Raw genomic sequence first — 72089 nt, forward strand, 5'->3', positions numbered from 1 at the left:
CTCCTTCTGGAACACCAATGGCATGTAAATTCTTGCTTTTTGTTTTGTCTTTAAGTTCTTGGAAATGTTGCTCATATTTTTCCATTCTTTTCTCTATCTGTTCTTTTGTGTGTAGGCTTTCAAGTGCCTTGTTCTCCAGTTCCTGAGTGTTTTCTTCTGCCTCTTGAGATCTGCTGTTGTATGTTTCCATTGTATCTTTCATCTCTTGTGTTGTACCTTTCATTTCCATAGATTCCGCCAGTTGGTTTTTTGAACTTTCAATTTCTACCTTATGTACGTCCTGTGTTTTCATTATATGGTTCAGCTCTTTCGCCATATCTTCCCTAAACTTTTTGAATTGACTTATTATTAAGTTGCTTCAATTCCTGCATCACAGTTGAAGTGCAAGTTTGTTCCCCTGACCGGGCCATAACCTCATTTTTCTTGGTGTAGGTTGTAGTGTTCTGTTGTCTAGGCATGGTTTCCTTGGTTACCCCAATCAGGCCTCCCCAGACCAGAATGGGCTAAGGTCCCAGAAGGAAGAAATATTCAGTATCCAGTTCCCCTGAGGGTGTGTCTTAGAAAATTGGTACACCCTCTGATGCCTCAGGTCACTGTGCTTTTCTGTCCAGCAGGTAATTCTTGACTGGTGTAAGGAGGTGTGGCTCTTTTTCCCCAAGTTCTGAATGAAAGGCAGGTAGTAGAGCTGGGCCCCATCCGTTTCCTCTTAGAGAAGATAGACCCTCTATGTGGAGGTCATTAGCATTTCAATGGTCTCTCTCTGCCTATGCTATACCCTTGTCTGGGTCACAGAACTGGGAACTGAAAATGGCTGAGGCTTTCTCCACTGAGTCGAAAAAGGAACAGAGAGTTCCCTTCAGAACTAGTCCGAGGCAACCCTCTGGCTCTCCAAGGTCAGTTGTCACCCAAAGCCTCTGTTTGCTTGTTGGGGATTCATACCTCGTAGTGAGCAGTTCACACTCACTAATTAAAACCCCAGTTGGAGCTCAGCTGAGCTATATTCGCTTGCTTGGAGAAAGCTTCTCTCTGGCACCATGAGGCTTTGCAGCTCAGGCTGTGGGGGGAGGGGTCTCCCAATTTGGATCTGCAGTTTTTACTTACAGATTTTATGCTGCGATCTCGGGTATTCCTCCCAATTCAGGTTGGCGTATGATGAGTGGACAGTCACGTTTGTCCCCCCGCAGTTATTTTGGATTATTTACTAGTTACTTCGGTTTTTTAGTTGTTCCAGGGGGATTACTTAGCTTCCACTCCTCTCTATGCTGCCATCTTAGATTGAGCTCCCCCCAGATTATCTTTTAATGAACTTAGCATTGATGATGTTTTTAATCATTCCAGCTGATATTGAGAAGATGATGAGATGGGCAGGAAAGAGAGAAAACAGAAGAGAAAGAGAGGGAGAAAAAAAAAAGGCACAAAACAGTCATGAAAAAAAAAGGGAATAAGAAAAATAGACATTGGTAGACTTTCCAAAGCATTTAATCTGGCTATAGAAGTTTGATTGAAGCTACCAAAAGAAGAAATGAAACTATTGACTTTCTTTTCCTCTACCCTCCAATTCTTAAAACTTGGAGTCCTTTTAAATAATGAAAAGAATTAAGGAAAAAAAAAAAGGGAAAGAAAGAAAAAGAAACTTTTGCAGTTCGCAGCATACCAGAGAACCATGCACCTATGTGGATTCACTGTGATATGGAAAGTGGAGCTCAAAAGGAACTAGTATGGACTTTGAGATGAACTCTGAGACTGTTGTGATAAGATGCTCTATGAGCAAATACTGTTTTGCCAGGTCTAAGATTTTAATATCCTCTCTTGGAATAAACCTCTGTGAAGCACATCAATTAGTAGCATAGTGGAATAATTAGAAAGGCTTGCTTTTGGGGAGCCAGGCAGACATGAGTTCCAACCTGGAACCATCAGTTATTGCTCCTTTAATCTACCAAAAATTTTTAAAATTATTTGCACCTGTTTCTTTATTTACTAAACTGGGGTAAAAGTACTTAGGTTCACTGTACCTTTGTGAGTATTAAGATAATGTGTATAAAGTAATATCCCATAATAGGCATTCAATGATATTTCCTTACTTATTCTACTCACTCTACTGAATTGTACTTAAGCCTACCTACCTGACAAGCAGCAGTTCATGGTAGTTAGAATAGACTCTACACCCAGAGGATCTGGGTCCAAACACTGCCTCTGATTAGTTTACTTATCTGTAAAATGGGGAAAATAGGGGTATACCTTCTCCACAGGGATATTGTGATAAATAAGGGAGCTGGTAAGTATAAAGTGCTGAGAATGGTGTCTGACACATAGTAAGCAGAATGTAAATGTTTGCTATCATTATTTAATTGGGTTATCTGTACTCTGTTAATTCCTGACTATTCTCACAACAGTTTGGCTCTTTGTTATTCTCCCCTTATTAAAATTCTAATCAGTAGCATTTTTTGCTTTTATTCATCCATATGGGTTTGTCTTCAGATGCCCCTTTTATAGTTTCCTGGAAGGGTGTTGTGTGGAAGGTCAGCCCTTCCCATGAAAAAAGAAGTATTCATTAACACATTTTTTTTTTTTTTTTTGATTCATAAATTCTGGGAAGAGCAGACCTGGTGCCTGTTCCTAAAGCGACCCAGGTGCTCAAATACTGAGTACACATGATAGAAGTCAAACTGAAAGGCAAGACATTGGTATCTATTTTCTTCATCTATTAATCAGGAATAAAAATACCAATCTCACAGAGTATATAAAAAAAAGAGTGAAATATTATATTATTTGTGAAATAAATATAATGGATTCAGTCTCTAGCTTCCATTTTTAATGGACAATTTTGCTGATAGAATTTAATCTTTCCATGAGAACAGTGATTAATTTCTTCAGCTAATGTTTACTGTTACCTATGAGAGGCATTATTATGTGGTGATTAAGGCACAGGCCCTTAAAAAAAACCTGATTTTCCCCTCACTGGTGGCATCACCTTGGACAAATCACATAGCTTCTCTGTGTCTCAGTTTCTCCATCTATGAAATGGGGCTAATAATAGTACCTACTTCACTGGGGCACTATAAGTATTATTTTGACTAATATTTGTAAAGTGCTTTCACTAGTGGTGACACCAAATAAATCCTTCTATAAAAATTTGTCACATAGCACTGCCTAAGTTCTGAGGGCACAAAGCTAAAAAGAGCACAACAATCAAATAGGAATAACCAATTATAATATGATATTATATAATAGAGATATCAAATAATTCTATAGGATTAGAGGAAAGAACCATTAATCCACCTGGATGCTAGTGACAGACAGTCTGTAGGAGAGTCTTATTTTGTATGAAAGCAGGAAAAAGTACAGAAATGACAACTTTATATGAGTAAGACTCGTATATATTTTGAGATTCTTATATAATTTCTAATACTTAATTATCTTCCAAATTTTTGTTGCATAGATATAAAGTCACAGTCAAAATTTTCTACCTTAGAGCACATTAAAAGCAAAAAATGAGAATAATCACCCTCATACCACGTATCGGTTCAAAGCAATGAGACTTATTGCTATACACATCAAGTAAAACTTATTCATTTAATACCAGAAAATAAACAAGATAACAGTCTTAACACTAATCATAAAAGGTGGATTATTAGTGAGCTATATAGACATCCAAGCTTGAGCATTAGAGTTCTTAGACTTTTCAAGCAAGGGTTTGAGTCACACAAAGAAAATACTTGCCCTTCTGTACACATTTGGGTCACCCACTGAGCTCACCCAGATTGTCCTGAGGTTGGTCTTAAGACTGCCTGTCATTTGGCTTATTGTCTTTGTCTATATGCACCATCAGTTCAAATAACCTATCTATTTTTTGGTTCATTTGTTTCTTGCTGCCTGTTTTCCTTACTCTGTTGGAAGCACCACGATGAAATCAACCAGAGGCCAAGCCTCTGTAATCAATAATTATTTAATCAAAATAATAAATTGATGTTACAGGAATGAGTTGTTTTACTAAACAGTTTATCTACTTAAGTCATAGATGAGTGTTTCTCAAACTTGAGTATTAAATTGATCCCCTTTAAATGGAAAAATTATCTTGAACTTGTGAGACGATCTCTGTTGGTCCACAGAGGTCCCAAAATATAAGTTTAAATCCAAAGCCTTATTCTAAGAAAATATCTTTCAGTTTATTAATTACTTTTGCATAACAGACATTTTTTGTTTGTAACTAAAGTGGGTGTCTGTGTTTGTATGTAGTTTATTCTAGTAATAAAAACATAGCATTTAAAGACTGTCACGGAATGTCCAATAACACATACTCAGACTGCCAGTAGTCTGTAGACACCAATTTGGAAAACCCTACTGTAGATATTTCTAACTTCATAGTGGTGATGGCACAAGGGGGAAATATTTTTTTCATATTTTGAAGCAGCTATGATAGGAGCCAGGGGTTGCTCCAACCCATTAATATTTTTGGTAGAGGCTGCAAAATTGGAGTAAAGTGAGCCTACTTTGCCCAAGGCTAAGTGGATTATATGATTTAAATAACTTAAGAAAAATGTCCTCAATGAACAGGTAGTTATCATCCCAACTTATTTTTTCATAATCAATTACCAGAAACAGTATTTGACCAACTCGTCAATGCTATTCAATTTTTCTCATCTCATTGATATGAACATTAACTTGAAATTTGAAATTTTATGTAGCATAGAAACAACAACAAAAATTAGCCAATGCAGCAAAGCAAAACGCAGCAGGGATGTATCTTAGATAAAATTGAAGTGTAATTTCAGCCATTTCTAAAAGACCTAATGAAAACACTTTAATAATGGCAACAAAACGTACACTGTTTACTAAAATTATGTATCTTAATTTTAAAAGAAATTAATTAAAGTCACCTATACCTTTTTCTATATTTATACACTTACAAAAACCATAAAGGAAATTTGTATTTATATAAATTCAAAGATTTGGGTCTCTCTAGATCAGAAATTTAACTCATGAATAAAGAAATAAAGGGCAAAAACAATCTGGATATACTTTTTAATTGTCTCTATTAGACTTAATAGATACTGAAAAAATAATGTTACTTTAAAAATTTAGCAAAACATGTATTTGCAAAGCTCCCCTGAGGGACTGGGGGAAAATGTGGAACTAGCAAACTTCCTCAGGTGGGGAATAACTGATACTCTCACAAGCATTTAGAAGGTTGAGCCCTTGATCTTGGGACTTGTCCTTATGAAGGTTGTTATTGCAAAGGAGAGGCTAAGCCTACTTATAATTGTGCCTAAGAGACTCCCCCAGAGAACTTCTTTTGTTGCTCAGATGTGGCCTTTCTCTCTCCAAGCCCACCGGGCAGGTAAATTCACTGCCCTCCCTGCTACGTGTGACATGACTCTTAGGGATGAGCCTGGACCTGGCATCATGAGCTTGATAAAGCCTTCTTGATCAAAAGGGGGGAGAGCAATGAAACAAAATAAAGTTTCAGTAGCTGAGAGATTTCAAATGGAGTTGAGAGGTCATTCTGGAGGTTATTCTCATGAGTTATATAGATACCCCTTTTTAGTTTTTAGTGTATTGGAATAGCTAGAAGGAAATACCTGAAACTATTGAACTGCCATCCAGTATCCTTGATTCTTGAAGACAGCTGTATAACTAGGTAGCTTATATGGTGTGACTGTGTGATTGTGAAAACCTTGTGGCTTACATGCCCTTTATCCAGTGTATGGACAGATGAGTAGAAATATGGGAACAAAAATTAAATGAATAATAGGGGGATGGGGATGATGGGATGTTTTGGGTGTTCTTCTTTACTTGTATTTTTATTCTTACTTTTCATTTTTATTTTTTTGGAGTAATGAAAATATTCAAAAATTGATTGTAGTGATGAATGCACAACTATATGATGGTATTGTGAACAATTGATTGTACACTGTGGATGCTTGTAGGGTATGTGAATATATCTCAATAAAACTGAATTTTTAAAAAAGAAAAAAGAAAAAGATATCTAAAAGACTTAACAGCAAAAACAGTTTAGCAAACCAATCTTCAGATTGTTTTTATTGGCATTATATATTTTTGAAAAGCTTAAAATATTTTGTTTTACAGATATAAAATGTTTACAGAATATAAGAAGTTTATAGGAAGTTTATAGAAATAAAGCAAAAATATAATAGCAGTTACAATTAAGGGAATTAAAATTTTCTGTTTATTTATTTAAGTGCTCTGTGAGCAGCCTAACTACTCTCTATGGTAACACCAAGCATAAAAGGAGAGAGGGTGGGATCCACCATGGTTTCTTAGCATAGCTATTATCTTAATTATTCATTCAAATACTGTTGATTGTTGAGAATTTGTTAGGATACTAAAAGTGTTTTGGGGGTGACAAAGATGGATAAGGTACCATCTATGCCTTTTGGAGTAGGTGGGAAACCAGTCATATGAAAAATGAATATAAGGCAAAAAGTGGTAAGTGGGAGTATATGGGTAAACTAAGATTCTAGAAAGTTCTTAGGAGGAAGGCTGAGGAAATCAGAGAAAGCTTCATAGTGGAGGAGTATGTGACAGTGGCTTTGCAGGATGAGTCCAATTGGGACCTGTTGGAGGGTCATTTAGGCACAAAGCTAAGAGAGTAAGGACAATATATGAAGATTATAGACTTTAGTACTACTGTATATCAGAAGCTTAATGATATTAAGACTAAAACTTTTGCCTTGGGTCTCTTAATCTAGTACCTCTTTATTCTCCCAGGCTGTATCAGTTATCTCATGCAAACCATGTCCAAACTTAGTGATGTATAAAATAACCATTTATTTAGCTCACTATTCTGGAGATTGCCAGTTTAGGCTTTGTTTGAGAGGGGTGGTTATTCTAGTTCAGGCCAACCTCCAGTGAGGCTGGGCTTGTTCAGGAATTTGCAATCAGCTAGCAGGTCAATTAGAGCCTGGCTGGTCTAGAACAGCCCCAGTTTGGCCAACCCATTTCTTCTCCATATGCCTTTAAATTGCCAGCAGGCTAACCCAACTATTCAGTTGGCAGTTGGACAAGGTTCCATGAGTCAGTAGAACTCCAGACTCAGAAATGGCAGACAGTTATTTCCATCACATTCTTATGAATCACATTCTAAAATATGTCCCAAGGACAGCCCAGATGCAAGGGGAAGGATGAAATGAGAGGAGTAGCAAAGTCACATCAAAACAGGTATGAATAAAATGGGACATTTTGTAAGCAACCCATCACACATGCAGTGTAAAAGAAAAGGTATTCTTAAAATTTTTAGAAAGGGTACATTTTTCTAAGCAAGATACTAGATTCTTCCATAAGTATATCCACTCCTAAACATATAAACACAAGCACATACAACCAATTCAGTCTCTTAGTCTTAGAAAATTGGACACTGTTTCTATGCTGTTTGTCTGCTTTATTTTATAGCTAATTTTTATCTGAAGTTACTGGCAGAAGCTGTAAAGGACTGATGAGAGCATTTTGATTTTCTTCTTTACCTCAGTGTCTTTTAACTTATCAAATGCCATTACAATAAGGGAACATCAAGTAATGCTAAATTACAAAGGGATTCTTGCCTATTATAGCTGCCTTGATGCCAAAACCATTCATAGTGATGAATGTTTTATACTGAATAACAAACACACTCATAGTTATTTTGCCACTTACTAAAAGTGTTGCCCATCTGCCTTTGATTCTAAAGAAACGGCAGATCTTTATTCACTGGAAAATAAAATCTTGTGCTCATGAGATCTACACAAAGGTTCTTTTATGTGGGTCAAAGGATGCTTCCCCCATGACCATTTAATATGTTTTCTCTGAAGTTCTCTATGCTGCCCTTAGGGCCAACATACTGGTGATAAGCATGTAACTTGCATAGCAAACTCCCTCCCTCCCAACCTCACATTACAATATCCAGAGTTCAGTATGTCCCATAGTAAAATAGCATATTTTTGTATGCTTTACACATACTGCCAAGGTATTGCTTTGTGAATAGGGCCCTACAATATAGACACAGTTTACCGGGAACTTAGCATTTAAACGACTTTCATCTTGACAATGACTGACATGTCTCTCTGAAAACATTATATAGTTAGAAGATTTTTTTTGAAAGTTCTGTATTTAAGAATCATGTCTCATCATATTCAGTGAACTTCTGAACTACGCCTTAAATGTTTAAAGAAGGGTCACAAGGCCACTCTGCTACAAAAGTCTGCAACTTGCACCCAATTCATATCACAGAAGAAATTCATGCATAGAATAATTTTCCGAAGTTTTCTTTCCATTAAACAGAAACACCCTTCTACTTTTAGCTTTGAATATTTATCACTGAGACGAGAACTGGTGCTGGAGTCAAAGCAGAAGACAAACTCTACAGGGGGAAAGTACATCACATTCTTCATAAACTGTAAGAATTTCTTCAACGCATGCGTCTCCATTTATACAACAGATCAAGGAAGACTAGAATCCAATTTCAAATCAAATAACCCCCATATCGATGTGCAAGGTAGTTGACAGTGCACTCTCATCAACTCTGTGCTTTCTGGTGGGTAATGCGCACAGTGTAACTTCAAGTAGCCATTTGGCAGAAAATGGCTCTAGTCAAATTGAAATAGCCTTTAGTGCCTTGGTTAGAATGGAGAGCCATAATGTATGCTTGTCACTTGATGAAAAATAGGGTGTTTAAATTAAGGGGAAAAAAATCCCATCATCCAGATCGGAGCCTGTACAATGACACGAGTGTCAAAATCTTATTTAAAAGTGTTAAGGTACAGTACTGCTCAGCAGCACAATTTATAGGGAAACACCGGATCATGTGCCAAAGACTGAAGATTTGCTGCCTGATTCCAGCCATTGGTAGTGATAAAATATTTTTCTTCTAGATAATTACTTGCTGCTCAAGGAAAATGGCATCTCTAAATTGATATTTCAATGTGGCATAAACAGATTATGCTGCACAGGTAGACATGGGCTAGTTTTTGTCACATGATTGGATCTGGAATCACTCAATGCTGTATAAAACTAATTGTTTTATGCTTACAAAGCAATATAACTTCTCCATAAATACATTCCTTAAGAATATGTCCACTCATGTCAATATAATGATTTAGACCTCAGATGGCAAAAGAAGAGTTTTATTTTTTTATTTTGATTATTTAAAAGGGTTCTAAGAATATTCATGCTATAGAAAGTTCTATGAGAATGTAGAAATAAAGAAATTTCATATTTAGAATTTCTCAGTTTGATAACAAATAATTTATCTTTCAGGTACCATGCTAAGGATTTTATATGCATCTTACTTATTTAATTCTTAAAACAACTCCGTGAGTTAGCAATTATTCTTTTTCTCATTTTACAGGTAAGAAAACTAAGGTGAAAGATGTTAAGTAAATTCACCTAAGGTCCTGCCTGTAATAAGTTGTGAGCTAGACTACAAACTCAAGTAGTCTGACTTGAAAGCCTGTGTTACGTATCACATACTGCAAATGTCCACACTTAGACCTACTAAGAAATATATCACAGGCTTGGTAACCATGAATGTAAGCAAAAATACTAAAAGCAAAGAATACTAAAAAAATATAATAGTTGTTTGCTCTCTCATCCTAATACCCTTGTTAAGTAAAAACCACAAAATCCCAGTTTAAAGGATAGCCTAGGCATTCAGATCCATGAACAAATGCCCTACGGTAGCAGGGATGTGAGGAGTATGGTCAAAATTGCCAATATTTTTAGAGCCAGGTGGGGTAAGGGAGTTAGTGGTCTCCACATTCAGTCTGTAGACTGTCACTGATGCACCTTTTTTGGTAGGCTTGATTTCAGCTGTGTGGTCTTCCAAATCTAGTTTTAGGATGATCTGTGAGGAGAACTCCCCTGGCTGAATAGGTAGAAGGAGAGACTTGGGAGCTAACTGCTTCTATATAGACTTCACAAAATCCTATTTCACTTTTATTATTATATGCAGAGGCCCTTTCTTCAAACCTTAAGCATATCCAGGCTTCTGTTATGCAAATTTGCTCTACAACAGTTATTTTTAGTTTTTCTTTTCTTTTTATTTTTTTTTGCCAATACACCCAGTCATTTATGGCTCATTCACTCCCATTCTGTTTTCCAAAGTGGTATGCACATCTATTAAAGATGATTGAACCTTTTGCGTCTTCTCTACCATTTCTTTATCTTCATTGATTTTACCTTCAAAATCTGAAAAGGAAAACAAACCCAAAACTAACCAACTAACCAACCAGACAAGCTTTCCTGGCATTTTGAATAAGGTTGTTTTATTGTTTTTTGTTTTCGTTTTTGTTTTCAAAAGCAATTTTATTGAGAAATATTCACATACCATACAATCATCCAAAGTGTACAGTCAGTTCACAGTAACGTCATATAGTTGTGCATTCATCACCACAATCAATTTTTTGAACATCTTCGTTACTCCAAGAAATAAAAATGAAAATAAGAATAAATATAAAAATAAAAGTATGAAAGAACACCCAAAACATCTCATACTCCTTCCCCTGCCACCATTATTCATTTACTTTTTGTCCCCTTTTTTTCTACTCATCTGTCTATACAATGGATAAAGGGAGCCTGAGCCACAATGTTTTCACAATCACAGAGTCACACTGTATAAGCTATATAGTTATATACTCGTCTTCAAGAATCAAGGATACAGGACTGCAGTTCAACAGTTTCAGGTATTTCCTTTTAGCTGCTCTAATACATTAATAACTAAAAATGGATAGCTATAAAATGCATAAAATAATCTCCAGAATGACCTCTCAACTCCATTTGAAATCTCTCAGCCACTGAAACTTTATTTTGTTCCATCTCTTCCCTCTTTGGGCCCAGAAGCCTTTCTCAATCCCATGATGCTGGGTCCAGGTTCATCCCCAGGAGTCATGTTCCACCTTGCCAGGGAAATTTACACTGCTGGGAGTCATGTCCTACATAGGGAGGAGGGCAATGAGTTTACCTGCAGAGTTGGTTTACAGAGAGAAGCCACATCTGAGCAACAAAAGAGGTCCTCTGTGGGGTGACTCTCAGGCAAAATTATAAGTAGGCTTAGCCTCTCCTTTGCAGTAACAAGGTTCATAAGGGCAAGCTTCAAGATCAAGGGCTTGGCCTACTACAATGGTAGTCCACAAGGCTTGTGAGAAGATCAGGAATTCCCAAGGTGGGGAAGTTTAATATTTCCAATTTTTCTCCAGTCCCTTAAGGGGGCTTTGCAAATACATTTTTATTCTCTGCCCATATTACTCTGGGATGTATTGGGGCTTCATGTTCATCTGTACAAACCAACCAGATCTCACCCCTGTATTCAAGGTTCTATGTAATTATGGTGTTTGAATAAACTGACCATACAAGTTAAATTACATAGCATGCTACAGAAAATATAGATTTTCCACCAAATAAACAACTTTTCCTTTGGTCTCATATAGAAGTTGAAGCTTTAAAACACAGTTAATATCATCCTTTTCCCTTTAGTATGGTTTACCTTAGACCTAACTAAGTCCATTTTGTTCATATTTCTAATTAAAGTCTGATCTCTTTTTCAGCTTCTTTAACATTTGTTGCATGGGTTAATGCTGACATTCATAGCTGCTGGACTCTGGCTCTGAGTCTCAGGTGTCACACAGAGACCCAAAGTTCCAGGGACTGACCAGGTTATACACAAACAGCTCAGCATCTTAGAATTTATAAAGAACCATTACCACTCATGAATAGATGTGACTGCTGTAAGAGCTTACAATCTAGGAACCTTTACCATAAGCCTTCCCCTGATAACCTATGCTCTCAGATTCAATTAGAGTTTTCACATTATAGTTAGTCCATATTAGTGAGGTGTTATAATGTTTATCTTTTTGATTCTGGCTTCTTTAACTCAAAACACTGCCCTCAAGTTCCACTCACCTAGTTGCATACCTCACAATTTCATTTCTTCTTGCCGTGGCTCAATATTGCAATTTACGTATACACCACAGATCACCATTCCATTTATTGGTCAATGTATGCTAGGGCCACCTCCATCCATTGCGAATTGTGAATACTGCCACCATAAACACCATTCATGTCCCTGCTCTCAGTTCTTCCAAGTATATACCCAATAATGGGATTGCAGGACCATATGGTAACCCCTTAGTTAGCTTCCTATGAAACTACTACACTGAACCAATAAATAGCTAGGTTATTTGAACTGATGGTGCATATAGACAAAGACAATACGCCAAATAACAGGCAGTTTTAAGACCAAACTCAGGACAGTCTGGGTGAGCTCAGTGGGTGACCCAAATGTGTACAGAAGGGCAAGTATTTTCTTTGTGTTAAACTCTTGCTTAAAAAACTAGGAAAGTCTAGGAATTCTAATGCTCAGGTTTGCATGCCTATATAGCTCACTGATAATCTACCTTTTATGATTAGTGTCCAGATGGGCTGCACCATTCTATTTCCCCACCAACAGAGAATAGGTACATCCCTCTCTCCACATTTTCTCCAGCACTTGTATTCCTCTGTTTATTTTTTAAATGGTTTTATTCACACACCATACAATCCATTCTAAGTAAACAATTAATGATTCTCAGTATAGTCACATAGTTATGCTTTTACCTTCACAACCTATACGAAGACATTTACATTTCTTCTGCAAAGAAACAGGAAAAGGAGAAAAAAATGAAGAATAAAAATATAAAAGATAGAAGAGAAATAGAAATAAAACAGAATGAAAAGGTCAGACAACACCACCACCAAGAATCCCATATCACTCCCTTATAACTCCCCTTATAGACACTTAGCTTTAGTATTTGCCTTTGTTACAATTCATGGAAGCCTCTTATAATGTTACCATTAACTATAGACTCTAGTTTTCATCGATTATATTTTTTTCCCTTGTATCATCCAATTTTCAACACCTCGCATGTTGTCATTCACTTATTCTCCCTCTTTTAAAAACATTTATATTTGTTCTCCCTCTTTTAAAAACATTTTTTTGTTTTTTTTTATTAAATTCAGTTGTATTGAAATACATTCACACACCATACAATCATCCATGATATACAATCCACTGTCCACAGTATGATAACATAGTTATGCGTTCATCACCACAATCTATCTCTGAACATTTTCCTTACAGCAGAAAGAACCAGAACAAGAATAAAAAATAAAAGTGAAAAAAACACCCAAATCATCCCCCCATCCCACCCCATTTGTCCTTTAGTTTTTATCCCCATTCCTCCACTCACCCATACACTAGATAAAGGGGGTGTGATCCACAAGGTCTTCACAATCACACTGTCACCCCTTGTAATCTACATTATTATATAATTGTCTTCAGGAGTCCAGACTGCTGGGTTGGAGTTTGGTAGTTTCAGGTATTTACTTCTAGCTATTCCAATACATTAAAGCCTAAGAGGTGTTATCTATATAGTGCATAAGAATGTCCACCAGAGTGACCTCTCAACTCCATTTGGAATCTCTCAGCCACTGAAACTATTTCGTCTCATTTTGCATCCCCCTTTTGGTCAAGAAGATACTCTCAGTCCCACGATGCCAGGTCCACATTCATCCTCGGAGTCATACTCTGCGTTGCCAGGGAGATTTACACCCCTGGGAGTCGGGTCCCACGTAGTGGGGAGGGCAGCGAGTTCACCTGTTGAGATGGCTCAGTTAGAGAGAGAGAGGGCCACATCTGAGCAACAAAGAGGTACTCAGGGGGAGACTCTTAGGCACCATTACATACAAGTTTAGACTCTCCTTTGTGGTAATGAGCTTCATAAGGGCAAGTCCCATGCTTGAGGGCTCAGCACATCAAACCGCCAGTCCCAATGTTTGTGACAACATACACTAGGGGATCAGCATCTCAAAGTTTAGAGATAGGCCTTACAATTCAGGGATAGAGTTAACTGCTGTAAGAGCTTACAATCTAGGGACTATTACAATTATTGTGTCCACGTTAGGCTATGTTCTAAGATTCAATTCTGAGTTTACACATTGTAGTTAGTCCATATTGGTGAGGCATCATCCCTCTCACCATGTTTTCTCCAACACTTTTACTCCTATATATACATTTTCCTACAATTTTATAGAGTTATATTCACATACCATACATTTATCCACAGTGTACAATCAGTTATTCATGGTATCATCATAAAGTTGTACATTTATCACCATAATCAGCACTTGAACATACTGACTACTACAAGAAAAATTGTTTTTTTTTTTTTAGCAATAAGAAAAAATGATAAAAAGAAAAATAACATGTCATACAATACAATATACTACTAAGGACAGCAAATAACACCACTACCAAGAATCCCATATTACTCCCCTATATCCCCTTCTCATATACATTTAGCATTGGCGTATTGCCTTTGTTACATTTAATGGAGGTATATTACAATGTTACTGTTGACCATAGACTCCAGTTTGCTTTGATTATGTTTTTTCCTGAATACCATCCCTTTTTCAAATTTCTACATGGTTGACATTCATTTGCTTTCCCACATGCAAAAACATTTTTATATTTGTATATTTAGTAACAGTCATTGGCCACTCCAGTTTTTGCCACGTTATACAGTCCCAGTCTTTATCATCTATCTTTGCCTCTAGTGTCATACATTCTCCTATCCCACCTCTTTCAGCTTTACTCACAGACATCTTTGTTCAGTGTACTTACAATACCGTGCTACCATCACACAGTATTATGCTATCTATTTCTGGATCTATGCAATCAATCCTAAACATTCTGTAGTCCTTCAGCATCAAATGGCTGATCTCTGCCCTCTTTCTATCTCCTGGTCACCTGTGTTGTCAGCTTTTAACTCCCAAAGTTTGTTCATTAATGTCTGTTCATATAAGTGAGACCATACAGAATCTGTCCTTTTGTTTCTGGCTAACTTCACTCAACATAATGTCCTCAAGGTTCATCCACATTATTACATGATCCATGTCTTTGTTCTGTCTTACAGCTGCATAATATTCCATCATGTGTATATACCACAGTTTGTTTATCCACTTGTCCTTTGATGGACATTTGGGCTGTTTCCATCTCTTGGCAATTGTTAATAATGCTGCAATAAACATTGGTTTACAAATGTCTGTTTGTGTCTTAAGTTGCAGTTCCTCTGAGTATATACCCAGCAATGGAATAGCTGGGTCATATGGCAAATCTATATTTAGCTTCCTGAGGAACCTCCATACTGTCTTCCAGAGTGGTTGCACCATTCTACATTCCCACCAACAATGAATAAGTGTGCCTCTTTCTCCACATCCTCTGCAGCACTTGTCATTTTCTGTTTTTTGGATAATGGCCATTCTGGTAGGTGTGAGATGATATCTCATTGTGGTTTTGATTTGCATTTCCTTAATAGCCAGTGAAGTTGAGCATTTTTTCATATGCTTTTGAGCCATTTGTATTTCCTCTTCAGAAAAATGTCTGTTCATGTCTTTTGCCCATTTCTTAATTGGATTGTTTGCCTTTCTGTTATTGAGATGCAGGATTCCTTTATATATTCGGGATATTAAACCCTTATCTGATATGTGGTTTCCAAATATCATTTCCCATTGTGTAGGTTGCCTTTTTACTTTTCTGACAAAGTCCTTTGATGTACAAAAGTGTTTAATTTTGAGGAGATCCCATTTGTCTATTTGTTCTTTGGTTGCTCGTGCCTTGGGTGTGAGGTCTAAGAAACCACCTCCTTTCACAAGATCTTTAAGATATTGCCCTACATTTTCTTCTAAGAGTTTTATGGTCTTGGTGCTAATGTTTAGGTCTTTGATCCACTTTGAGTTAATTTTGGTATAAGGTATGAGATGGACATCCTCTTTCATTCTTTTGGAAATGGATATCCAGTTCTCCAAACACCATTTATTGAACAGGCTGCTCTTTCCCAGTTGCTTCGGCTTCACCGCCTTATCCAAGATCAGTTGTCCATAGATGTGAGGGTCTACTTCTGAACACTCAATTCGATTCCATTGATCAGTATATCTGTCCTTATGCCAGTACCATGCTGTTGTGAGCACTGTAGCTTTGTAATATGCTTCAAAGTCAGGTAGTGTGAGACCTCCCACTTCACTCCTCTTTCTCAAGACATTTTTGGCTATTCGGGGCACCTCACCCTTCCAAATAAATTTAGTTATTGGTTTTTCTATTTCTGTAAAGTAAGTTGTTGGGATTTGAATTGGTATTGCATTGAATATGCAAATCAGTTTAGGTAAAATTGCCATCTTAACTATATTTAGTCTTCCAATCCATGAACATGGTATGTTCTTCCATTTTTTCAGGTCTTATTCAATTTCTTTTAGCAGTTTCTTATAGTTTTCTATGTAAAGGTCTTTTGTGTCCTTGGTTAAGTTTATTCCTAAATACTTGATTCTTTTGGTTGCTATTGTAAATGGGATTTTTTTCTTGATTTCCTCCTCTTGTTGCACATTACTTGTGTATAGGAACACTACAGATTTTTGTGTGTTGATCTTGTAGCCTGCTACTTTGCTGTATTCATTGACTAGTTCTAGTAGCTTTGCTGTAGATTTTTCTGGATTTCCTACATATAGAATCATGTCATCTGCAAATAGTGAAAGTTTTACTTCTTCCTCTCCAATTTGGATGCCTTTTATTTCTTTATCTTGCCTAATTGCTCTAGCTAGAACTTCCAGCACAATGTTGAATAGCAATGGTGATAGTGGGCATCCCTGTCTTGTTCCTGATCTTAGAGGAAAAGCTTTCAGTCTCTCCCCATTGAGTGTGATGTTAGCTGTGGGTTTTTCATATATTGCCTTTATCATATTGAAAAAGTTCCCTTCTATTCCTATCCTTTGAAGTGTTTTCATCAGGAAAGGATGTTGAATTTTGTCAAATGCCTTTTCTTCATCAATCGAGATGATCATGTGGTTCTTCTGCTTTGATTTATTGATGTGGTGTATTACATTAATTGATTTTCTTGTGTTGAACCAGCCTTGCATACCTGGAATAAATCCCACCTGGTCGTGGTGTATAATTCTTTTAATGTGCTGCTGGATTCGATTTGCGAGTATTTTGTTGAGGATTTTTGCATCTATATTCATTAAAGAAATTGGTCTATAATTTTCTTTTTTTGTAGTATCTTTGCCTGGTTTTGTTATTAGGGTGATGATGGCTTCATAGAAAGAGTTAGGTAGCTTTCCCTCTTCTTCAATTTTTTTGAAGAGATTGAGCAGGATTGGTACTAATTTGTTCTTGAATGCTTGGTAGAATTCACATGTGAAAGCATCTGGTCCTGGGCTTTTCCTTTTTGGGAGCTTTTTGATGACTGACTCAATCTCTTTACTTGTGATTGGTTTGTTGAGGTCGTCTATTTCTTCTTGAGTTAATGTTGGTTGTTTATGCTTTTCTAGGAAGTTGTCCATTTCATCTAAGTTGTCTAGTTTATTAGCATATAGTTGTTCATAGTATCTTCTCATTAACTCCTTAATTTCTGCAGGGTCGGTAGTTATATTTCCTTTCCCATTTCTGATTGCATTTATTTGCATCTGCTCTCTCTTTTTTTTTGTTAGCCTAGCCAGTGGTCCATCGATTTTATTGATTTTCTCAAAGAACCAACTTCTGGTTTTGTTGATTCTCTCTATTGTTTTCCTGTTCTCAATTGCATTTACTTCTGCTCTAATCTTTGTTATTTCTTCCCTTCTGCTTGCTTTGGGGTTAGTTTGCTGTTCTTTCTCTAATTCCTTCAGGTGAGCAGTTAACTCTTCAATTTTTGCTCTCTCTTCTCTTTTAATATAGGCATTTAGGGCAATAAATTTCCCTCTCAGCACCGCCTGTGCTGCATCCCATGTTTTGATAAGTTGTGTTTTCATTGTAATTTGCCTCAAGGTATTTACTAATTTCTCTTGTAATTTTTTCCTTTACCCACTGGTTTTCTAAGAGGGTGTTGTTTAGCCTCCATGTTTGTGAATTTTATGACCTTCTGCCTTTTATTTATTTCCAACTTCATTCCATTGTGGTCTGAGAAAGTGTTTTGTATAATATCAATATTTTTAAATTTGTTGAGACTTGCTTTGTGACCCAACATGTGGTCTATCCTAGAGAATGTTCCATGAGCACTTGAGAAAAAAGTGTATCCTGCTGTTGTTGGATGTAGTGTTCTATAAATGTCTGTCAAGTCTAGTTCATTTATCATACAATTCAACATCTCTGTTTCTTTAGTGATCCTCTGTCTAGATGTTCTATCCATTGATGAGAGTGGTGTATTGAAGTCTCCAACTATCATTGTAGAGGTATCTATTTCTCCTTTCAGTGATCGCAGTGTTTGCCTCATGAATTTTGGGGCATTCTGGTTTGGTGCATAAATATTTATGACTGTTATGTTTTCTTGATGAATTGACCCTTTTATTAATATATAGTGTCCTTCTTTGTCTCTTTTAATTGTTTTGCTTTTGAAGTCTAACTTGTCTGATATTAATATAGCTACTCCTGCTTTTTTCTGGTTGTTGTTTGCATGAAATATCTTTTTCCAACCTTTCACTTTCAGTCTATGTTTGTCCTTGTGTCTAAAGTGAGTTTCTTGTAGACAGCATATAGATGGGTCCTGTTTTTTAATCCATTCTGCCAGTCTGTGTCTTTTTATTGGGGAGTTTAATCCATTTACATTTAGTGTTATTACCGTAAGGGCAGTACTTTCTACTACCATTTTGTTTTTTTGGAATTTATATGTCATATCTTATTTTTTCCTCTCCTTTTACCTTTCCTGATAATCTTCATTTCTGCACTCTTCTCCAACTCTCTCTCTCCTGTCTTTTCCTATCAGCCTGTAGCACTCCCTTTAGTATTTCTTGTAGTGCCAGTCTCTTATTCAGAAACTCTCTCAGTGTCTGTTTGTCTGAAAATGTTTTAATCTCTCCCTCATTTTTGAAGGAAAGTTTTGCTGGATATAGAATTCTTGGTTGGCAGTTTTTCTCTTTCAGTATCTTAAATATATCATGCCACTGTCTTCTTGCCTCCATGGTTTCTGCAGAGAAGTCTGTACATGGTCTTATTGACCTTCCCTTGTATGTGATGGATTGCTTTTCTCTTGCTGCTTTCAGAATCCTCTCTTTCTCTTTGACATTGGACAATCTGACCAGTAAGTGTCTTGGAGTATGTCTATTGGGATCTATTCTATTTGGGGTACGTTGTACTTCTTGAATCTCTAATTTTCTGTCTTTTATAAGAGTTGGGAAATTTTCAGTGAATATGTCTTCTATTACTCTTTCTGCCCCTTTTCTCCTCTCTTCTCCTTCTGGGATACCCATAACACGTATATTTGTGCATTTCATGTTGTCACTCAGCTCCCTAAGACCCTGCTCATATTTTTCCATTTTTTTCACCATCTGTTCTTTTGTGTGTATGAATTCGAATGACCTGTCTTCCAGTTCACTGATCCTTTCTTCTGCCTGTTCAAATCTACTGTTGTGTCCCTCCATTGTGTTTTTCATCTCCTCCATTGTGGCCTTCATTCCCATGAGTTCTGCCATTTGTTTTTTTAAGTTTATGAATTCTTCTTAATGGTCAGCCAGTGTCTTCTTTATACCCTTCAGCTCTTTTGCTATATCTTCCTTCATCTCATCAAATTTATTTAGCATTAGTTGCCTCCACTCCTGTGTCTCAGCTGAGCTATTAGTTTGTTCCTTTGGCTGGTCCATGTTTTCGTGTTTCCTGGTATGGCTTGTTATCTTAAGTTGTCTAGGCATCTGATTCTCTTGATTAGTTTATTTTGGAGCTTGTTTTCTGTCTTTTACCTAGTGGTTTTCTTGTTGGTTGGCTTTGTTTTCTGGCCTCTGTTATTCAGTTCAACTTATTCTAGAACTCTAACTTAGGTTGTATTTAGTTGATCAGAATTTTTCCCCTCTTGTTTTTTCTGTTTCTTGCTCTGCCTCTATGTAACCTTTTTGTGAGTGGGTCTCCTCAGATATGGTCGACCCTAGTCAGATTTTCCCAGTCTAGTGAGGCCCAGGTCTCATTGGGAGGGTATGGAGTTTTCCTGAGAATGAGACCCTCCTATGAGGCCTTTAGAATTGGTGCTTTTCCTCTCCTGTCCAGCAGGTGGCGCTGGCCAGCCTGCAGCTCCCCCACCAGTGTAAGGAGGTGTGGAGACTTTAGTTCTCCTGGTGACTCTGATCCTGTCAGGGGCGTAGCTGACTGAAGCCGGAATCTGAATTCCAGCCCCTGGGGTCTGAATTCCCAGGAGGACTGCCAGTTGAGCTGGGCCTCCACTCTCCCAATCCTCAGAACTCCAGTTGTCTCTCAGGGGCACTATTCCCTTCTCCTCTCTCCTCTTTGGGGGCTCTCCAGGTAGATTCCTTGGTTAGCCTGAGTTGCCAATTAAAGACGGGGCTGGAGGTCTTCAGTAGTGAATACAGAATTCAAAGACACTGTGGGTATTCTGTCTCCCCTCAAGCCCAGCCTAGTCCCTCAACCTGGGCTTTCCGATAGAAAATAACCACATATATTACTTTTAGATTTAAAAAAAAAAAAAAAGGTAGAAATGAAATCAAGATAAAGAAAAAAGGAAAAAAAAAGTAGAAAGGAAATCAAGAAAAAGAAAAAAGGAAAAAAAAAAAAAAGAGTCTCTTTTAAAAGTCTTTCCCCAGCCTGCAAGTTTTGTCAGTGTCAGAATAGAGCATTTAAAGATATGCTTTGGGCTATTGTCTGATAATTACTCTCCAACCCCTTCAGTTCCACCCCTGCTGGGGGCTATTGAAATGCAAAAAGATAAGGGATCAGTGAGAAGCCAGAAGGGACAAAATGTAAGGGAAAAAAAAAATGGCTTTTTTGGAGTCTGGGAATGGGTGCCTGCTTTTACGTGCCCCCACTTCTTGGAGCCCAGCCCTTCTTTAGCACCCCAGCTCCCAAAGTTAGTTAATTAATTTGTTAATTAATTCTGCAGTTGAGGCTAGGTTGAGCCTCCCTTCCTGCCCTCAGTAGATTGCTGTTTTTTGTTTTTTTTTCCCCCTCCCTTTCAGGGAGCCGGCAGCAAGACAGTCTGTGAGGTCTGGGTGGGGAGGGGCGCCAGACCCCTGGTCTGGGGAACTTACAATGTTCGCTGCGATCTCAGCTTTTCCTCCAATTCCAAACTTGTGTCCAATGTGTGACTGGTTCCTGGAGACCCCGAAAACACTGTTTCATATAGTTCTTGGGTAATTGCCAGCTGCTCTAGCGGAGAGATGAAATTCTGCTCCTCACCACTCCGCCATCTTGCCCCGCCTCTCTTAAAAACATTTATATATGTACATTTAATCACCATCATTGACCACTCTAGGTTTCAATAAGTTATACAATCCCAGTCTTTATCTTCTATCTTTCCTTCTGATGCCTTAAATGCTGCTAGCCTTCCTCTTTCAACCATACTCACACTCATCTTTGTTCAGAGTACTTACAATACTGAGCTACCATCACACAGTATTATGCTATCCATTTCTGAATCTATATAACAATCCTGTTAACTCTTATGTTCTCCTTCAGCATCAAATGCCCAGTTTCTAACCTCTTTCTATCTACTGATAACCTGTGTTCTCAACTTCACTCTCAAATTTCACTCACCAATGTTAGTTCTTATTAGTGAGTCCATAGAGCACCTGTCCTTTTGTTTCTGGCTAATTTCATTCAATGTAATGTGTACTGTCTACCATTTTGACTTTGGGAATATTCTATTCTGTTCTATTCTATTCTTTCTATTCTATTCCATTCCATTCCATTCCATTCTATTCTATTCTATTCTATTCCCCCTCTCTCTCGTTACTCTCACTGATAGTCTTCATTTCTACTCTCTTCTCCAAACCTCTCTCTCCTGTCTTTTCCTATCTGCCTGTAGTGCTCCCTTTAGTATTTCCTGAAGGGCAGGTCTCTTATTCACAAATTCTCTATCTGTTTGTTTGAAAAAATTTTAAACTCTCCCTCATTTTTGAAGGACAGTCGTGCCAGACATATAACTCTTGGTTGGCAGTTTTTCTCTTTCAGTATCTTAAATATATCATGCCACTGCTTTCTCACTTCCATGGTTTCTACTGAGAAATCCTCACATAGTCTTATCAAGCTTCCTTTGTATATGATGGATAGCTTTTCTCTTGCTGCTTTCAGAATTCTCTCTTTGTCTTTGACATTTGATAATCTGATTATTAAGTATATTGGCATAGTTCTATTCAGATCTGTTGTGTTTGGGGTACACTGAGCTTGTGTTTGGGGTACACTGAGCTTCTTGGATCTGTAATTTTATGTCTTTCATAAGCGATGGGAAATTTTCAGTGACCATTTCCTCCATTATTGTTTCTGCCCCTTTTCTCTTCTCTTCTCCTTTTGGGATGCCCATGGCAGCTATATTCATGGGCTTCATGTTGTCATTCAATTCTCTGAGCCCTTGCTTATATTTTTCCTTTCTTTTCCCCATCTGTTCTTTCTTGTGTAGGATTTCAGATGTCCTGTCCTCTAGTTCCTGAATCCTTTCTTCTGCCTCTTCAAATCTGCTGTTGTATACCTCCACTGTGTTTTTCATCTCTTATATTGTTCCGTTCATTCCTTTAAGTTCTGCCAATTCTTTTTTCAAACTTTCAAGTTCTTCCTTATGTTTGTCCCATGTCTTATGTCCTTCATCTCTTTTGTCATATCTTCCCTCCACTCATTGATTTGATTTTTGAATTGATTTAGCATATTTGTTTGAAGATCTTTAACTAGTTGTTTTAACTCCTATATCTCATTTGAAATGTAAGTTTGTTCCTTTGACTGGGCCAAATCTTCATTTTTCCTTGTGTGATTCATAATTTTTTGTTGTTGTCTAAACATCTGGTTTCCTTGATTACCCTAATCAGATTTTCCAAGCCCAGATGGTCTCAGATCTCAGGGGGAGGGGTAATCAGTATCACATTTCCTTGAAGTTGAGTCCTAGCAGGTTGTCAGACTTTTCTGTGAGGTCTCCAGATGCTGTGCTTTTCCTATCCTGCCCAGCAGGTGGTGCTTGTCAGCCCACAGCTCCCCACTGGCATAAAGAGGTGTGTTCCCTTCAATTCTCGGTAGGCCCTGGGTCTGCCAGGGACTGAGGGTGTCGGAAGTCAAACTTAAGCTGTTTCTGTTTTTTTTCCCCCTAGACCCTAGGGTCTGAGTTCTCTGAGGGAGAGCAGCCAGTTGAGTTGGGCCCCACCTCCCCCTTTTCTTAGGGAAGATAAGTCCTTTAGGGATTTATCTCCTATATTTGACTTCTTCCTTTGTCTTTCTAACTATCGTTGCTCCACCCTTGCCTGGGTCTGCCCTGACAATTGAAAATGCCTGAGGCTTTCTCTAATGAGTTACTAAGAATGAGAGAAAAAGAAGGAAAACAGAAAGCACTCCACTTTCACAGCCAGTCCCTAGCCCCCATTACCAGTCAAGAACCAGAGTTGGTGCCTGATTCTATGTGCCCCTTTTCTTGGCACCCAGCCCTTTTTCAGTGTTCTGAGCTCAGCCAACTCCAAAAGCCTCTGTTTTTATTTATTTATGGGTTTTTTGTTTGTTTTTTTTTTTTTGTTTTGTTTTGTTTGTTTGTTTTTTCTGTCAGCCCCACCTCCTCTCTGCCGGGAAGAACCTCAGGTCCTTTCCTGCTTGCTCCAGTTTATCTGTGTTCATAGCTTGTATTCAGTGGTCCAAATTTGTTAACCAAAATGGCAATTGGAGCTTGTTTGAGTTACTTGCTCTTTCTCCAGGTAAACTGCTTCTTTTTCCTACAGGAAAGTATTTCAGCTCAGTCTATCGTGCCAGTGGGGGAGGGGCACGAGCTCTGCAGTTTGGGGAGCTTTACTTACAGTTCTTTTGCTGCGATCTCAGTCATTCCACCCATTCCACACTGGTGTACAATGTGTGTCTGGCCACAGATGTCCCCCAACAGTTATTCCGTACTATTTACTAGTTGTTACTGACTATATGCTAGTTGTTCCAGAGGACTAACTAAATTCCACACCTCCCTATGCTGCCATCTTGCCCCGCCTCCCTGAGTAAGGTTTTGAAGGGAGAAGAGGTAAACACATATTCAATGTCATACTTAATATTAAGTATGCATTTACTTTCTAGTGATTTCCTTGATAATCAAAGATAATTTTTCATAGGCAAAGACTATTAGATTTCAGAAGAAATCATGCCTTTAACTTGAGTTCATCTCTTTGACTAATAGTGTCTCATTTTATTAACCTTGCTTTCTAAATATTTAGAATATCTCTTCTTACTTTTATATATATTTTATTCTTCTAGAACTCACCAATTTAAACTGCTCAAACTATAGGCCCATTCTCAGCCATCATTTTATGCATACTCTAAGCATTCGATACCATTGGCCATATCTCCTTGGAAGTCTCTTTTTTCTCGTTTTCTGTGACATTCCTGTTCTAGTTCTTCTTATTGCCTGTTCCAAATTTCAAGGCTCTGATATTTGCTGTTTAATTTTCTGCCGCCCATTTCTTAAATTAAATGAGGTCTTTGTTAAAGTTCTCCCCTAGGTCCTCTAGTATTTATTTTATACTCTTATAATTTAAATCGCCATCACTGAGTAGGCATCATCTAACTTGAGTTTGGCCTATTACCAAAGCTTTTGCTGTTCAAATATGGAAAAAAAATTAGAATTATAAAATTAAGAGTTGTTTGGGTTTTTTTTTTTTTTTGCCCCAAATTTATAATAGTCCACCTTGAGAAATATATGCTGTAATTCATCACTTACTGTGAAGGATATTTGATAACAGAAGTTTAAAACAAAACAAAGAAATTGCTCTAGAGGAAAAGTGCACACAAAAAAAATGTTGGCACTAGCCTATAAAATATGGAAAGGCATGAATGTTTCCAAGGGTTGTTCTTAGTACTACAAGTGTTCTATTTGCAACAAGAAGAAAAAATAGTTTCCCACAGGTAGAACTTGCTGCTCTGTACCCAAAAATTATCTGTGCATGAATCATGATATGAATTTAAATTGACTGTACAAACAATTCAAAAGGATGATTTTTACACCCACAGGGTCATATTTCAGGCTATAAGTAAAGCTTAGCTGAGCAGGCAGCATGTGGGACAAGAACACTCTTAGCATGACAAAATTCTCCTTCCTGTCTGGGAAAACCTAGATATGAAATCCCCTGAAAATCATGCTACTTTAGATTTCTAAAAATTTTAGTTGAGGGTTGGCATTTCTTGGACTGTTGATAGCTGGGCATAACATATTTGACAATCAAAGTCATGCCAAAAGTCATGTAGGAGGATAGGTATTTAGTGGCTTTACTCAAAACACTCCTCGTATCACCTCAAAAGGAAAAAAAAGTGTGTATCGGAGCAAAAGAACATCTGAGTTACAACACTTGTAATTTGTTTACTCCACTGTGATGTTAAAACTGTGAAGTTAGAAATACCACTTGGGTTTTAACATTAAAAATATGCTGCACAAAAGAAGTTGAACTTAAACTGCTTTTGACACAGATGCAAAATGGTAGTGTAGGAAGTCTGACAGATTGCCTCACCACCACCAGAAAAATGAATAAGCTGGTAAAAAGGATTGGAAATGATGAGGTGGTAACCCTGGAACCCGAATGGACATTTAGAACAACCAAGGGAGTGCCAGACAAAGGCACTGGAAAATAAGTTTTGGAGAGGCTGTGGAGAAATTGAAACTCTAGTGAAGCACTGTAGGAAGCAATATGGCAGTTCCTCAAAAAGTTAAATACAGAATTACCATATAATCTGGCAATTCCACTTCCAGGTATATACCCAAAGAAAGTGAAATCAGGGTCTCAAACAGATTCTCATACACCAGTGTTTACAGCAGTGTTACTGACAATAGTTAAATGGTGGAAACAATCCAAGTGCCCACCAACAAATTAATGGAAAAACAGAATCTAGTATATACACACAAGGAATATTATTCAACCATAAGAAATAATGAAGTTTGAAGACATGCTGAAACATGGAAGAACCTTGAAAACATTATGCATAGAAATAAGCAAGACACATAAGGACATATATTGTATGATATCACTTTTAAGAGTTTTCTGAGAAATAACAAACATGCAGAGATAGAAAGTAGATTAGAGATTACTGGAGGGTAGGGGGAGAGGCAAGGGGCAATGTATGTTTGGTGGACATGGAGTGTTTGTAAATCAAATGAATGAAATATATATACTACAAATTATTGAGAAATGAATTTTTATAGTGTTCAGGGAGGCCTTTTTTAAAAAACAGTAATATTTGCCTACCTGAGCCTACATTTCCTCTATTGTGGAGCATGAACACTTCAGTTTGCCAGAGTCCCGCTCAGCTGCTTCTCTCATTTATGTTCTACAGCTCCCTGTGGCTTATTCCAGTTTTTAATCCTCAATTTAACATCAATCCTTAGGTAACCAGAGCTAAGTACCATTACAACCCCCCCCCCCGTCTTATTTAGTTTTTAAATGGTTGCTACAAAGATTCCTTAAACTGAAGATCTCTTAAAGTAATGCAATTATGTTCAAATAAAAAATATACCATATATAATGAGTTTATCAAATGGAAACTCTTCATCCAGCTGCTATTTCTACATTTCATGACTGCCCCAAATCCAAAAATTTCCTTGAGAATGGCCAAGATTTATCTAGGAATTAAAAATCACAAGTGAATCCACTTTCACCAATAGCCCCTTAAATTTTTAAATAATGTCTAATCAGCTGTAAGGACAAGACTATCCTTAAGACAGATAGTGCCTCTCTTGCAATAGTTCTCAGAGCTACAAGAGAGTCTAGTTTTAGAAGAGGCCTCACCCCAAACCAAGGAGAGCTCTGGATTTACTAGAAGTGCTTGGATTGTCCTAGTCTTCAGATTTGGGGACTGTAGGCATTCCAGTAAAACTGGCATACCAGGCAGGAAGAGATAGCAAAAGGAGATAGCATGATCATTTGGACCATTTTAGTATGGTTACAATCACTTCATGTTTAACTGCTCCTAACATCAGTACGGAGCTGGAGTCTAGTTTGTCCTCCACTAAACAGAGCCTCAAGTGACTTGTAGTGTGTTACCTGAATGCCCAAGTACCTTGTTCTAGTTTGCTAATGCTGCTGGAATACAGAACACCAGAAATGGATTGGCTTTTATAAAAGGGGGCTTATTTGGTTACACAGTTACAGTCTTAAGGTCATAAAGTGTCCAAGGTAACACATCAGCAGTCAGGTACCTTCACTGGAGGATGGCTAGTTGCGTCCGGAAAACCTCTGTTAGCTGGGAAGGCATGTGGCTGGCGTCTGCTCCAAAGTTCTGGTTTCAAAATGGCTTCCTCCCAGGACTTTCCTCTCTAGGCCGCAGTTCCTCAAGAATGTCACTTTTAGTTGCACTTGGGTTATTTGTCCTCTCTTAGCTACTCTGGAGCAAGAGTCTGCTTTCAATGGCTCTCTTCAAGCTGTCTCTCATCTGCAGCTCCTGTGCTTTCTTTAAAGTGTCTCTCTTGGCTGTAGCTCATCTTCAAAATGTAACTCACAGCTGCACTGAGTTCCCTCTGCCGGTCAGCTCATTTATATGGCTCCACTGATCAAGGCCCACCCAATGGGTGGGCCAACACTCCATGGAAATTATCCAATTAGAGTAGTCACCCACAGCTGGGTGGGGCGCATTCCAAAGAAACACTCAAAGAATTACAATCCAATCAACACTGATTACGTCTGCCCACATAAGTTTACATCAAAGATAATGGCGTTTGAGGGACACAATATATTCAAACTGGCACATACCTAAATATAAATGTATTAGTTTTCCTTTCAGAATGCCTAAATATACCAAGTGGAAGGAAAGTAGTCACAGATGCCTTGAGAGCCTTGTTTAAATATCTTTTATGTAATGTACCTTGTCAATAATTTTCAAAAGTCCTCGGTGTCATGAACAGCAAAAGAAAAATAAAATAAATTGGACTTATCAAAATTAAAAACTTTGCACATTAAAGAACCTTATCTTTTAAGGGAATGAAAAGACAACCTATAGAATTGGAGAAAATGTTTGGAAACCATATATCTGATAAGGGTTTAATATCCAGAGTATATAAAGAATTCCTATAACTTAACAACAAAAAGAGAAACAACCCAATTAAAAATGGGCCAAGGAGTTGAATAGACATTTCTCCAAAGAAGATATATCAATGGCCACTAAGCCATTGAATATATAGAAATGGCCAGTAAGCACAAGAAAAGATGCTCAACATCATCAGTCATCAGGGAAATGCAAATAAAACCACAATGAGATATCTCCCCATAGCACTAGAATGGCTACTATTAAAAAACAGGGAAAAAACACAAGTACTGGTGAGGATGTACGGAAATAGGAGCTCTCATACATTTTTCTTGGGAATATAAAATGGTACAGCCATTGTTGAAAACAGTTTTGCACTTCCTCAAAAAGTTAAACATAGAATTAATATATAACCTGGCAATCTCACTTCTAGGTTTATACCAAAAAAAAAATTGAAAGCAGGGTCTTAAACAGATATTTATATACCAATGTTCATAGGAGCATTATTCACAATAGTCAAAGGTGGAAGCAACCCAAGTATCCATCAACAGATGTATGGATAAACAAAATGTGGTATATTCATAAATTAGAATATTACTCAGCTATAAAAAGGAATGTAGTTCTGATATGTTACAACATGGATGAACCTCAAAGACACCACGTTGACTGTAACAAGCAAGACACAAAAGGAAAAATTTTTAAGGACTAACTAGAAAATGCAAATACATAGAGACAGAAAGTAGAGCACAGTTTACCAGGGGCAGGCAGGGTGGGGAATAGGGAGTTAATGGATAATGGGTCACAGTCTCTGTTTGGGGGATGGAAACATTTCTATAATTGATGGTGGTGATGGCAGCACAACATTGTGAAATCTGATTACTGCTACTCAATTGCTTGTTTGGGAGCAGTCGAGATGGGAAATTTTATGTTGTACATATTACCACAATTAAAAAGAGAGAGACAGTTGAAGAAACAATGACAATTAAATATGATGCATGATCCTGGACTGGATCTAATAATAGAAGGGAAAATGCTCAAAACTGTCCCATTATTGGGACAATTGAAAAAAATATAATATAGACTGTATGCTCTATACCAATGTTAAATTTCTTGAATTTGATAATTTTACTGATGTAGTTAGATAAATGAATACCCTTGTTCTAGGAAATATACATGGAAGTATTAAATAGTAAAAGAGCATGATGTATGCAACATACTTTCCTTGGTTTAGAAAATAGATGATGATAGATGATAGATAGATAGATGATAGAGGTGATAGATACACTAAAATAACAAATGTGGCAAAATGTTAAAAGTTGGTAAATCTGGATATCTAGGTAGGGAGTATATTGGAGTTCTCTGTATTATTTTTGTATTGTATTTGCAACTTTAAGTTTGAAATTATTTCAAAAGAAAAAGGTTTTTAAAAAGTTTCACATTCAAAGAATGTGTCTTAATGTGTGTTTATTTGTATGTAAACCTTTCCCTGGTTTAAAAGTGTAGGAGTATGTAGAGGTAGAAGGAGAATGGCAGCATTTTAAGCAAGGAGATAACATGGTATTTTTATTTAGAAACTTAATTTTGTGAGTCATTTTGCATGGTCATTTTAGAACTCTTACCTTTTTTGAATTTTTACTTTCACTAATCATCAGAGAATTAGCCTTTAAATTTGTCATCCCTGAAATGTTCTCTGGTGGTTCTGGTGAGAGTTCACAATCCTGTGCACTGGTAGTTATTAAATAATCTCAGGAAATTTGTGTTTGTTTGCTTGGTTCTTTCCTTTTGTTCAAATTTCCTTTTGGAAATTATTTTCTCTTTCTGTATTCCCTATTCAATTTCATTGACTGTTGCTTTTTGCCTCCTGTCATAATTATCTACAATGCTGAGTCAATTTTGAAAGTAAAGCCTTGATTTGCCCTAGAGGTGGCAGAATTTCTTCGGTGGGAAAGTGAAATGATTGCTCCATATAACTTTGTAAAGTGTAAAGACCTCTGAGACGAAAGGAGCCATATAAATGTAAGGCTGTCATTTTAAACTGGCATTACTGTTTCAAATTCTCAAGAGGCACATTACTGAAATCTGGCATATGCACCATATTAGATTGCTTAATATCATTAAAGCATGTGCAGCAAATGAAAATACCAATTTCCTCTTATATGTAGCTCATGTTTAAGGCTGCATATCCAAAGCTAGCTTGTCTCTCAGCTTAATCTGGGATATTAATACTCACTGAAGGAAGCAGAAGCTAATAAAGTATGAAGACAATGATGTTTCTCTACTCTGGTGATTGCTTGTGTGTGTACGTGTGCTGGTGAAGACAGAATCATATTTGAGAAACTAAATGAATTGAGACATATATACAGCAGAAGGTTTGATATAGCCAGCAGAGAAGCCCAGACAGAAACATATACAGCATAACATTGTGTGATTTATGTTTAGCTTTGGCAATACGGAAACCGGAAAAATAACATGCATTTACAACCACAAAAAAGAATCTCAGGGACAGAAAAATTTCACGTAACAGTGAAAATGGCCTGCCCTCCAACAACAGAGTAGCTGGTCTTGTCGCCTCCATTTGCAAGTTCATTTTAGAAAAGTAGAATGCTCTGCATTATTGGAGCCATGTACAACCTAGCAAGACCGAAATGCCAAGAAATAAGCAAGTGAGAGCGAGGCATCAGTGGCAAATTGGAATCTAAGGCCTTTTGTGCTTGTTAAATGGTGGAGTGATTATAATTGGAAAAAGTGATGTGCATTAGTTCTGAGTGAATGTACAAGAAATGACAAGCGTGTAACTTACTGATTACTTCACAACACTCAGGACTGCCTTCTAGTCTTGCACTGAAGAGTTCAGCCCTACAGCAGAGAAAGCCACATGCTTTCTCCTCCTATTCATGAGTATTCTCCACAGGTCACATGGAAATAACCCTGAAGTGATAAGTCTTGCTTTAGGAAGTCTGCTGCTTAAGCTGTTGTAAGTCATTGTGACAATGAATGGGGGATATAGTTTTTCTTTGCCTTGCAGACCATCACACTTATTGGCAAGCAATTGGACAGATCTTGTTTTAAAGTATATAACATATGTTAACTCTCATGGAGATAGGGAGGACAGGGGTAGTTTCCTGAAAATCAAAACTAATATTCAAAAGAGTGAGAGGGTGCCAGCTTTTCTATTTACTGTTAAAATAGATGTCTACATAATATGTTGATTTTTATGATAGCACCAAAAATGTATCCTTAACTTTTCTGAGTAAGAGAATTCGGAGTGACAGGAAACATTCATTTGATGAAACGATTCATCAAGCCTTGGATTCCTTCACCTATCATTATTTTCAACTTTTTAGAAAGTAGTTCTTCAGAAATTGGGAATGAGGGGAGATGCTGCTTGTAAAGGAACAGCAGAAGGGAATTTTGGGGTGATAAAATTATTCTGTATCATGATTATGGAAGTGGATACATGACTCTTTGGCTGTGCATTTGTCAAAACCCAGAGAACGGTATATACAAAAAGTGAATTTTACTGCATGTAAATTAAAAATTAAAAAAAAAAAAAACAAGCGTAAGCACTTTTCAAAATGTTTCCATATTAAGGGAAAAAGCCATTCAATTTTCAGAGCCTAAAGTCCAAATAATAATATTAGTAATAGTAATGATAATAATATAGTTAATAAACTTACATATGAAAGCATCAGGATGCAGCTTCTAACCTTCTATTTCATTTTATCTTGAGAACTGGTTCTAGAACTAAGTTACAAATAGGCTTGCCTAGATGACAGTTTCCTAAAATCATGCAAAGCCTACTGATCATAATAAATACAGCTAAACACTGTCATGATTGTGAAAAAAATGTTGTGAGGAAAACATTATTTAAGTGAGAGGCTTAAATTTATACATTTAAATTTCTTTCACATGTTGTAACATGAACATCTAGGGTTACCAAGAGATGTCTTTAGAGTATGCGTCCTTAAGTAGAACCTCACTAATACTTACACTGAAGTATTATTTGCCACCAGGGGGAGTGTGATGTGACAGAGCAATGTCAGATATACTTTATTTTTTTGTAGTTTTCAGTTAACTTTATTTTTATTTTTTGGGCATGTGATTTTTTTTTTTACTAGCACAGTAGTAGATTTACAGAAAAATCATGCAGGAAGTACAGAGTTCCCATATATGTCCTACCTCACACACACGGTTTTCTCTATTATTAACATTTGCATTAATATGGCACCTTTGTAACAAATGGTGACAAAATATAAGTATAATTATACTATTAACTATATAGTCTATAATTTACATTAGGGTTCACTCTTCGTGTTGTATAATTCTACGGGTTTTTTAAACCTAAAATTTCCCATTTTATCCGCCTTCGGATATACATTCAGTGGTGTTAATTGCTTTCATAATATTGTGCTACCATCCCCACCATCCATTACCACAACTTTTCCATCACCTCAAACAGAAATGCTGTGCAAATTAAGCATTAACTCCCCATTCTCTACCCCTGCTCATGTAACCTGTATTCTAGTTTCCAATTCTTTGAATTTGCATCTTCTAATTATTTCATATCAGTAAGATCATACAATATTTGTGATAATGAATGTAGTTCAGTTTGGAGTACTAAACAAAGCCGGGAGAGTGTAGTAGTATTCTACTTTATACACTCTGCTTTATATATGTATATGTAAAAGTCCATCCTTATAACTACATGATGATCCCTAAATGCTTTGCCAATTTTTGAAAGGAAGTTCCCTTTTATTACTTTGAATGACTTTATGATGTTCAGAGAGGCAAAGTTTTACAAGAAGGGTTTCTTGGCATAAAGAATAGAAAGTCCGTTATCTTTTTTTGAAAAGTAATCTTCATTTGGCTATATGATTTACTGTGGAAAGATTTAATAAGAGATCTTTTTATATATATATCTATTAGTAGGATGATGTGAAGATAGTTACAAAGGAGAATATATTATCAAGACCACCATGCAGGTAATATCCTGAATATTGAGTCTAATCACCCATTTAAGTTAAAGTAAGAGTTGTTAAGAATATGGAGAATCGCACGCTAATGATCAGTGATGAGTATCACCTAGATAATGAAATTAGTATTGAGAAACATATTTTAGACAGAGTGATTATCCCGGGAGATTGATTGTAAGGATAACTGAAGAACAATGTAATTTTTCATAGTTACCAGGTTGAACTTGTTTAAAGTAATTTATCATAATGTAGCTATGCCAAATCATAAAAGGACTGACCACTACTTAAAAAGATATTAGATGTTAATCTAGACATGTTGTCATACCAGTGAAATTTCTCCAGCAAAAATGTAAATGAATGATAAGTATAGTGGTGTGATATTTAGAAGTTATCTCAATAATTCTCAGAAGCAGCTGAGATTTAAAAGGATTTAGCAAAGTATGAAAAAGGTTTGCTAAAAAGGAATCAAGTTTTAATGGCTCAGTCTGTCAATAGCAACAGAAGAAACTTCTGCTTAAGTCCACTTGAAATATGAACAAGGATTGCATCATGATTTTCTTCTTGGTAAATAAAACAAAAAACAAATTCTTACTTCGAATCAGTCATAAAAATACACTGAGAGAAGAATTAATTGAAACTGGAATTAAGAAAAATGGTAAGATGTCCATTGCAAAATAATGCCTTTGAAATTAATCCAAGTTGTTGCAGATATCAATAATTCATTTCTTTTATTTATAAGTAGTATTCCATTGTATGGATGTACTGCAGTTTGTTTATACAATTACCCACTGAATGACTTTTGGGTTGTTTCCCTCTGCAAATGAAGCTTTGTACAGTTTCCTTGTGTGAACATTAAGTTTTCATTTTTGGAGGATAAATATGCAGGAGTGGGATTTGTGGGTCATATGGTAAAAGTATATTTAACTTTATAAGAAACTGCCAAAATGTTTTCTAGAGTGTCTTACCATTTTGCACTCCAACCAGCAATGAATGACATTCCCAGTTGCTCTACATCCTCTCAATCACTTGGTATTATCAGTATTTTTTATATTAACCATTCTAGTAAGTGTGAAGTGATATATCATCAGGGCTTTAATAGACATTTCCTAATGGCTAATGATATAGAACATCTTTTCATATGCTTATGTACTTTCTGTATATCCTGAGGATCTGTTCAAGTATTTGGCCCATTTTAAATGGCTTGTTTGTTTACTGTTGAATATATATTTCTTACAGTTCTTTATTAGTATGGATATAAGTCTCTTGTCTGATGCATGATTTGCATATATTTTCTTCCTGACAAGAGATGCATTTTAATTCTCTTAACAGTAGTCATCACAGAGCAAAAGTTTCTAATTTTGATGCAGTCTAATTTATCAATTTTTCTTTTATGATTATGCCTTTGGTGCCATATCTGGAACTTTTTGCCTAAATTTTCTTACGGAAATTTTCTCATGGAAATTTTCTCATATGTTTTCTTCTAAAAGTTTTATAGTTTTAGATTTTACCTTTAGATCAATGATCTATTTTGAATTATTCTTGTATAAGGTATGATGCTTAGATCAAGGTCTTTTTTTGCAAGGCCATTTGTTCTGACACCATTTGTTGAAGGACTGAATTGCATCTGTACCTTCATCAAAAATCAATTGACCATATTTGTGTTGAGTCTGTTTCCGGACTCTCTATGCTGTTCCATTGATCTATGTTTCTATCCCTTAATCAAAACCACTCTGTCTTGATTACTGTAGCTTTAGAGTAAGTCCTAAAATCAGGTAGTGTGATTCATGTAACTTTATTATATTTCAAAATTGTTTTAGCTATTCCAGTTCCTAAGCCTTTCTATATGAATTTTGGAATCAGATTATGTATATTTGCAAGAAATCCTGCTGGGATTTTTATAGGAATTGTGATAAATCTGTAGATCAATTTGGGGAGAACTGACATTTTTACCATGTTGGATCTTTCAATCCATGATCTCAGTATGCCTGTCCTTTATTTGTGTCTTCTTTTATCAGCATTTTATTGTTTTCATCATATGGATCCTGTATGTATTTGGATAAATTATACTAGGTGTTTTTTTTTCTTTTGTAGATTCGTTGGGAACTTTTACATAAAAATCGTATTATCTGTGAATAGAGACAGTTGTAGTTCTTCCTCTCAAATTTGTTTGCATTTTATTTAGTTATTTGTTTGCTGTTTTTTTTTTTTTTTTTTTTTGGCTTATTGCTGGATAGATAGAAGTGGTTTGAGTGTACATCCTTGCCTTGTTCCCATTTTTAGGAAAAGCACTATGTGTTTCACCATTAAGCATGATGTTTGCTGTAGTTTGGTTTTTGTTTGTTTGTTGTGTAGATGCCTTTTATCCAGTTGAAGAAGTTCCTTTCTATTCTTAGATTGCTGAGATATTTTACCATGAATTGCTATTTAATTTTTTTCTTTCAATTAGCATAATGTTTTAAAAAACTGTTGTAATTTTTTAAATTGGAGAGTTGTAGGTTTACAGAGAAATCAAGTAAAAAAAAACAATGTCTCTATAAACCCCCTATTGTCAACACCCTGTATTAGTGTGGTACCTCTATTATAATCAGTGAAAGAATATTGAAATATTACTCTTAACTATAGTCCATAGTTTACATTAGTGTGTTTTCCCCATATACCACCCTATTATTAACATCTTGTAATAGTGTCATACATTTGTTATAATTCATGAAAGAACATTCTTATATTTGTACCATTAACCACAGTCCACTGTCCAGAACAGCGTTCACTGTATTATACAACCCCACAGTTTTATCTTCTAACTTTCCTGCTAGTAACTTACATGACCCAAAACTTCTTTCAACCACATTCACAAACATAATTCAATCTGTTAATTACACTCACCATAATGTGCTACCATCATCACTATCCATTTCCAAACATTTATAATCAACCTAAATAGAAAAGCTGCCCAAATGAAGCATCAGCTCCCCATTCTCTACCCCTATTCTATCCCTGGTAACCTATAGTCTAGATTCTAACTTTATGAGTTTGCTGTTATAATTAGTTCATATCAGTGAGATCATACAGTAGTTGTCATTTTTGTCTGACTTATTTCACTTCCTCAAGGTTGACTGCCCTCAAGGTTCATCCATGTTATCACATGCATCAGGACTTCATTCCTTCCTACAGTTGAATAAAATCTCCATCACATGTTTACACTATATTTTGTTTATCCATTCTTCAGTTGATGGACACTTGGGTTGCTTCCCTCTTTTGACAATTGTGAATAATACTGCTATGAACATTGGTGTGAAAAAGTCTATTCAAGTTCCTGCTTTCAGTTCTTATGGGTATATACCTAGTAGCAGGATTGCTGGATCACATGGCAATTCTATACTTAGCTTCCTGAGGAATGGCCAAACCATCTCCCACAGTGGCTGCACCATTTTACACTCCCACCAGCAGTGAATAAGTGTTCCTATTTCTCCACATCCTCCCCAAAACTTGCAAATTTCTGCTTTTTCAATGGTGGCCACTCTAGTAGGTGTGAAATGATATCTCCAGGTGACCCTCCTGGGGAGTGGGGGATGGGTGACAGCAGCCACCATGGAGTGAGCCACTCACAGTTCTTTACTGCAGTTTCTCAGCCTCTTTATCTTCTTTCCTGGATGCTGAACAGTGCTCCCCTTGCCTCCAGAGCCCAAGAACTGTTGCATCAGGCAATTCTTGCCTGTCCACTAGCTGTTTGGGAGAAGGAGTGAGTTCTGGAGCTCCATACTCTGCCATCTTCCCCGAAAGTTCCTCTGCTGTTTAATTTTGTCACATGCTTTTTTTCTGCATCAAATGGTATGATTATGTGGTTTTTCTTCTTTAGACAGTTAATATGGTACATTACATAGATTGATTTTTAAAATACTAAATAGCATTATATCCCTGGGATAAGTTGAACTTGGTCATGGTCTATTATTCCTTTTATATATTTCTGGATCTGATTTGCTAATATTTTGTTGAGGATTTTTGGGGCAAGGTTTTATGTAGCTTCTAAGACAGCAAGATGCTCTCCATAAAATGGTCCCTTGAAAGAGTAATAGAGTAGGAATACAATTACAGGTATTGTAAACATTTATGTTTGTGCCTTATTTTATTTTATTGCATGGTATCTCATATTATGATTATTTCTATAAATGCTTAAGTTTACATTCTCAATGATGTTTTCCTAGCATATATGGAAAATATGAATTTAAGTCTCCACAATTCCTATGTTAATTTTCTTTAGCGTCTCTTGGTCATGCACTTTTAAATTAGAAATCTTTGCAACATCCTTTATCAGGGCAAGCAAGCCAAGGAGAAGAAAGGAAGAAGAAGAATTTGAGTGGCCCAAATGGATGAAATAAATTCCTGGCATTAAAGCTCATGCAGGTTTCCCTTAAGCTTCACTTAGGATTTTGGTCACTTTAGTGACTTTTTATTTAGACCTAGTTTGGAGAGAAATGAGGAATATACTTGGCTGGACAAGAAACATTTTTTCTGTGGATGGAGGGTGTAGAGGAGGGACGGATCTTGAGACTTTCAACAAAAAGTAACTGTAATTACGCTTATTGGTTAAAGCTTATGATGCCATTTTCCTTTCAACTAGTTGAAGACTACACATTAATTCTTCTTGAATGGATAATTGTCACCTGTATCTGAGTATGTGAAGTGACTTAAAGGATAAAGTACTTTGCCATGCTAGACAAAATTCCCTAGACTCTTTTCGGCTTTCAGTTGTCCTCTGAGAATGGGATATAAAAGCAGCTAAGAGTCTGCTCATTCCTCTGAAGCTGGAAAGTAGAAGCAGCTTGGAAGACATGTTGTTTCATCTCTTTTTTAACTTCTTTAAAAAATATTTCTGGAGAGGGTAGCTAATAATAAGATAGGGTAGGTGGACAGCAGGGAGTTAACTAAAATGTTCAGAATAACTCTGAGTACAATCACATTTAAAAATAGAGAGAACAGGCCTGGAACAAAACCCCACTAACTCAGTATTTCTAGTTCAGATGTAGCTAATGTCCCTATTTAGCATCTTCAAGTTTCTCACACTTCCCCCACAAACCTAAGAATGAGCCTCTAGCACTGTCGAGCCTGCCAAATTCAAGGACATGGGAATGTGAATTATCAAACAAGCTGGGGATGAAAGGTACTGAAATCATCTTTTTAAAATATTGCCAAAAAGCAGCTTGAGCTTCCAGGGTGCTAATTGCTAAAATATGTTTTAGCTTCCGAATTCATTCTGGGCTTATGACCCACTAACCAAAAGGTAAGAGGGATGATGTAGAAGTATAAAAAGAATGGCAGTAAGAAGGAGCTGGAGAAGGAAGTGTTTAGCCCAGGGCCTCCTGGAAAGCCACATTACGTTAAAAGAAGTGTATGTTATATATGCCATATGGTTATTCAATTAGATGGACCATCAAAGTAATTCAGTCCTTTATTGATTTTCTTGGTATGTCTTTTCTGTACGGGGATAGGTTCGCCATGGTCTTGGAAAGGGAAGTAATTTACATAGATAATTTGAACTCATTGCCCTTTTCACTATATTTCTTATTTAACTTTTCTAAAAACTTACTTCTGGCTGTTATCTCATTTCAGCCTCTCAGTAATTAGTTGGAGCAAGTCAAAGTCTCTGTGTTTTTCTGTAGACGAAACTGAGGAACAGAAAGCTGAAATAAGTTGCCTTGAAATCTTATTGCTTGCTAGGAGCAGAAGTAGGACTGCACTGGGATGTCTTGCTGTGAGAATATTCCACTCCACTCCACTGTTACTAGCTTTGACTGCCTCAGAATATGTAACAAAAGGATCTTGGAGAAGACGATTTTGATATTTTTGAAAGAAAACTTTGGCTAAATTATATTTCTTAAGTAGTTTGTTAGACAGTCCTGTAAGAAAGCAGTGAACCAGATAAGGGTCCCCTTCAGCATTATAAGGTTAATACCAAGGAGGGCTTTGAAGGTTGAAATTTTCTACACTCATTGCAGACACATGCCAGGTACTCACTAAATATATGAGTCAGTGTTCAAGTTGTGGGGTGTACAGATATGAATACAAATCTGTACAGATAAGAAGCAATCAAAAATATCTAAAGGCCTTGTTCATGGTTAAATTATTAGAGGAGTTACACTTTTTAATGCAATATTTGCTGTTAATACTTTTTTTTCATCAACTTCTGGAGAATTTTCACACACGAGGCAGGTATATGAACTTCACTTTGAAAAACACTTTTTTTCTAAATTGAAACTTAAGAAATAATTAATTAAAATGATATATAAAAAGATGGAACTAACTTTTACCAATATTTATTAGCTTCATATTTTTGTACGGTTTCTGCTTCAATTTCTCTCAAAAGATAGAGCCTCTAATCTTTAGACCAAAAGTATAGTAACAGGTATCTAGCTGAGATATCTCTATATGATCACACTTTTATTTACCCTTTTTGTTCCCAATACAATAATAGTAAAAGATAAAATTTGGAAAGATAAGACCAAAAATGTTCACCTGTGCTGACAAAGAAGACAAACTTTTCTGTGGAGGAAATGGAATAAGAAATGCAAACTGATGAGTGGAATTGAAGCCAGAGGCCTACCAAACTCAAGAGTTCAGCTTCTGGGGAAAGTGAATTAAAAGTGCTCCGTGTGAGACAGTAAGACAGGAAATGGGAACTGAGCTCACTGCTTAAAGCCAGGGGCTTGGATAGGAGCTTCATGACTTCATTTGTGAAATGAGGCTGAAAAACAAACAAGCAAAAACACTATTGCTACTGACTTTGTGGGGAGGCAGGAGGGCACAGGTATAGTCTTAAGATCAGGAAATGAGCAAAACTTTACGCACCCTCTTTGAACGTATCTGAAATATACCCTATATCTCTACAGATCAGGTGTGTGTAAGGTTCCTTAAAAGACCTGGGCAAAGAATCCAGAACATTGTATGGGTTTAATCATAAAATTACTGGACAGGGAGGGATGGGTACAAATGAGCTTATGGAAGAAAACGATCAAGTTAAAAGAGTTCCCACTCAAAACGAGACTGTAAACAAATATCCCCAAACACATGAAGGCATCTAATGCCAAAGAAGACAGTATAAAATACAAACCAAGGTACTCAATGTGTGATCCTTAGACCAGAAGCACCAGCGTCATCTGGATCTTGCTAGAAATACAGAGTCTCAGGTCTCACCCCAGAGTTACTGAACCAAAATCCACACCTAAATCCACACCTAAGACAGACAGCCAGCAACTCATGTACATTAATGTTGGGAGAGCACTGCTCAAGAGAAGAATACATTTATGGAATTATACTGAATTGCTCTAAGAGATGAAGGAAACAAGTTTCATTTTAAAAAGCAATAAATTAGAAAACAAAAAGAGGCAGAAATTTTTATAGCAACTGGTGGATATGTAAAAGAACCAATTTAAATTTTTGAAAATGAGAATTGTAGCCACTGTTGTGTATGTGTGTGGTGGGGGGGGAGGCACTCAACAGATAGCATATGCTGTAGACTGGACATAAGTGGTAAGAAAATTAATGAATTAAAATATTGTCCTAAAGTATTATGTAGAACATAGCCTGAAAGAGAGAGACATAAAGAAAGAGCAATAGAAATATGAAGGATAGGTTGAATAGCTTCAATTTATACCCAATGAGTGTTCCAAAAGAGGAGACTGAAAGAAATAGTAGATTATTACCTTTTGAAGAAAAATTTAAGACATCACTTTGAAAATAGATCCTGAATACCAAGCGGGATAAATCAAATGAATCTACCTTTAGAAACATTGTGATTAACTGCAGAATATCAACAATAAAGAGAAAATCTTAACCCACCAAGATAAAAGGGAGATAACCTAAACAGGAATAACAGACTGACAGTATGTGTCTCATCAGCAACAGCAGATGGTAGAGACACAGGAGTGGTATCTTCTGTGTGTTGAGGTAAAATAGCTGACGGATTGCAACATTATTCCCAATTCTTCATCTTTGCCCAGAACCATGCCCTGTGCCACGTGACTTTGAAGTTTGTCCCACTAAACAGATGGAGTATATTTCCTTGCTCCAGCCTTTGGGTACAGTCATGTGACTTGCTTTGGCCAATAGAATGAACTGGAAGTGACAGTATGCCATCAGATGTGTTTGCTCTTAGGTGTTTCTGTCATCCTCTTGGGAAAAACATGTCCCAGCTATCCTGCTCACTCAAGGAGGATGAGAGACACTAGAAACATGTAGAGCAAAGCTGCTTCATCTGAATCACCTGACCCACAGATGCAGGAGCTTAATGTTTGCTTTTTGTGGTCTCCCACTAGATTGTGTGTGTGCTTTGTTACACAGCAACAGAAAAGCAATGCACCTGTTTAGTAATATAATTCAAGAGTAAGAGCAAAATAAAGACATTTCATATATGCACAGAATTAGAGTTGATCACTTACTGACCCTCACCAAAAAGATGGTTAAAATAGAAGAATGTGCTTTAGCATAAAAGAAGTGAAACCAAAAGAAAGCATGAGATGCAAGAAACAATGAGCACAGAAATTCATAAAATAGTGGTAATTTTAACATGAGTGTATGCATACTTTAAAAATAAAATAAAATTCTAAAATAGTAGAACAAGATTCAACTATTGGATAGTCAATTGATAAAGTATGTTGGGTATACTGTTATATTCAGAAAGAAAATAGAAATACAGAATAACTTGGACTTTGTTGGGAAAGTATTAAGTTAATGTGTATGTTAAAATTTAAGGAACAACAATAAAAGAAATGCCATGAAGTGCTTCCAAATAACCAGAAGAATAAAAAGAAAAAGGTTTACGACGATCTATTAACTCCACAAAAGACACAAAAGAAGAAAAAGAGAATCAAACCAACGGGATAGTAAGGAAAACACAAAATTACCTGGCAGAAATAAGTCTAAAAATGTGTTAAACATTAAATTCACCTGTTAAAAATCCAATCACCTTATTGCCAATGACCATGAATTACCTGGTTCAATCTCACATTGGGACTCCTTACATACTGCTTGTGAGTGTTGAATCAACTAGTTTTGAGACCAACTGAAATATCTAGTAAAGTTTTGATTCAGCAATTGCCCTTCTCAGACTGAAACAAAGAGAAACTCTAGCATATATGGAACAAGGAAACATTTAATGCTTGCTTGTTGCTGCATTGTTAATGCAAGTAAAATTTTGAAATAAATATGCAGCAACAAAAAGGAATAAATATATATTTTTCTTTTATTCCACAGCAGTTGAAATGAATGAACTGTGGTTTTCTCTGGGAAGGGAGCAATGTGATTTGGGGGTGATTATCAGAAGAAGCTTTCCTCATATCTGTAAAATTTTACTCTAATGGAATTTAAATTTTCTTGCAAGTTTGAGGATTTCACAACTGGAAAAATAGCAACAAGAGTTGAAGGAAACAAAAATAACCTTGATTCTAGTATTGATTTAGTTTTTTCCACCAAAAGTCCAATACTTACTTTAAATATGAAATATCTAAACTGTTGCTTATTTATTCTGTATTTATATTTTCAGCATTTGGCTCATGGAAGACCTATGTCAGGTTTTGGAAATACAACAACCAACAAGAGTACACATTTCTCACCTCCGCAAAGTATAATCCAGCAATATTTGAATACAAATACATTCTTTAGAAAAGTTGTTTTAACATTTTGGGCACCATTGCTCCTTTGCAAATTCATTCATTCTACTACATTTGTACCTTGTACTAGATACTGTTCTGGGTTCATGCGATACAGATGTAAACAGTACCAATAATGGAATTGATTATTATAATAATGATAATAACTATCACTAAGTCTTCACTACTTGCAAGGTACTGTTCTATGCCGTTTAAATATGTCTAATTCTGACAACAACCCTGAGAAGAGAATATTCGTATTCCCATTTTACAGATTTTTTATCTCATTTTTTATTTCTGACAGCCTGCTTTGTGTTTCTAAAGAAGTCTGAAATAACCATCCTCCTGAGTTCGGCAGGGGGTGGGGAGGCATCCCCCAACCCCTCCCTATTTCTAACTTTGTTTACTCTAAAGTTTTTTTCCCCCTCTAGCAGATCTTTCTTCTTTTACTGAGCAGCAAGACCAAAGAAGCTCAGAAAATATTCTTACCTAAGCACACTTTTTTTTTCTTTATGTTTACCAGAGGTCTGTGGAGATACAACGATACCTCAGTTGATTTCAATTAGACCCTTAAGCTGAGGGTGGTACATGATGCAATACAGTATTTTCTTTAATGGACAATGAGAGCCACCATATTATTGCAAATAGAGAGAGCTTTCTAATTAAAATATTTTTTTTCTCAGAGAACTAATTTTGTTTTTTTCATGTAACAAGTTTATAAAATGGGACAGTATATGTCTTAGTGTTGGCTGAGTCCCAAGAGTAGGTGGCACCCATACCCATATTTCAAAGCAAAATGCTAGACCCCTAAGCAGGGCCTGCAGATGGGCTGGTTCTGAGCAAGCACTGCCACTGTTACCTGAACACCACTTCCAGTCTTAAAATAACGTTAGACAAGTTGGAAGAATGAGGCTGGAAACTGTAAGGAGAGTTTCTTTTATCCCTCCCATCATAGTGGAAGAGAGGGGTCCTCCACTTAAACTACCTTAAGCTAGGTAAGAAAGGTTTCAAGATCACTCTTTTTTTTTTTTTTTTTTAATCTTCATTTTATTGAGATATATTCACATACCACGCAGTCATACAAAACAAATCGTACTTTCGATTGTTTATAGTACCATTACATAGTGGTACATTCATCACCCAAATCAATCCCTGACACCTTCATTAGCACACACACAAAAATAACAAGAATAATAATTAGAGTGAAAAAGAGCAATTGAAGTAAAAAAGAACACTGGGTACCTTTGCTTGTTTCCTTCCCCTATTTTTCTACTCATCCATCCATAAACTAGACAAAGTGGAGTGTGGTCCTTATGGCTTTCCCAATCCCCTTGTCACCCCTCATAAGCTACATTTTTATACAACTGTCTTCGAGATTCATGGGTTCTGGGTTGTAGTTTGATAGTTTCAGGTATCCACCACCAGCTACCCCAATTCTTTAGAACCTAAAAAGGGTTGCCAAGATCACTCTTTAATGAGCTTGATTAGTGTTCCAGGAACTATATCTGAAAAACTTTGCTAAAGGTGAAAGATTGTGGCTGGCTGGATATTCTGATGGTAGAGCAAGAAAAAGTTGCTGTGTTGGGAAGGTCTGAAGTGTACAAGAATGGGTGAGTGTGTCCCACGGTTAGATGTGGGCATCAAAGGAGAGGGAGGCATCTTGGACCTAACTTAAAGGGAACTTCTCCAAATCCAGCCCCTGATGAGACCCTCAGAGAAAGTACATGCAGAATGGATCCCAGGAAACTACTGGCTGGTGAGGGGTTAGTAAAATGGATGAATCCTTTGCTGGCATTAAGGAAATCACATAGGGCAGAGGTTTCCAGAACTGAAGAATCCTATGAAAAAGTCATGAATACACTCAAAAAGAAAATAAATGAGTTAAATTTACATCTCCATTCCAGATGAAAACAACACCAAATTATTTTGGTTCCAAGCAAGGCCAATCTTTTCTGGCCTTTACCTCTCCTCCTTCCCCTTTGATTTCAACACTAACAGGGTTCCTGGTGAAGAAGAAGGAGGAAGAGGAAGAGAGCGGGGTATGGGGCCAAATAGACGTGACATCCCAGGCTTTCTGCCCACATTTGACCCTCTGCTGGGGCTGAGGAGAAGCTTTAATTTAAAATGAGCTTCCAAGCATTGACACAGGGCACAAGGCATTTTAATTTCTGAACTGAATTTATTTTTTGTGATTTCAAAATGTTTATGACATGAAAATGATCAGAAAAGTCATGGGATCAGACAATAGAGAAGAACAAGTCCATAGAGAGGGTTTGAGCGAGGAGTAGGAGAGTTGGCAATGGGGGAGGGGAGAATAAATGTGTTTATGTCACCTTGAGTCTTGCTTGTTCAATCAACTGGCTGTGTGATGTCTGGCAGGGCTGTTTAAAGAGGAGGGGTGAGTAAGTTGTCAGGAGTGTTGTAGGTGTCTGGGGTGGCCTGAAAAGAAGAATCAGTAGTAGGAAAATGTGAGGAATTTTTAAGAACAGTGTTGCCTAGGATTCAGTTTACAGTCATTCATGGTGTTGAACCATGATATAATCCTCCTCCATTATACCCACACATTCAGTAAAACTCTCATCCTTCTACAGTCTCATTTTCCTGGCTTATTTAGGGAATTATAGACAAAGATTCTTTGAGTGGGCACTAAGTAGGGAGAATAGATCAGTGGCAAGAGGTGAGATCTAAGTGACATCTAGGATTCAGTGGAAGAAAGAAATCAGAGGAAGGGGTGACTAGAAAACTGAAGATTCAAAAAATTCCTGCTTTTCAGAAATTTTTATTTTATTAATGGGGAATAGCTATCAGGTTTCTTGCATGCACAGGATAACTTAAGCATTCATATGTAAAAGAAAGAAAGAAAGGCTGAACTCAGAAACTTGGAAATTTTAGGCATATCCATGTGACTGCCATCTCTATTAGATAGATGGAAAAATCCTAGAACAATCATTAGTAAATAGATTAATAGGAGTAGATTTTAGAAAATCACTTTCTAAACAAAATGTAGGTTAATTAAAGGCTGGCACATACACCCAACTGACATCTTATGCTATTTAACATTTATTCTATCGGAAGAAAATCAAGGTGAAATCCTTGAGTGATAAAGTGCTTATTTATTTCTTTTGTCTTCAACAGTGTTTCAGCTGCTGTGTAATCTTCGTGAGACTCAGAGACGCTAAGTGAAGCTAGTTTTCAAGTGTCACTCTTGGCAAGTGAGATATTCCTTTTATAAAAATATCTGCTGAGCTTTGACACTTAGACTGAAGTGTGTGTCCACATATCTGCTATAATGTGAATATGTCTTTGTTCATTCTGACTCACAGATCCTTCAGTCAACAAAAGTGCTTTACAGATGAGCAATTCAAGACTGCAAAATCAAAGGTGGTATGTAAAGCTGTCTTTCTCCAAGGGCCACAGATCATCTTACCTTAAGAAACTAGTAACCTAGATATGACTGTTTAGTTTCCAGATCTCCACAGAATGTTCATGCATTGACATTGTCATTTGCATTCTCTGAGAAGAATGTTTGCTGGAGACTGGAGACAGCACCATATTAGCCTAGAATTGACTCTATTAGTCACTGATTCTTTTTTATTTATTTATTTATTTATTTTGAAATAAATTCAAAGTTACATGAATAGTTAAAAAAACAATACTAGCCCCATACAAGGAATTCCATCATACCCTGACCCCCCTCCCCCGATAGCTGAATCCACCAACTTTAACATGCTGTCACATCACTATTTCTTTCCCTCCCTCCCTCCCTCCCTATCATCCATCATCTATTGCTCTGTCTTCTGAACATATGAGAGTTAGCTGCACACATCCTTGAACATACACTATAATTCACCTATATACTTCCCGTGAACAAGAACATCCTTTTATGTAATTCCATTAAGCGCAGTAAGAAGTATAAGAGATTCAACAATGATACAAAGCTTACATTCTGTATTTCCTTTTCCTTATGTCTCAACTGTGTCCCTTTGAGGCACCTGTCCTCTATCCTCCAATCCCATCCAAGTTCATCCTTAGCATTCAATTGTCGTCTAGTTAGACTGTCTTTTTTTTTTTTTCTTTTTTCAGTTGTGGAAACATATATACAGCCTAAATCTTCCCATTCTACCCCCTCCCTAGCCTTCCATTAGTGGGATTAATCACATTTAGAATGTTGTAATGCTCTTTCCCACCATCCATTACTAGAAATTTCCCTTCACCTCAAACAGCAACCCTAGACTCATTTCTTAACTCCCTATTGCCCCTTCCCCCATTTCTCTTAACCCAAACTCTACTTTTCATCTCTATGGTTATATTCTCTGATGATTTCTTTGTGTTAACTGTGGGGCTTAAAATTAACCTCTTAAATCCATATCAATCTTGTTTTTCTTTGATATCACTTTCACTTCAATAGGGCACATAAGCTATGTTCCTATACTCCTTCATTCCCCCACCTTTATATAGTTGTCTAAAATTACATATTTTACATTGAGTTCAAAACCACTGATTTGTCCTTAGAGTTTGTGTATTTTTTATCATGTAGGAACTAAATAGTGGAGTTACAGTTCAAAAATTATTGACTTCTATTTGTATTCCATTGTGGTTGGAGAATGTGCTTTGAGTATATTCAATTTTTTTTTTTTTTTTTAATTTCTTGAGGCTTGTTTTATGTCCCAGCTTATGGTCCTTTCTGGAGAAAGATCTGTGATCACTGGAGAAAAATGAGTGTCCTGGTGATTTGGGATATAAGGTACTATATATGTCTGTTGAAATTCTCTGTATCTCTTTCTCCTTTCTTTGTCTCTCTGTTGATAGGGCTCCCTTTAGAATCTGAAGTAGGGCAGGTCTTTTATTGGCAAAGTCTCTCAGCATTTGTTTGTGAAAAATTTAAGCTCTCCCTCAAATTTGAAGGAGAGTTTTGCTGGATAAAGTATTCTTGGCTGGAAAATTTTCTCTCTCAGAATTTTAAATATGTCATGCCACTGCCTTCTCGCCTCCATGGTGGCCGCTGAGTAGTCACTACTTAGTCTTATGCTGTTTCCTTTGTATGTGGTGAATTGCTTTTCTCTTGCTGCTTTCAGAACTTGCTCCTTCTCTTCAGTATTTGAGAGTCTGATCAGAATATGTCTTGGGGTGGGTTTATTTGGATTTATTCTATTTGGAGTTCGCTGGGCATTTATGCTTTGTGTATTTATATTGTGTAGAAGGTTGGGGAAGTCTTCCCCAACAATTTCTTTGAATACTCTTTCTAGACCTTTACCCTTTTCTTCCCCTTCTGGGACACCAGTGAGTCTTAAATTTGGACGTTTTATTTTATCTATCGTATCCCTGAGATCCATTGCGATTTTTTTTTATTTTTTTCTCCATTCTTTCTTTTGTTCTTTCATTTTCTGTTCTGTGGACTTCTAGGACACTGAGATGTTGTTCCCCTTCCTCTAGTCTTGTATTGTGAATATCCAGAGTCTTTTTAATTTGGCCAACAGTTTCTTTTATTTCCATAAGATCTTCTATTTTTTAATTTACTCTTGCAATGTCTTCTTTATGCTCTTCTAGGGTCTTCTTTATGGCACTTATATCCTGGGCCATGGTCTTCTTGATGTCCTTTAAATCCTTTGCCATGTTTTCGTTCCTCAATTGTAGTTCTTTGATTCATTGTGCGAGGTAGAGTGTTTCTTCTGAAATCTTGATTTGTGTGTTTGGAGTTGGATTCTCCATATCATCTGGTTTTATCATATGCATTAAGATTTTCTGTTGTTTTTGGACTCTTTGCATTTGTTTTGCCTGATAGGGTTCTTTCAAGTTGTAACAAAAAAAAGATATCGATCTAATTTTTCAGAGACATAGTTTGGTGACGTACACTTTCTCTAACCAGCAGATGGCGTCTGTGAGTCACCTATATCCCTCAAGTCAGTTCACAACCTTGTTCCCGTGGTGTGTGGGGAAATGATTCTTGTGGGTTCAGTTGGAGAACTCAGTTTGGGTGTGTTGCTGGAGCCGTCCGCCCTGAATGTGGGGCGTGTGTACGGGTGGCCAGGGAGGAAGGGCAGTTCTAATGTTCAAATCCCCCTGGTTCCAGGAGATTGCAGGCCGCTGCAAGAGTCTAAGCCTTCATTTCAGTTCAGCCGCAGACCCTCTCTCTCGCTGCTCCACAAACCACCGGACTTGGCGTAGCGCCCCTGGGTTTTCTGAGCAGGTCCCCCCTCCCAGCCGCGATCCTCCAGGTGCTCAGCCGAGGGAATGCCATGCTACGTCACCAGTGCATGCCATCCTTTAAGGGAAGCCCTGGGCTGCTGGGCTGTGCTGCGGCGCGCTCTCAGCTCATTTCAGAATGCAGAATGTCTGAGGCTGTCTTTACTGCAATGCCTTGCAGGCTGAGAACTGCTGAGGTTTTCTCCACAGAGAGAGAGAGGGGGACAGAAAAACTCCCAGGTTCACCCGTCAGCCAGAGATAGCACCTGATCCTCTGGGCTCCCTATCCTGAGACAGATATGTCCCCCGATTCTCCCAAGGTCAGTTGTCGCCAAAAGCCTCTGTCTGCTTGTTGAGGATTCGCTGTCTGTATTGAGCAGTTAATATTAAAACCTCACTTAGAGCTGGGCTGGGAGAGTACATGGCGCGGCTTCCGTGAGGGAGGGGCTCTCGGCTCTAGGTTCTCAGCTCTCAGCGCGGGTCCGCAGTTTTACTTACAGATTTTATGCTGTGATCTCAGGCATTCCTCCCAATTCAGGTTGGAAGATGATGAGTGGGCAGTCACGTTTGTCTCCCCGCTGTTTTTCCAGGTTATTTACTGGTTTTTTGTTCATTTATGAATTGTTCTGGGGGAGACTGAGTCTTCCACTTCTCTCTATGCCGCCATCTTCCCAGAATCTGCCAGTCACTGATTCTTAAGAGAAGCATCACTTCCCTCCATCTAGTATCAGTATCTACAAATTACTAGGAAAAGCAATTTATCGAGGGGGATTTTATGAGACTCTACACTGTCAGCTTATCTTGGCCACTTCATTGTCGATAATGATGTTTGTTAATATATTTTTTTAAACCATAACTTCTCCACTCAGGTTCTCATAGGATGCTTTCTTCCATTTTTAATAAAAGTAATTTCAAAGTAGAGGTCTATAAAACCTTCCAAAGCCTTGGTATTTAGGGTTATAGCCAAGCCACGTGGTGGCACCTCAGAATATTTTTAATGATTTTTCCATAGTTGATTGCACCAAAGGGGCACTTGGAAACAGATGTGTTTTTACATTTTCTCCATGCATTTGTCTGTAAGGTCCCAAATCTTAAAGAATTCAGGTTAGCAAATTGCTAAAACAGTGATGATTCTGGCTGGAAAGCAATGTCCAGAAATACTTTTGTAAATATCAAGAAGTTCTCAAACAAGTCTGGGCTCAGTATTTTGCTTTGGGTGGCTAATCCCCAAGCAACATAGGCCATCAAAGAAATGACCTGCATTTTCAGACATAATAGTAGGGAAGAAGTTATACCTGTGGCCAAGTACTCAGGTTCCTGCATTGCATGTCAAATACTACCTCTTTTCAATTTAGAAGTGCCTTAGCTTAATTCAATAGATCAAAGGTCCTAATTTCTAATTTGCTAAGCAATTTATCACATATTACCTATCCCTCTCAAGTTAGATCAAATGCTACCACCGAATCATGGCCATGAATCCAGACAATTCACTGGGAGGATTTGTTTTTAAATACTGGAAACATACCTTTAATTTGTAACATAAGGTGTGCACACCATTACGTAACTATTTAAATAATGTTTGTGTAAAATTATGTAAAAAAGAACAGGGCAAAGCCTGAAGGATCTTGCCTGAAACAAAATTAAATTAAAAGTTACTTAGAATTCAGTTTCAGAAAAGAAACCACTTAGGTAATGCATAGAGGTATTTGGAAGTACTTAAAAATTTTGCATAAATCTTTCCTGATAGGAAGATGCTCAGATGTAACAGATTATATGGCTATATTTAAGAAATAGGGGCAATTTCTTCATGATGTGAACTGCATAAGAGGACAAAAGGCAGAGACGGAATTATGTTCCAGTGGTTCTCTCAGCAAGAGCAACTGATCCCTAGTGATCATGGCCTCTGGAGTCTGACAGCTGGGATTCACATCCTGCTCTGCCACTCATTAATTTGCCTAATTTTGTTCAGCTTCCTTATCAATTAAGGTGTATAATATAAAATGGTTTTGGTTGCTATTTTAATTATTAGGCCCCAGCAAAAACATTTATGATGAAGATGATTATGTTCCAAAATCCTACAACAAAGAAATGATAATTATCAAATAGAAATAGTGAAAACCCTGAGAGGCTGGATATAGGTTTTTTGTAATATGAGAACAAGCAAAGAAGCCAAAGTATTAATTAGGACTCCTAACAGTCAGGTATCTATCTATATCTACTGCTATTTGCCAACTACATTAATCAGTACGTAGTGCCAAAGAGAAAAAGTGTATTTTTAAAAATATTCATTCCTTTGTTCAGTTAATTTTCTCTCATGTAATTATCCACTTTATAAAAATAATTTAAGAATAAAGTTACAATGATAGAAACTGATCAAATGCTTGAAGTATAGTTAAGCCATGGAGTACTGTGACACAAACACAATCTTTGAATTGTGTTTCATTTCCCTACTCTTCTAGTTGCTACTTTGCATAAGTTACTTATCTCTTAGTTTTGTCATCTGTAAAATGGGAAATACCATATCCACTTTGTTGAGTTGTCATAAGGATTAGAAGAGATATATATGGAAGCTCTTACTTAATACAGTGCCTAGGTTATGGTATAAACAATAAATATTAGTCCTTGTTATCAATGCAGTTACTATTATTATTATCATTTTTATCAATAAAACATCACACAAAAATCAACTTTACCATCATCAGGCTTAGAACTATTTTCACAAATTCAGCTTATTTCAGTGGCAGTGAACATTCATATACCTAGTAAACAGATTTTCTTGAACACATGCTATGTGCCAAGCACATGATGGTAACAAACAAAAAGGACTTGGTACTGCTAACATGCAGTGAGGAGAATCTAGTGAGGAGATAAAAAAATATGTGAAATGGCAACTATAATAAATAATGATTATTGCTACCCTTGGAGAGGCAGAGGTGAAAAAGGAGCGCCTTAGCCCGGGTTTGTAAGGAAAAGCCATTTGGATATGGCAGAGTTAACCAGGGAAATAGAAGGATACAATTTTTCCAGAAACAACACTGAGAAGGGTCAGACTCCACGTAGAATGTGACACATTTAAATAATAGAACAAAGACAAGTGTGCTCAGATTTGTGCACACTTGTGGAGGGTGGAGGGATGGGTGGTAACAAATGAGTCCAGAGAGATCATTTGGGGCCTAATCATTTAGAGCCTTTTAAATCTTGTTAAGGGTGTGAGGCTCTACCTTAAGGGGAAGCCACAAAGAATGAATAGGGTTAAATTCTGTGTCAACAAAACTTTTTCAAGGACATTATTTCATAAACCTAGGAATACTTATACAAAACCCAAAGTTTGGTTTCTCCTTCCATGTGATGGGGCCATAACACACATACCACCAGAACTTGACACTTTTAAGCCTTTCAGCTCTACAGAATGCTGTTTACTTTGAAATTTTTTTCTTTTGCTACCAAGATGTGCCAGTGGCTTTTCTAATAGGTCAATGGTCCCCTCTGTCTCCCCAGATGGAATGTATCAGAAATAAGATGCTTTCTTTTGTGAGTTGGACTATCAACTCAATAGGAATGGAACTCTTCCATTGGAAGCCACTCAGAATGGAGACATCAAGCTTGAGCACAAACAAATGCTGACCTCTGTCTTGGTTCTAAAATGCTGCTTCATTTCTCCAAAGCCAATAAGGCAATACTTCAATTTCCTTCAGCAGCCCATGATAGATTTCAGTTAGAAGTAGTAATTCTGCAGCAAATTCAGCAGGCAAGGAATTGAAGAAAATGGGGGGTCCTGTCCATTAGCTCATTTTAAGCCCAGAATAAAAGAACCCTGTTGCTTTAAGAAGAAACAGAGAAACTGGACCAAACTCTTTCCGGATTTTAACTTTTAAAAAGTCCTACTTTCTGACAATTCAGTTAAGTAAAGTTTTTTGCCCTTTGCTTTTCCCGCTGTTCGGCTCTTAATTTTTTTTTTTTTTTAACTGTCACTCTACACTTACTGACACATGATATATTTTTAAATAAAATAACCACTGATTTTTACAGGGGGAATAAAACAACTATCAGACACACCATTAGGTTCTTGATTAATCAATAAAAGAGCTGACCTTGCAGTTTTGCTTTATGAGATTTTATCTGTTTACCCACATTACAGCATTTGTAAACATACAATTTTCCAAGATATACCATTCAAATGTTATAAACTTTGCAATTTGTTTGGTATTCATATTAATCAGCTTAACTGATCTTTACTTGCCATGTGATTTTCTTTCTCAAATTTCCTTAAACTTGATTTTATTTCTATTAGTCTTTTCAATCTCTTAAAGATTTTTCGTAAATTGTTAATACTTCCCCTTAGGTTTTAGGTTCTGTTCCAGCAACCATAGCTTCAAAGGAACTCATGAAAGACTGTTAATTCAATAAGGAATCTTTTCAGTTATAAAATAATGAGCAATCCCTAAAGTACCATAAATTTTTACATTTAGATTTAATATCAATTCCTAAACTGGCCGAACTCTATCTTCACACAGATGGACCTCAATAACCAGAGATTTGTTCCCTGGCAGATTAAGAGTGACTCATTGTGTCTGTGATTCCTGAGGAAAGGGGGTTAAATGCTGGAGAGAGTATAGATTCAGCACAAGGGAGAAGCTTTTCTCTAAGAAACTCTGGTATAGGACTAAGTTTAGATTTATACCAGTGGTTATCAGAATCCTCAAGTTCGATTGGTTTTAGTAAATTTTCTTATTTGGCTTAATTTTAAAGCTAATACTTTCACTTCACTTTTTCTTGTTTTTAAAAAATATTTTAAATGTTCATGTTGAACTTAATGAATACAACACAGACTGACTGTATCATTCTTTAAAGATCCATGGAATGACAGATCATAAATTATAGTCCAACTAAGGAAAAAAAAAAGTATAAATAAGCCAAAATTCATACAGATTAGCGTGCTTAGATCATGTGATGGTTGGGTTCATGTGTCAACTTGGCTAGGTGGCCTAGCTGTCTGGTCAAGCGGGCACTGGCCTGACAATTGCTGTGAGGCTATTTGAGGCTGGTTAATAAACCAACGGGCTGGTTTGTCGGATCATCAGTCAATTGACTGCAGCTGACTGATGACTCATCAAGGGGCGTGCTTCCTCAGTAAGAGAATGCAATTGGCTGGATTTGGTCCGGGTGATCAGTTGGAGGCTTATAAGCCGGACGGTTAGAGAAACCTTCACTTCTTCTTCAGCTGCTCAGTCAAGCGTTTCCTGGGGAGCTCCTCAAAGTTGCCAGTTCGTTTCCTAAGGAGTTCGTCAAAGTTGTTGGTTCGTTTCCTGAGGAGTTCGTCAAAGTTGCCGGTTCGTTTCCTGAGGAGTTCGTCAAAGTTGTTGGTTTGTTTCCCGAGGAGTTCGTCGGACGTCTTCCTTGGAGTTGACAGCTTGTTGACGGCTCTGCAGAATTTGGACTCGTGCACTCCCGCAGTTGCGTGAGTCACTTTTACAATTTGATAATAAGAGACATGTCTCATTGATTCTGTTTCCAAGGAGAACCCTAACTAATACAGATCATTAACTTGAGGTAGTTGACTGAATAAAGAATTGCCCATAAATGTAAAGGTTTTCACTGATGTCATAAAACCATAATAACATTTTAAAAAAGTATTTGATGCTTTTTAAAGAACATCTCTGGGTTCCCCCTCCCTCTGTTTCTTATGAAATACTGAAAGACTGGAGTGTTTTTTTCCCTTTAAGTTTACCAGATGTAGGCATATTTCACTTAAGCAAGTTAGCCTTGATGATTTGAAATCCTTGGGACATGTACTGACTTAGACACACACAAAATAAAGAAAAAAAGAAAAAATTAAAAGACCAAGTGTTCCCTCATTCACACTTAGGACAGTGACAGGGACAGGGAGGTAAAAGAAAGTATGAGACAGAGATAGGGGAGAAGACACATTTGTTGCTATTGGCAACCACCTTTCAGTAATATCCACGAAAATAAAGTTTTCAATGTATTCTACTTCCAAATTATGTTCTGACATAGCTTGTATATAAATTACAAGAAAAATATTTAAAAATTATTTATTTATTTTTTTTAATGTTAGGTCTACATGGTTACCAAAAAATGAATGGTTCATAGCTGTATGGGTATACTTAAGGGGTACTGGTTCTTGTGTGTTCATTTGGTGTGACTATGCATTGTTCTGTTAACTATTACTGTCATAATCATGCTGTCATAGTTAAATTGAAATTGTTTGCCCCTGAAAAAACTCCAGCAAAAGAGAAGTGAAGAGGAGAAGGAAGAGGAGAAAAGGAAGAGAAAGAGCTGAATTTTTAAAACAGCAATGAAATACGCTGTTCTGAGCCTTAGTTTAAAATGTTAAGAAAAACTATTTCTAATATATCACAGCTTCTATATATAATGGGATAGCTGCGACTTAACAAACTTTTGGAACTATTTAACTCTTCATAGTCTGGAACATAAAATAATTCCACAAGAAAAACTGTCAGACGGAGACTAGAAACACTAGTGAAGTCAGAGGATTCTGGGCACTATGATAGTCTATAAGCCACTCAGAACCCGATTATACACTTTAAGAAGCTATGTTGGCAGATGGATTTCTAAATCTGAAGCATTCATTCCCTCCCCTTTTGGTTCTCCAGGATGACCCCCATTTTTCCGACATTGTTTGACAAAATATTTCTATACCTTTTTTCTCCCCCAAGTTGCCTGGAAAAGGCCAACTGCAGCATCCTCTCTGTGTGGAGGGGCCAGGCTGTCTTTGTGTTATCTCAGGACCAGTGACCAGGTGCATAACCACATGGCATTGTGTTGCCCATTATGGTTTTGAATCAACAAGGCAAGGTAGAGGAAAAAGTTTAAGAAGTGAATGATGAAACAGTAAAAAATTAAAGAAACCAGAGGAAGACCTTAGAATAAAATTACTTAGTATACCTTATTTCACCTTCCCAAACCAGGTTCACAATAGCTTGTCCAAAACCCTTGGGCCAGATGTGTTTCAGAATTCAGATTTTTTAATTTTAGAAAATAATATTGTTCATTCACAGCATACTAGGGAACACTCACAGTGAGTTCTGGGGAAACACACTGCAATCAAACACATTCATATTACAGCAACAAAATAGATGAATAATCACACTAAACGGAATAAAGAAAGTATATAAATAGCCACGTGACTGCTTTGGTTAGGTTTTGCTGCAAATGAGTTACAAAATTTTTATGTCTTTCAGTGCTCTTTTAGACACCAGATTGTGTAAAATGGATTGTGGGCCCATAGTTGTTTTTTTGTTTTATTTTGTTTTGTTTCCCCTGGATATTTTGAAAGCAATACTTTCACGGCAGCTGCAAATACAATACATTACTAACTGTATTGATTCCTTAATATTTACTTACTGACCGTCTTCAATTTGGCTTGATTCCTTAATATTTACTTACTGACCGTCTTCAGTTTGAAATGGGGTTATTTATTCAGAAAAATAAAATTATTTCTGTTACATCTTTGAGTGGTTTAAAGATTATACTGCAGGTGCTAGAGAAGTTATTCTGTACTTCTTCTGAAGACACGACTAATTAAAGTGACATGAGGTTTCAGGAGATAGGACTGAAAAAACATTTACTAACAACACTATGACTTTTGGAATCTTAAGACATTAGAGGAAAAACATCACAGAAATTTAGAAAACAGTCCATAGAAAGAGAAGAAGCAAAAAGACAAATGTCCTCTGAAATGCTTATATCCAGTTTATACTTAAAGCAAGGGCTTCCAGGCCCCACTTATATTTTGGATACTAAGGATAACATTCTAAAACTACATATCCTGAGGTGACAGATCCACCACTGTCACTTCCTTAGTATCAGTGTTTTCCCTGGTTCCTTACATCACCCATGCCCACAATCCAGAATGTATCCACATCACACCTTAACCACAAAATGGTGGCTGGGTGGCTGGTCTACTACTTTCACTTACAAATTTCTATATTTATCGACTTCACATGTGGTTAAAAGGTCTTATTTAAGAAAAATATATCGTTGACAATAACAGAGTAATTACACAGTCATTGCTTCAATCTGGCTATATAAATCATTGTGATTTAACCTACGGTTGTAATAAAAATAAATGATATTGTTTTTGGTTCATTACTGCTGATCTAATAAAATGTAATGAATTAAGAAATTTCCTGAGTGGAACAGTCTCATAAAAATAACAATTTACTAATGGTGCTGTAACACCCAATGTGAATGTATAAAGAAAAAAAATAAGCATTTTAATAAAAATCTATCTCTGAGAAAATATCTTCCCCATTTTTTAAATTCCCTTTACTCTAGTCCAAATGCATGTTTTGATTGCATCTATAGACATCATTACCAGGAACTCCAGTCTCAAAATGATTGCTTGTTTATATGAAAATTTTAATAAAAATTCCAGGAACTCATAAGCTCCTGGGTAGCCTATGTGAATTTAAGGAGAAAGACACATTCCATCTTCTGGGAATGCCTATGTGCCAAGAACTTATTCTTGTCAATGAGCCAACACTTCTGTGAAAAGGAAGAACTCCTCCACCTCCCTTTGTGAGCTGCTATGAAGCGGCCACTCCAACTTCCCCTTAGTGGGTGGCTGATTTCCAGACTGGCTTTCTCCCTCCCTCCCTCTCCACCTCCCGTCCCCTTATCCTCTACCCCTTTTGCACATGACCCACAAACAACCACAGCATGAAAACATGGCCTGCTCCTTCTCACATTCAAAATGAAAAAATTATTTGAAATGCATATTTCTCTATAGATTTCATTCTAAAATATAATTACCTGAATTTCATTTAGTATAATTGAAGTTTCTAATTCAATTATTACTTTCCTTGATAGTTGAGTGTTCTTTTTACCCTGAGAATAAAAGTGATGTATGCTAATTGTGGAAGGAGAAAAACATGACCCAAAATCTCACTATTTAGAAATAACCACCTAACATTTGGACTATTTATACTCTTCGTTGCCACATATTCAGGTGTACAAAAACAAATAGATTTTTTTTTTCACTTATGACTCCGAGGCCCCATTCCACTTGAACGGCAGGCAAACAAACTTGACTTAGTTCTTTCTCAAATTCCCTATCTGCCCTATGGTTCTGTCATGATTCCTGGGTCAGACAGCATTAAGTTGCCAAAGAACTCACTAGTTATTCAGTCATTGTTTCACACAGGATACTGTTGAAGAGTGAGTGTGAGAATCATATGAAATGACAAATACATACCTAAAAGCATGTATTTTAATTAAAACAAAAAAACCATACTGATCTGATAATATGTTGACATGTGGTCAAGGTTTTTTTTTTACTGTGTTCCTCCTAAAGGGAGTGCAATTGCTGAGTTGTACAATAGTTGAATATTTAGTTTTATATAAAACTGCCAAACTGTCTTCCAGAGAGGGAGTACCATTTTATATTCTTAACTGCAATGCATAAGTGACACAACTTCTCAGTAGAATTTTCACATACAGCTTAAGAAGCACATAGGTGTTTAAGACACTTCTTTCAGAAATGTCCCTGACATCTGTGGCCTCTATTATGTTTCAAATGATGAACTTCATGGTCTTATCCTTGGGCATGCAGTTGACACAGTTCATGCAGTGTATAGACTACACATGGCCATGAACCCTTTCGGCATGACTGTTTTCCCTTCTTTTCTTTGTCATCTTGGAAGTGAATACTTGAGAGGGGTATAGTTTTTTTAGTTGTTGCTCTAGGTATACATATCTCATCAGTCTACTAGTGTCATCATTTTATCAGTTTGAGTGAAGTATACAAACTTTACCTTAGCATCATTCTACCTTCCTCCATTTATACCTTTATTAAGAATTTCCTCTACATACAAAGCACACCAGATAGTGTTACAATTTTTGCTTCAACCGTCAAATATAATTTAGAAAACTCAAGAAGTAAAGGAAAGCCTTTTGTATTTACCCATATTTTTGCTTTTTATGTTGCTTTTTCTTTCCTGATATTCCAAGTTTGCTTTGTTTCGTCTATCATTTCCTTTTTTGTTTAAAGAACTTCCTTTAGTCATTCATTTAGAAAGTCTGCCAGCAACAAATTCTCTTAGTTTTCCTTTATCTGAGAATGTCTTGATTTCCTCTTCATTCCTAAACTATATTTTCACTAAGTGCAGTATTCTGGATTAACAGTTCTTTTCTTCAACACTTGAAAAATATTGTTCCACTTCCTCTGGCCTCCAGGTTTTCTGATAAGAAATCTTCTGTCATTCTAACTGCTTTTACCCTTTAGATAATATGTCATTTTTCTCTAGCTATTTTCAAGGTTTTTTCTTTGCCTTTAGTCTTTAATTTTAATATGTCACATTGTTGAATTCTATGGATTTGTATTTTTCCCTACATTTCTAATTCTTTAGGTTTATGTCTCTTACCAAATTTGTGACATTTTCAGCCTTTATTTCTTTGAATACTTTTTCAGACCCATTCACTTACTTCTCTCTTTCCAAGATTCCAATGATAATAATGTTATATCTATTCCCTGAAGCTCTGGTTATTTTTTTTTTTTCAGTCTAATTTCTCTCTGTTGCTTGGATTTGGTACTTTCTATTGCTTTATCTTTGTTCACCAAAACTTTCCTCCATCCTCTTCATTCTGCTGTCAAGTGCATGCACTGTGCTTTTAATTTTTGTTACTAAAATTTTCAGTTCAAAAATTCCATTTTATTCTTCTTTATACCTTCCATTTCTTTGCCAACACTTTATTTTGCTGCTGAGGCTTTCTATTTTTTATTTGTTTCGAGTGTTCAAAATTACACATTGAAGCACCTTATGTTGGCTGTTTAAAAATCTTTGTCACATAATTCTAACATCTCTGTCATCTCCATGTTCACATCTATTGATGGTTTTTTATTCATTCAGTTTGAGATCATCCTGGTTCTTGGTATGATGAGTGATTTTTTTATTGAACATTTTTGTATTATGTTAGGAGACACTGGATCTAGTTTAAAAATTTGGTTTTAGCAGTGTCTCTCTGACACCGATCTGGCAGAGGAAGAGAGGGCACTACCTCATTATTTCCAGGTAGTGGTAAAAATTGAGGTTATTCATTTGGTGTTCTGTTGACTCCCAAGGAGAGAGTGGCTCCTTACTACTGTTGGGCAGGGTTGGAAGTATTGGGGGTAATCTCCCTTGACACCGTGTTGTGGTGGCTTAGAACTGCTGGGTGATGGTGAAAGTCCTGAAATCTCACTGTGAGGCCTCTTCTAACAATGATCCATTGATGAAAGGTGGGATGACTCATTACTGCTGAAAGGGGTAGAAGTCCAGGCTCATCAAGTATCTCCAGTTACAACACAGTGAATGGGAATCATTATGCAGAGATGAAGTGCCCAGCTCCCTACCTCCCTACCTGACTTTCTCTGCCACCACCTGTGTGAGGTTTTGAGGCAACTTGTTTCCACATCACAAGAGTATGAAACTATGTTCCCCACTGAGTCCTTGCTGGTGTGGGTAATGTCAGGTACACAGATTGTTGGTAGTGTTTGGCTGTTGTTAAATGGTTACTGTCTAAAAGTTTTCTGACTTGCTTGAAAAACCATGTCCTAGTCCTTTGGCTAGAGAGAACAGTATTTTGCTTTGTTTTCTATCTTCCTTTGGTATTTCCAGATTCCCAGATTCTTCAGCTCGAAGACATATGAGGCAAAAAGAAACCCAGGGAACTTACAACTGCACCATTTCTCGGTTTCCAAGGTTCCTAGTTGGTCTGCCTGTTTCTCTTCATCTTTTGTAGACTCTTCTTATCTTTATTTTATATTTTACATCCAGGGTTTTTAGACATAAGTAGTAGAAGACATGGGGGAAACTCTGTCTACATTTTCCCAGAAGTAGAAGTATATTTTTAAAGTGCTAAGAGATATAATTCATATACTATAAAATCACCAATTTGAAGTGCCCAATTTAATGTTTCTTAGTATATTCATAGGGTTGTGTAACAGTCAACATGACCTAAATATAGAATATTATTTTCTCCCAGAAAAGAAATCTCATACCTAATAATCAATCCTATTTCCACCCTAATAAGCCTACCTCATCCAGAGAAACTACTAATCTACTATTTATCTTGGTAAATTTACACACTATGGACATTTCATATATATGGAATCAAACAACATATGCTCATTCGTGACTGGCTTCTTTCTTAAAATATCAAAATCTACTTCAGATTTATACTTAATTATCCCAGTGAAATATAGAAAGTTTAATATTATATAGCTCCAGTCCCTCCTCACATCTTTTTGTGCTATTAATATTATACGTAGTTTGTCTGTATATTTTAAAAACCCAACAATATATTGATATATTTATTACCTTACATAATCATCCTTTAAAGAATCTGAGAGGAAACAAGAGAAAGTTCCCCATAAAGGCATATTAAGTCTTAATCTCCATTCCTGTGGATGTGAACCCATTTGTAAAGTATGACCTTTGAAATTGTTGTTATTGAAGTGGGGACTCATTTGCAAATAGGATCTTCAAGGAATACTTGCATATGGATCTTCAGAGATCCTCTTTAGATGTCTACATATTGAATCAGGCTTGGCTTTAATCCATACGGCTGAAGTCCTTATAAGGAGAAGCTATCCAGACAGAGTTACAGACAACTGAGCAGAAGTAGAAACCAGAAGGAGAAGCCATGTAATAGAGGCAGGGATGTATGTGAAATTTGCCGAGGATTACTGGTAAGTCACCACCAGAATTTTACAGCCTCTGGAAGAAAGCAAGGCCTGATGAGACCTTGATTTTGGACTTCTAGCTCCCCAAAGCATGAGACAATAAATTCCTGTTGTTTAAGACAACCCATTGTGTGATATTTGTCATAGAAGCCTTGGCAAACTAATATAGGAAGTGTATTTTGTAGAGTTTGTTATATTAAATTTCATATTTACCATTTCTGGTTCTATTCTATTAGACCTGTGGATTGAGCTACCAGGTGTTTTTACTTCCTTACTGCAATACAGCTTATTCCCACCCACCCCCTCTTGTGAAGCTACTGCTGCTACTGGCAAATATATTACATTTACGTATGCATTAGGTTCAACAATACAATTACTACATAATGTTTCATGCAATTGCTTTCTAAATCATCAACAAGAAAAGGAATCAGATATATGCAATTATTCTTTGTGTATTACCTCTATAATTATCTTTATGATGTTCTTTTTGTTTCCATGTGACTTCAGATTACTATCAGGTGCCACTTTTTTTAAATCTGAAGAACTTCCTTTACTACTTTTTGTAAGGCAGGCCTGCTAGTAACAAATTCTTAGTTTTTGTGTATTTGGCAATGTTTTTATTTTGTCTTCATTTTTTGGAAGATAGCTATGCTGCATATAAAGTTTTTTTAAAATTCAATTTTATTGAGATATACTCACATATCATACAGTCATCCCAAGTGTACAGTTATTCACAGTACCATTATATAGTTGTGCATTCATCACCACAATTAATTTTTGAACATATTCATTACTGCAAATATAATAAGAATAAAAATTAAAGTAAAAAATAAGACCCAAAACATCCAATCCCCCTCTTCACTCCTTATTATCCATTTACTTTTTGTACCCATTTTTCTACTCATCTGTCCATATACTGGGAAAAGGGAGTATGAGGCACAAGGTTTTCATAATCACATGGTCACACAATGTAACTATACAGTTATACCATCGTCTTCAAGAATCAAAGCTACTGGGCTGCGGTTCAACAGTTTCAGGTATTTCCTTCTAGCTATTCTAACACAAAAAAGGCTAAAAAGGGATATCTATATAATGCAGAAGAATAACCTCCAGAATGTCCTCTCAAATCCATTTGAAATCTTTCAGCCACTGAAAGTTTGTTTCATTTCTCTTTCCCTCTTTTTGGTCCAAGAAGGCTTTCTCTATCCCTCAATGCCAGGTCCAGGTTCATCCCTGGCAGTCAAGTTCCATGTAGGGGGGAGGGCAGTGAGTTTACATGCCACATTTGCTGATAGCGAGAGGCCACATCTGAGCAACAAAAGAGGTTCTTTGGGGGTGACTCTTAGGCACAATTATAAGTAGGCTTAGCCTCTCCTTTGTAGTAACAAGCTTCATAAAGGCAAGCCCCAAGGTCAAGGACTCAGCCTTTTAAATTGGTAGTCACCAATGCTTATGAAAATATCAGTATTTCCTCAGGTGGGGAAGTTTAATATTTCCACATTTGGTTGATAGTTTTGCTTTCAGCACTTTGAATCCGATTCCCCATTGCCTTCTGGCCTTCCTTGTTTCTGATGAGAAAACAGCTGTTATCCTTATTTGGGTTCCCTCATACATGAAGAATCATTTTTTTCTTGCTGCTTTCAATATTTTCAATTTTATTTGGCTTTCAAAATTTTGTCATCATAATTGTTATACAGATTTTGAATTCTGTTAGTTTAATCCAATGAGTAGTGTTTCCTTTATTTTGGCAGATAAATGTATTGGCTGAGCTTGAACTGTAAACTCTATTTCCTGTGCAGCAGATCCAGTCTATGTTCAGATCTTCTGTATCTATCTGGGCTGTGTAGAGTCTGTTCTTCACATGCATACGTCAGGTGTCAGGAGGAGGTATGTATAGACAGAGTTTTGGTATCCTCTCTATGACTCTTTTCTTCATGAGACTAAACCACTCTCTTCAGTATTCATTATTTCTTGGCTTCTTTTTTCTATTCTCCCATGCCAGAAAGGCTGCAGTCTTTTCCATGTGTTCCCCTGTTTTTGTAGTGCATACCTCCTGCACTGTACTTACACGTAGACTAAAAACCATAAAAATGGGAATATACTAATATAGCTCCCTATTTTCTCTTCTCCAAGTAAGTATAACTTCTACCAGAATCTGTGCACTTCTGTTGCATCTCAAATACTTTCAGGTACTTAGTTTTTATATTACATCCAGATTTTATAGTTATTTTCTGTAGGTTAGGTTTATCCAGTAGGGTCTTAGGCATATCCAGAATGGTAACTCTTCTAGGAATTTTTTTAACCAAAATTCAATTTCTTTTAGAGATATATGGCTACACAGATACAATGTTTGATACTAATTTAGCCACAACTGATTCTTTTATTAGTCTTAGCATGTTATTTCATTTGTCATCTTTTTATTTTTAAGTTCTCTATGCCTTTATATTTAAATTGTTTTTTATTTTTGGAGATAGCATATGGTTAGGCCTTTCTTTTTTATCCAACCCAAGACATCCCTGCCTTTGTAGTGTTTAACCATTTTCATTTAATGAGGTTAACAATAGAGTTCAGCTTAAATTTTAATATTTGTTTTTAATTTGTCCCAAGTATGAGTTTTTTCCCATTTTCATTTCTATTAATGTTCTAAGATTTTATTTTATTTTATTTATTGATTTAATAGATATGCCTCTTTTTTATTAGAGAAATTGTAGGTTTACAGAAAAATCATGCATAAAATACAGGGATCCGTTTTTCCACCTTATTATTAACCTTGCACTAGTGTGGTACATTTGTTACAATTGATTAAACCATATTTTTATAACTGCACTATTAACTATAATCCATGGTTTACCTTAGGGTTCATTGTTTGTGTTGTGCTGTTACATAGGTTTTTTTAAAAAAGTTTATTCTTGTAACATACATACAACCTAAGATTTCCTCCATTTAACCACATTCAAATATATAATTCGGTGCTGTTAATTACAATCACAAGTTTGTGCTACTGTCACCACCATCTGTTACCAAAACTTTTCAGCATCTCAAATAGAACTCTGTACATCTTAAATCTGACCTCCACATTTCCTTTCCCCATCCATCCCTGAGTAAACAATATTCTAGATTCTGACGCTCTGAGTCTGCTTATTTTCATTATATAATATCAGTGATATCATACTATATTTGCACTTTTGTTTCCAACTTATTTCATTCAATATGATGTCTTCAAGGTTTATCCATGTCATTGCATATATCAGAACTTCATTCCTTTTTATGACTGAATAATATTCCATCATGTGTAAATACCACATTTTGTTTATCCAGTCATCAGATCATGGCCACTTAGGTTGCTTCCATCTTTTGGCAATTATGAATAATGCAGCTGTGAACACCATATGCAATATCTGCTCAAGACCTTGCTTTCAATTCTTTTGGATATATACCTAGAAGTGAGATTGACAGGCTATATGGTAATTCAGGACTCAACTTTCTGATGAACTGCCAACATGTCTTTCACAGCAGCTGGACTATTTTATATTCCCACCGGAAAAGAATGAGTGTTGTAATTTCTCCACATCCTCTCTAACACTTGTTATTTTGTTTTTTTTGCTTGTTTGTTTGTTTTTTGTTTTTGTTTTTAATAATAACTATTCTACTGGGTGAGAAACAGTATCTCATTGCGGTTCTGATTGTCATTTCCTTAATGGCTAATGATGTTGACCATCTTTTTCATGTGGTTTTGGTCATTTATATATCTTCTTTGGAGAAATGTCTATTCAAGTTTTTTGCTTATTTTTTAATTGGTGATTTAGTTTCCTAGACTGCTCAAGCAAATACCATGAAATGGGTTGGGTTAAAAATGAGAATTTATTCTCTCACAGTTTGAGATTGGGAAAAAGTCCAAATCAAGGCACCATCAAAGCAATGCTTTCTTCCAAAAGACTGTGGGATTCTGAGGCTGGCTGCTAGTGACCCTTTGTCTTTAGCTTGTCCCAGGGCAAGGTAGTTGGTGGTGTCTCCTGGCTCTCTGTCCTCTTCTGGGTTCTGTTGATTTTCAGCTTCTTTCTTCCTGTGGCTTCTTCTCTCTCTCTGTCTGAATTTCACTCTGCTTATAAAGGACTCCAGGAATAGGAATAAGATCCATCCTGATTGAAGTAGGCCATGCCTTAACTGAAGTAACTTCATCAAAAGGTCCTACTTACAATGGGTTCATATCCACAAGAATGGATTAAATTTAAGAACATGTTTTCTGGGGTACAAGCAGTTTCAAATCATCACACTCCACTCTCTGGAAACCAAAAAGACATGTTCTTTCTATACGTAAAGTACATTCATCCTATCACAACATCCCAAAAGCCTTAAGTCCTTTCAGAAACAATGCTTAGTACAAAGTCTCATTAAAATTGGTTATGGGTGTGTTCTGTCATGGAGCACAATTCCTCTTCATATTTGGACCTTGAAACCTAGAGAACAAGTTGTCTGCTTTCAATAAACAATGGAGGGACAGGCATAAGGTAAAAATTCCCATTCCCATAAGGAGAAATTAGAAGGAAAACAGGGGTCACAGGTCCCAAACAATTCTGAAACCCAGCAGGGTATACCCTGTTCTGTCCTCCAGGCCTGATGAAGCAGCAGCCCCACCACTTCCAAGAACTTGCCCAGTGGCCATGCTCTCCCTAAACACTGGGGTGAAGGCTCCACCCTCTTCAAGCATCGGGATGGCATCTAGACTCTCTGTGAATGCCAGGGCACAGGCTCCATCCTCTCTAAGCACTGAGGTGGCAGCACTCTACCTGAACAACAGGGTAGAAGGCCTGCCTTCTCCAAGCACCTGGGCAGACTAACCCTTTCCATACACATTGGCAGACCTACTCTCTTGGCCTAAGAAGATGTCTTCAGTCCAGACCTCAGCTTCCATGGTTCTGCACTTGAGTGATTTTTCCTTCAAAATGTGCCTTCTCTATTCCTTTTAATCCAGTCTGGCAGTGGTTCTGTCCATAAAAATTATGCAAAAACAACAACAACAACGACAAAAAAACACAAAACTTGTTGGGTTGCACATGAATCACAGGAGTCCAAACATTAGACAAAAGATGTTTCCACAGATTTCTTCTGGATAACTGCATTTCCAATCCTGACTTCCACGGAAATTGCTGACTAGTTCCATGCTCAGTTAAACCCTGACACGGAGCACTATTCTCTGAGAGCTCACTCTCCTGAAATGCAGAATTTTCCAAACCATCAGTTTCTGGTGTCTTTGTGCCCAGGAGTGCAGTTCTCAACATTTTACTATAAGCTGCAAGGAGAAACTAGGCTATACTTTCCACATTTAGCTTGGTAGTCTCCTCAACTAAATATCCAAGCTCATCACTCTCAAGTTCTGCCTTCCATCTGACATAAGAACTCAAATTCTCCAAGTTCTCTACCACTTTAAAACAAGGATCACCTTTCCTCCAGTTTCCAATAACACATTCATCATTTCCTTCTAAGGCCTCATCAGAAGGACTTTATCATCCATATTTCTGCCAACAGTGTCTTCAAAACAATCTAGGCCTTTTCTATCAAACATCTCACAATTGACCCAGCCTCTACCCATTATTCAATTCCAAAGCCATCACCACATTGTTGGTATTTGCAATAGCAGCACCCTACTCCGTTGGTTCCAAAATCTGTTTTAGTTTCCTAGGCTGCTCAAGCAAAAACCATGAAAACGGTTTGCAGCAGAGAAAAATCAAGGTGTCGTCAAGGTAACGCGTCCTTCTGAAAGACATGGAGTTCTGGGGCTGGCTCCTGGTAAATCTTGGTCCTTAGCTTGCCCCATTGCAAGTCACTTAGCAGCATCTCCTGGCCTTTTTGTGCTCTTCTAAATTCCACTGGATTTCAGCTTTGCTTCCTGTAGCTTTCTCTCACTCTGAATTTCACTCTGCTTATAAAGGACTCGTTATAGGATTAAGACCTGCGATGGTTGGGTTCATGTGTCAACTTGGCTAGGTGGCCTAGCTGTCTGGTCAAGCGGGCACTGGCCTGACGATTGCTGTGAGGATATTTGAGACTGGTTAATAAACCAACGGGCTGGTTTGTTGGATTATCAGTCAATTGACTGCAGCTGACTGATGACTCATCAAGGGGCGTGCTTCCACAGTGAGAGAATGCAATTGGCTGGATTTGGTCCGGGTGATCCGTTGGAGGCTTATAAGCCGGAGGGTTAGAGAACCTTCACTTCTTCTTCAGCTGCTCGGTGAAGCATTTCCTGGAGAGCTCGTCGAAGTTGCCAGTTCGTTTCCTGAGGAGCTCGTCGAAGTTGCCAGTTCGTTTCCTGAGGAATTCGTCAAAAGTTGTCGGTTCGTTTCCTGAGGAGTTCGTCAAAGTTGCCGGTTCGTTTCCTGAGGAGTTCGTCAAAGTTGTTGGTTCATTTCCCGAGGAGTTCGTCAGATGTCTTCCTTGGAGTTGACAGCTTGTTGATGGCTCTGCAGAATTTGGACTCGTGTGCTCCCGCAGTTGCGTGACTCACTTTTACAATTTAATAATCAGAGACATCTCTCACTGATTCTGTTTTCAAGGAGAACCCTAACTAATACAAGACCCATCCTGACCAAGATAGGCCATGCCTTAACTGAAATAACCTCATCAAAAGGTGCTACTTACAATGGATTCCCACCCACAGGAATGGATTAAATTTGAGAACATGATTTTCTGGGGTACGTATAGCTTCAAACTGTACATACAGCCTTTTTCTTGTTGAGTTGAAGTGCTTCAATATATATTCTGGAAACTAAAACCTTCTCAGATTTTTGGTTTCCAAATATTGTCTCCCATGGTGTTGTTGTCATTTTACTTTGTTGATAAAGTCCTTTGATCCTTTGATGCACAAAAGTTTTTAATTTTAATTTTGATGAGGTCCAATTTTTCTATTTTTCTTTTGTTGATTGTGATTTGGTTGTAAAATCCAAGAACCAATGCCTAACACTAGGTCCTGAATATAGAGATCTGCATCTAGAGATCCATTTTTTCCTAGCACTATTTGTTGAAGAGACTACTATTTCCCAATTGAGTGGTCTCGACCCCTTTGTCAAAAATCATTTGGCCATAAATATGAGGGTTGATTTCTGAACTGTCAATTTGAATCTGTTGGTCTACATGACTGTCCTTGTACCAAATGTTGTGATTACTGTGGCTTTGTAATAAGTTTTAAGATTGTGAACTGTGAGTCCTCCAACTTTGTTCTTCTTTTTCCAGATGGCTTTTTTTGTTTAGGACCCCTTACTTTTCTATGTAAATTTGATGAGTGGTCTTTGCTTTTTGCAAAGAAGGTTGTTGGAATTTTTATTATGCTTGTATTGAATCTGTAACGCACTCTGGGTAGAACTGACATCATAACATTTGGTCTTCCAATCCATGAACACAGACTGCCCTTACATTTATTTAGGTCTTCTTTGATTTCAATCAGCAATGTTTTGTTGTTTTCAGTGTACAAGTCCTTTACCTCCTTGGTTAGATTTATTTCTAGATATTTGATTATTTCAGTTGCTCTTATAAATGGAACTTTTTTCTTGAGATCTTCTTCTCATTGCTCTTTACTAGTGATATAGATGCTACTGATTTTGGGGTGTTCATTCTGACATTTTGCTGAATTCATTTACTAGTTCTAGGAAGTTTGTTGTGGATTTTTCAGAATTTTCTGTATATAGGATCATGTCATCTGTAAATAGCAGAAGTTTTACTTCCTCATTTCCAATTTGGATGTCTTTTATTTCTTTTTCTTGCCTAATTGCTCTGGCAAGAACTAACAGTGGTGACAGTAGCCATCCTTTTTTTGTTTCTGATCTTAGTGGGAAAACTTTCAGTCTCTCACCATTAAGTATGATGTTAGATGTGTGTGTTTCCTATTTGACCTATATCGTAATGAGGAAGTTTCCTTTTTTTCCTAATTTTCTAGGTGTTTTTTACCAAAGAGTGGTGCTGGATTTTGTCAAATGCATATTCTGCATCAATTGAGATGATTATGTGATTTTTCCCCTTTGATTTGTTAATGTGGTATATTACTGTAATTGGTTTTCATATGTTGAACCACCCTTGCATACCTGGATAAACCCCACTTGATAATGGTGTACAATTCTTTTAATGTGTTGTTTGCTAGTATTTTAAGCAAGTCTCAATAAACGAAAAAATACTGAAATCATACAATTTATGGATTTTTACATATATATTCATAAGAGATATTTGTAATTTTCTTTTCCTGTGGTATCTTTTTCTGGCTTTGGGATGAGGGTGATATGGGCCTCATATAATGAATTATGGAGTGTTCCCTCCTCTTCAATATTTTGGAAGAGCTTGAGCAGAACTTGTGTTAATTCTTCTTGGAATATTTGGTAAAATTCCCTTGTGAAACCACCTAGTTCTTTGTTGGAAGGTTTTTTTCTTTTCTTTTCTTTTCTTTTTTCTTTTTTTTTTTTTTGCTTGGTTTTAAAGGCTTTTTAAAAAAAGGAGAAAAGAAAAAGAACAAAAGCAGGGTGAACAGTCACTCATCAAATAGCTCTTGTGCCATTAAAACAGCATCTTGAAAAAAAAATTTTTTTAGGGTCGGGGAAGGGAAAAAATGTGTTTTTATTGTGACCATTTGTCAAGAGGAATTCATCACATAAACTCACTACTCACAATAAGAATATCTGTGTAGTAATTTACTTTTTACCCCATTGGATGTTTAAGAAAAGATGTTTAATTTCCACATGTTTGAAAATTTTCCATTCCTCCCTCTGCTTCATTCCATTGTGGCATAAATATTGTATTTACAATGAAGAGAAGATACATTGTATGATTTCAAAGCATAAATATTGTATTTACAATGAAGAGAAGATACATTGTATGATTTCAGTATTTTTGAATTTATTGAGACTTATTTTGTGACCTAAGATATGGTCTATCCTGGAGAATGGTCTGTGTGCACTAGAGAAGAATGTGAATGTATTCTGCTACTGTTGACTGAAGTGTTCTATACATGTCTGTTAGGTCTAATTGATTTAGAGTATCATTCAAGCCTTCTATTTCCTTACTGATCTTCTGTCTCAATGTTCAATCCATTATTGAAAATGTGTGTTAAAGTCTCCTATTATTAATGTAGAATCATCTATCCCCTGCCAAAGGGGTTCTAAGTCCACACATATCTGTAATTGTTGCATCTTCTTGTTGAATTAACCCCTTTATTAGTATAAAATGACAAGCTTTGTTTCTCATAACAGATTCCCTTAAAGTCTATTTTATTTCATATTAGTATAGCCATCTCAGCTGTCTTTTGGTTGCTACTTGCATGGTATATTTTTTCCATCCTTTCACTTTCACCCTACGCATGTCTTTGAATTTAAGGTGAGTCTCTTGTAAACAGCATATAGTTGGGTCAGGCTTTTTTATTCATTATGACAATCTCTGCATTTTGACTGGAGAGTTTAATCCATTTATATTTATAGTAACTACTGATAATGCAGGACTTTCTTACACCATTTTGCTGTTTAGTCTTTGTAAGTCTTATACCTTTTTTGTTCCTCAATTCTTCTGTTAATCCCTACTTTCTTATTTATTGGATGTTTTATACTGTGCCATCTTGAGTGCCTTCTCATTTCTGTATGGATATATTTTTCTATATTTTCCGTTTGGTTACCATCAGGTTAAAATTTAACACTACATATATATATGTTATATATATGCTTGATGGTGTCTCAGAGATCTCCTAGGCTATTTTCCCTTTTTATAATTAATTTTTCTTTCTGGTTTTCAGTATGACTCATTTCAATTGTCTTGTCTGGGTTAACTAATTCTTTCCTTTACCCATCCAATTTGGTATTGAAACTATATATAACAATCTTATTTGATTTGATACCAATTGACTTCAATAGCATGCACTTACACTGTCCCTATATCCCTACATCTCCCCATCTTTTTTTGTACCTGTTAAAAATTATATATTTGTTTGTCCAAAACCATAGATTTATCATTTTTTTTGTATACTTGCATTTTATCACCCGTAGGAAGTAAAAATACAATAATACTGGCATTTATATTTACCTAATTGGTTACCTTTACAAGAGGTCTTTATTTCTTTATGCCACTTTGAATCACTGTCTAGTGGCCTTTCCTTTCCTTCTGAAGAACTCCCTTTAGCAGTGCTGGTAGGGTAGGTCTAGTGGTGATGAACTCAGCTTTTGCTTACCTGGGAATGTCTTAATCTCCCCCTTATTTTTGAAAGAAAATCTCATCCTATATCAAATTCTTGGTTGGCAATTGTTTTCTCTCAGATCTTTAAGTATTTCAACCCTCTGCATTCTTGCCTTCATGGTCTCTTATGAGAAATTGGATCTTAGTCTAAATGGGACTCTGTTATATATAACATATTGCTTTTCTCTTGCAGGTTTCAGAACCTTCACCTTGTGCTTTGAATTTGAAAGTTTGATCAGTATATGGCAGCATATCTCTGGTCAGGTTTATCCTGTCTGGTGTTCTGTGGGATTTCTGGATATGGATATTCATGTCTTTTACTAAGTTTGGGTAGTTTTCCATCATTACTTCTTTGAATATTCTTTATGATCCTTTCTCTCTTTCTTCTCCTTCTCAGACTCACATAATGCAAGTTCTGGCATGCTTGATGGTGTCTCAGAGGT

The sequence above is a fragment of the Choloepus didactylus genome, chromosome 9 (assembly GCF_015220235.1).
Source record: "Choloepus didactylus isolate mChoDid1 chromosome 9, mChoDid1.pri, whole genome shotgun sequence".
NCBI classification, from domain to species: domain Eukaryota; kingdom Metazoa; phylum Chordata; class Mammalia; order Pilosa; family Megalonychidae; genus Choloepus; species Choloepus didactylus.